This window comes from Ranitomeya imitator, chromosome 6 (assembly GCF_032444005.1).
Source record: "Ranitomeya imitator isolate aRanImi1 chromosome 6, aRanImi1.pri, whole genome shotgun sequence".
NCBI classification, from domain to species: domain Eukaryota; kingdom Metazoa; phylum Chordata; class Amphibia; order Anura; family Dendrobatidae; genus Ranitomeya; species Ranitomeya imitator.
In genome coordinates this window covers 568,168,875-568,240,963 of record NC_091287.1, presented here as the reverse complement: position 1 = coordinate 568,240,963, position 72,089 = coordinate 568,168,875, and the positions used below count along the sequence as shown (strand labels likewise).

The 72,089-nt window shown below is 47.8% G+C and overlaps 1 protein-coding gene across 1 annotated transcript; it reads left to right on the top strand.

The window, feature by feature from the left end:
• Positions 1 to 24,165: 24,165 nt before the first annotated feature.
• Positions 24,166 to 48,540, top strand: LOC138643510 (uncharacterized). Its single transcript, XM_069732409.1, has 5 exons — positions 24,166 to 24,358; positions 28,829 to 28,949; positions 30,110 to 30,183; positions 46,188 to 46,473; positions 48,277 to 48,540. Exons 1-5 carry the CDS (start codon positions 24,166 to 24,168, stop codon positions 48,443 to 48,445), a joined length of 843 nt encoding a protein of 280 aa, XP_069588510.1. The 3' UTR covers positions 48,446 to 48,540.
• Positions 48,541 to 72,089: the final 23,549 nt, after the last annotated feature.

Sequence of the window (72,089 nt, the reverse complement as noted above, 5' to 3'; positions counted from 1 at the left end):
CCTGACAGGGTAGGCAGAGTCCGGCCGGTCTGATGGCAAATCCAGAGTCCGCTTATCCTGGTGGATATCAGTAGCCTTCCCCTTGCACATAGTAACGTAGTAGATCCCTACTTGCATTAGCTCCCATAAGGTCCTCACTGTGGTTATGGTTACTTCTTTCTCTCTGTCCTCCAGATGGATAGGACAAACCCATATGACAGTGGTGGCCTGAGGCTATTTTATGGGGACCCTAGTGACGCCCCTCCTCCGATTGCCACCTTGTCTGCTTCGGTGTTTAGTTCGGACAGCCAACTTGGAATCGACTGCCCTGCCGGTCTCTGAAGTAAAGCATAAAGTCTATTACTCCCTTGGTGTTCCGGCCACCAGATCTGCGCTTCAGATGGAGGCAGCCTGCTTCTAGCTGGTCTCCCACTGATGTTTCACTCCTGTTGCTATGACTTCTGTGCTCACTCACTACGTCACACTTCCTTTCTTGTCCTTTCTTAGGATGCTGCCGCATGGGTTCAGGCGCAGCTCCGTGTCCATCTTCTTACTGAGCCGCTGATGTTCTTCCTTTTTCCTCTGTCTGCCTGACAGGAATTCCCTGGGCTGAGCCCAGTCTGCTTCTCTCCCTCTCCTTCTCCTTCCGACTCCTGACTCACTCTCCCTTCAACTGCCTAACTTCCTAACCAACCCACCAGTTTTACCCTGTGAGGAGTGGCCTAGTAGATAGAACCCTTAGCTCCCCCTGGTGGATGGGCATGTGAAGTGTGTGTGTGCTGTGATACCTGGCAGGGTGAATTTCTTTGGTGCCATCAGATGTAACATCACTCCCCCTGGTGGAAGAATGACACTACTGCAACGACCAGGACTCTGGGGCTCTGCAATTGCACCATGAATTACTAAAGGTAACTGCTCTAGAACATTGAAACTGCCATTGAAAATGGAGGGGGATGTTGTAGCTTATGAAATATTAATCTGCAAAGTTGCTATAAATTAAAGTAAAGTGAAAAAATATTTTTTCATAAGTTCCAGTTAATGCTGATAACTAGGGTTGAGCGAAACGGGTCGTTCATTTTCAAAAGTCGCCGACTTTTGGCAAAGTCGGGTTTCATGAAACCCGATCCGACCCCTGTGCGGGGTCGGCCATGCGGTACGCGACTTTCGCGCCAAAGTCGCGTTTCAATGACGCGAAAAGCGCCATTTCTCAGCCAATGAAGGTAAACGCAGAGTGTGGGCAGCGTGATGACATAGGTCCTGGTCCCCACCATCTTAGAGAAGGGCATTGCAGTGATTGGCTTGCTGTCTGCGGCGTCACAGGGGCTATAAAGGGGAGTTCCCGCCGACCGCCATCTTACTGCTGCCGATCTGAGCTTAGGGAGAGGTTGCTGCCGCTTCGTCAGAAGCAGGGATAGCGTTAGGCAGGGTCCATTAACCACCAAACCGCTTGTGCTGTAGCGATTTCCACTGCCCAACACCACCTTCGGTGTGCAGGGACAGTGGAAGCTACATTTTTTTTTTTTCCTCAGCGCTGTAGCTCATTGGGCTGCCCTAGAAGGCTCCCTGATAGCGGCATTGCTGTGTGTACGCCGCTGTGCAAACCAACTGCTTTTTTCAAAGCACAAATCCTCTTGTTCCTTCCTTTCTGCACAGCTATCTTTTTTGTTTGTCCACACTTTTTATTTAATTTGTGCATCAGTCCACTCCTTATTGCTGCCTGCCATACCTGGCTGAGATTACTGCAGGGAGATGGTAATTGAAGGACACTCCCTGTTTTTTTTTTTTTTTTTTTTTTTGTGGGAGATTAAGATTTACATTTCTGCTAGAGTGCCATCCCTGTGTGTGCCATCTCTCACTCAGTGGGCCATAGAAAGCCTATTTATATTTTTGCTTGATTTGGGTTATAAAATCTACCTGAAAAAATCACTACATCAATCAGTGGGAGAAAAATATTGGCCTCAGGGCTTGTGTGCCACTCCTGACTCCTGTGTGCATCATCGCTCACTCAGTGGGCCATAGAAAGCCTATTTATTTATTTTTTTTTTGGTTTTATAAATTCTCCCTTACAAAAAAAGGGAGATTAATATTGGCCTTTGGGCTTGTGTGCCAGTCCTAAGCGTGCCATCTCTCTCTGTCTCTCAGATAGTGGGCCATAGAAAGCCTATTTATTATTTTTTTTTATTGGGTTTATAAATTTTCCCTGGAACAAAAAAAAAAAAGTGGGAGATAAATATTGGCCTCTGGGCTTGTGTGCCACTCCTGACTCCTGTGTGCGTCATCTCTCACTCAGTGGGCCATAGAAAGCCTTTTTATTCAGTCGCCATGACAGCACAACGAGAGAGGGGATCCGCCCTTCAGGGACAGGAAACCTCAGACATAAAAGGGCGGCACCTCACTCACCCGCCAGTTGGTTTCCTGTCCCTGACAGTGGAACCTCTTCAGACAGGCCCCGAGAAGAGGGTCGAAGAAAGAATTTATCCCACGCCTGACAGACCGATGCAGGTAGCGGGGTCCCCCTACCTCGGCCTGGTCAGGTAGATGGAAGCACCACACGGCAGGGGTACTGTTGGTGTAGGTGTCGGCAGGAGGAAGCGGCCCGAGGCATTAAGGGCCTTGCTTCTACGACAGCTGCTTTTTACCTGGGGGTCTCCAGGGTGCCGCTTCTGCTGGGGCCTCCGGGGTCGGTCCGCCGCTTGCGCCGGGGTCTGCGGTGGCTAGGGAGAGCTGCCGTCCTTGTCCGGCGCGTCCGCTCTCAGCGCCGCAGCGGCGTCCGGAAGAGGCGTGTCCGGATGACGTCGCGAGCGGCGCGGGGCGATGACGCGGCCGCGCATGCGCGGTAGCGACTTCTTCTGGCTAATGGCGACGCCCGGCGTCTGGGGAGGGATTTTCTGGCCACGAGGGGTCCAGCGCTTTAAGCGGACGCCTAGCGGTCACGACCCTACCAGCGCAGTACCGGTCGTCGGCAAGTGATTTCCCTGCTGGCCCCCATCCGGGGGTGGTACCCAGGGGGAGGCATTTAAACGGCGTACTGAAGCCACAGCTTGTTCCTGTCCACCATTTCCAATATGGAGTCTCTGGAAGGAACACCGCAGCTGGGCGGTGAGCAGCAGCAGCAACCTGAACAGCCTTTGAGCAGCTCCCAGCGGCGTTCTAGTGGCAGTAGTCGCGCTGGTAGAGCTAAAGAGGCTCAGAAACCAACTAAGTCCTCAGGCCGTAAGAGATCTCCGGCTAAGAAGGACCCCCCGATCACGGTACCTTTCGCTGCAGGGATGGGTAAGTGAGCTTCGTGAAAGTACGTTTCTGATAGCTGTCCCTCCTTGTATTCCCTCTCTCCTTATTAGGGGAGGAAATCTGTGTCCAAATCCAAACATAGGGAGTGTGCCATCTGTACGGAGCCACTTCCAGATGGACATGAAAAGAAATTGTGTAGCATCTGCATTCAACGGTTAATTGAGGACGAGGCCCCTGACCTTACGTCTACTCTTAGGGATCTGGTTAGACAGGAGGTCAGAGATTCCATGAGGTCTCAGAAGTCAGTTTCAAAAAAGAGGAAGGAGATATTATCCCCAGCCTCAGATGTGGATTCAGACACGGGTGGTGTAAGCTCGGATTCTCATCCGTCATCATCAGAGGACATGGAATCTAGTCGAGCCTGTCTATCACTTGATAGGATTAACCGCTTAGTCAAAGCTGTCAACAACACCATGGGCATTGAGGAGACCCAGGCGGAATGTTCCATTCAGGACATAATGTTTAAAGGCATAGATCGCAAATCCAAAAGAGTATTTCCGGTAGTTGATAAAGTTAAATCACTGATTACGAGAGAATGGAAGAAACCCGAAAGGAAGGGGTCACTCCCACCAGCATTCAAAAGAAGATATCCCTTTGAGGAAGAGGCTTCTTCCTCCTGGGACAAGGTCCCAAAGCTGGATGCGGCGGTGGCCAAAGCTTGTAAAAAAACGTCTCTCCCATTTGAGGATCTGGGAAACCTAAAGGACCCGCTTGATAGGAAAGCTGAGGTATTCCTTAAAGGAGCTTGGGAAACATCAGCAGGTTCCCTGAGACCGGCGATTGCGGCCACCTGCACTGCCCGGTCGTTGATGGTATGGTTGGGTAATCTAGAAGACCAGCTCAAGGATAAGGTTCCTAGGTGCGAGATCCTATCATCTATGTCTATGATTCAGGATGCAGCAGCCTTCCTTTCGGATGCGTCAGCCGATTCCGTTAGGCTAGCTGCAAGGTCATCAGCACTGTCTAATGCGGCCCGTAGAGCTCTTTGGATAAAATGCTGGCCAGGAGACTTACAGGCCAGATCGAAACTATGTGGCATCCCCTGTGAGGGGGTTCATTTGTTTGGCCCAGTCCTGGATGAGCTTCTAGAAAAAGCAGGTGACAATAAAAAGCGATTCCCTCTTCTAACAAGACCCTTCTATAGACGAGACTACAACAGAGGAGGGCTGTATCGCCGAAGATCGGACAGAGATTCAAATAGAGATTCGACCAGATATAACTCTTATAGAAGAAGAGGTAGAGGTTATATGTTTAACTCCTCTAGAGACTCTAAAAAGCCTCAATGACTGGCGGACCAGGTGGGCGGTAGGCTGTTGGCCTTCTACCCAGCCTGGTTGAAAATCACCAATAGTCCATGGATACTCAGTATCATTAAAGAGGGGTTAAAGTTCCAATTCCACCATACCCCCCAGGACAAATTTAAATTTACCCCTATCCGTTCTTCTCCCGCAGAACAATTGGCGTTGGAGTCAGAAGTTCGAGATCTCCAAAGAAAGGGGGTTCTCGTTAAAGTACCTACGAAGGAACAAGGTACGGGGTTTTACTCCCCTTTATTCCTGATAAAGAAGCCAGATGGATCATATCGTACCATCATCAATCTAAAGGGCCTGAATGTATTCCTGCGGGTCCCATCCTTTAAAATGGAATCTGTGAAGTCGGCAATAAAGCTTCTTTTTCACAATTGCTTCATGGTTGTCTTAGATCTGAAAGACGCCTATTACCATGTCCCGATACATGCAACTCATCAGCGCTTTCTCAGGGTGGCGGTTTCTCTTGCCGGCACAGTAGAGCACTTTCAATATCAGGCACTCCCCTTTGGTGTTGCAGTCGCACCTCGGGTTTTCACTAAGATTATGGTAGAGGTTATGGCACACCTTCATGAGCAAAACATACTAATAATTCCCTACCTGGATGATTTATTGATTGTTGGGCGTTCAGAGTCACACTGTAAAGAGCAGTTGGAGAAAGTGATGGCAGCATTACACAACTTAGGATGGATTATCAATCTCAAAAAGTCGCGTCTTCAGCCCTCAACGTCACAGCAGTTTTTGGGTCTTACGGTGGATTCGGGTCAGCAGGAATGTCGCCTGCCAGACTCAAAAGTCGATTCTATTCGTCGGCTGGCCTCCAGAGCAATTAATAATCCCGTAGTCTCCTTAAGAAATGCTATGTCACTCTTAGGTTCACTTACTTCTTGTTTTCCGGCGGTGATGTGGGCACAGTTTCACTCCAGGTCTCTGCAATGGGATGTTCTGCATAATTTTCGGCGGCTGGGCGCTAACCTTGATAAAAAATTTTCCCTATCTGTAGACGCCACGGGTTCCCTAAGTTGGTGGACGCACATCCCTAATCTTCGTAGAGGTGTACCTTGGACAAATCAGATAACACGGGTGATAACAACTGATGCTAGCCCCACGGGGTGGGGAGCACACTGGGAGGGCAATTGCATTCAGGGTCTGTGGTCCCAATCGGAGCGAGACACGTCCTCCAATTTGAAGGAATTGATGGCGGTGGAACGCGCCTTAGATAGGTTCCTTATACCTCTGCAGGGTAGACATGTTAGACTACTCTCTGACAACCAGGTGACCGTTGCTTATGTGAACCACCAAGGAGGTACACGGTCTAGGTCATTAATGAACGTTACAAATCATATTTTTCAGATGGCCGAAAATCACCTGCTCTCCCTTACGGCCCTTCATATAAAGGGAAATCTAAATACCATGGCCGATTACTTAAGCCGCAACGAGCTCAAACAAGGGGACTGGTCTCTAAAACCGGCTGTCTTCAATCAGATCGTACGGTTGTGGGGATGTCCAGAGATAGATCTGTTTGCCAGTCGAGGAAACAAGAAACTCCATCAATTCTGTTCCCTAGACCCAAGGGACAACCCGTACGCAGTCGACGCTCTTCTGATCCCCTGGAATTTCAGTCTCGCCTACGCTTTCCCTCCTCTGAATCTCATTCCTATAGTTCTGAGGAAAATTCGGGAAGACGGAGCCCGAGTGATTTTAATAGCCCCGTTCTGGCCCAGAAGGTCATGGTTCCCATGGTTGAGAAGCATGTCCATTTCCCAGCCATGGATCCTCCCAGAAATACCGGACCTCCTTTCCCAGGGTCCAGTCTTGCATCCACGAGTAACCAACTTGCACCTGACAGCATGGAACTTGAGAGGTCACTTCTGAAAGGAAAGGGATTCTCCCAAAATCTTGTAAATACTCTACTTAAAAGTAGGAAAGCCTCCACGACTAGCATTTATGTTAGGGTATGGAGGAAGTTCCTATCAAGTTCAGGAGCACAAATCAATCAAAAACCTGATATTGCTCAAATCCTAGAATTTTTACAGAAGGGCCTAGAGTTAGGCTTAGCCACCAGCACCCTTAGAGTTCAGGTTTCAGCTCTAGGGGCACTATATAATTCCAACATAGCCAGTAATCACTGGATAACAAGGTTTTTCAAAGCGGTCACCAGATCCAGGCCGGTTGTTAAACAAAAGATAGTGCCATGGGATCTAAATCTTGTGCTCTCGGCTCTAACACAAGCTCCGTTCGAGCCTATTGACTCTGTTCCAATCAAGATCCTGTCGGTCAAAACAGCCCTCTTAGTTGCCCTTACATCGGCAAGAAGGGTTAGTGATCTTCAGGCATTATCCAGGCAACGTCCATATATGCAATTTTTGGAAGATAGAGTGGTGATGAGGCCTGACCCTCTTTATCTTCCAAAGGTTGCCTCAAAATTTCATAGATCCCAGGAGGTGATCCTACCTTCATTTTGTCCTAATCCCTCTAACAATAAGGAGCAGAGATTTCATTGTTTGGACGTACGTAGGTGCCTTCTCAAATACATTTCGGTAACAGACACCTGGAAAAAAGACCACGCTTTATTCTTATCCTACCAGGGGGTTAGGAAGGGACTTAGAGTATCAAAAAATACCCTAGCCAGATGGATTAGGGAGGCGATATCTTTTGCTTATACCGCAGGTGGCGTGGAAATTCCAGAAGGTATAAAGGCACACTCCACTCGTGCGGTAGCCACATCCTGGGCTGAGAGAGCAGAAGTATCGATTGAGGACATCTGAAAGGCGGCCACATGGTCTTCTCCATCCACCTTTCTTAGACACTATAGATTAGATCTAGGTGGCTCCTCCGACCTCACGTTTGGGAGAAGGGTGCTGGAAGCTATTATCCCTCCCTAGTCACTTTTTCACTTCTCTGAAAGTCTCTCGTTGTGCTGTCATGGCGACTGAATAAATACGTACGCTACTCACCTGGTAGCAGTGTTTTTTCAGGAGCCATGACAGCACCCTTATATTCCCTACCCTCTTTGTTTATGGGTTCAACACTTCCTTTAGAAAAATTCCTAAGTTTATTCACTGGGTGAATTGTACCATATATTAATATTGTTTATGTGCTGCTAACCTAGAAGGTCCTTTCATACTCTGTAAACCAACTGGCGGGGGAGTGAGGTGCCGCCCTTTTATGTCTGAGGTTTCTTGTCCCTGAAGGGCGGATCCCCTCTCTCGTTGTGCTGTCATGGCTCCTGAAAAAACACTGCTACCAGGTGAGTAGCGTACGTATTTTTGTTTTCTTTGGTTTCTAAATTCTTCCTGAAAAAATCATTTTATTCTATTATTTTTTTTTTCCTAAAGTCTCCCTGAAAAAAAAAAAAAAAATCAAATCAGTGGGAGATTAATATTTACATTTGTGCTTCAGTGACAGTCCTGCGTGTGTGGCATCTCTCTCATTTGTTGCCACCAACAACAGAGTGTGTAACATTGTGCCTGATTTTCGTTGTGGTCTCACTCACCTGTAAAGGGGTAGCTAAATCATACTGAAGTTATAGCTCACCGTGTAATTTGTGTGACAGCAACAAATACCGTTAGTTTGATTACGTTTTTAAAACAATGAGGAAGTATGGTGGAAGAGGTCGTGGCCGGGGGCGTTCATTGTCAGCTGGTAATGAGGGTAGTGGTAGTGGTGGAGCATCAGCTGGTCGTGGGAAAAAAAATATTGCACCTAAGTCTGGAGCTGTGGAGCCAGGTTCGTCGTCTGGCTACAATAGGCCTCGAACGCTCCCTTTTCTGGGAGTAGGAAAACCGCTTTTAAAGCCGGAGCAGCAAGAGCAAGTTTTGGCTTATCTTGCTGACTCAGCCTCTAGCTCTTTTGCCTCCTCTCGTGAAACTGGTAAATGTCAAAGCAGCGCGTCGTTAGTGGATGTTCACGGTCAGGGACAAGTCGCTTCCTTGTCCTCTTCAGCAAAAACAACAACAGAGAAGAATGCAGCAGGCGACACAACGGGTTACTCCATGGAGCTCTTTACACATACCGTCCCTGGCTTAGAAAGTGAAGCAGTTAACAGTCCATGCCCATTACAAGTTGAATCTGACATGGAGTGCACTGATGCACAGCCACAGCCAGACTACTATGCTGGTCCTTTGACTCAGACCACAACATTGCCCTCGCAGGGTGCTGATCAAGAATCAGACCCTGATGAGACTATGTTGCCCCATCACGAACGCTATACCACCGACCGACACGGTGACACAGACGAAGTTGCACACGAGCTACAAGAAGAGGTAATAGATGACCCAGTTCTTGACCCCGATTGGCAGCCATTGGGGGAACAGGGTGCAGGCGGCAGCAGTTCTGAAGCGGAGGAGGAGGGGCCGCAGCAGGCATCAACATCGCAACAGGTTCCATCTGCCGGGCCCATATCTTGCCCAAAACGCGTGGCAAAGCTAAAACCTGTTGGAGGACAGCGTGGCCATCCGGTTAAAGCTCAGTCTGCAATGCCTGAAAAGGTATCCGATGCTAGAAAGAGTGCAGTCTGGCATTTTTTTAAACAACATCCAATTGATCAGCGCAAAGTCATCTGTCAAAAATGTTCAACTACCTTAAGCAGAGGACAGAATCTGAAAAGTCTCAATACAAGTTGCATGCATAGACATTTAACCACCATGCATTTGCAAGCCTGGACTAACTACCAAACGTCCCTTAAGGTTGTAGCACCCTCGGCCAATGAAGCTAGTCAGCAACGCAACATCCCTTCCGGCAGTGTAGGGCCACCATTTTCCGCACCACCTGCAGTATCTGTGCAGGTTTCTTTGCCAGGCCAAAGCCGTCAGGGAATCACCAGTTTCGTAGTAGGAAACACTGCATCTAGGGCACCGGTGGCAACAATACCATCTCCCACCGTCTCTCAGTCTGCCATGTCCACCGGCACCCCCGCTAGTTCCACGATCTCCAGCTCTCCAGTCCAGCTCACCCTACATGAGACTATGGTTAGAAAAAGGAAGTACTTAGCCTCGCATCCGCGTACACAGGGTTTGAATGCACACATAGCTAGACTAATCTCGTTAGAGATGATGCCCTACCGGTTAGTTGAAAGCGAAGCTTTCAAAGCCCTGATGGACTACGCTGTACCACGCTACGAGCTACCCAGTCGACACTTTTTTTCCAGAAAAGCCATCCCAGCCCTCCACCAGCATGTTAAAGAGCGCATCGTCCATGCACTCAGGCAATCTGTGAGCACAAAGGTGCACCTGACAACAGATGCATGGACCAGTAGGCATGGCCAGGGACGTTACATGTCCATCACGGCACACTGGGTAAATGTGGTGGATGCAGGGTCCACAGGGGACAGCAAGTTTGGGACAGTTCTGCCTAGCCCACGGTCTAGGAAACAATTGGCTGTAGCCGTTCGCACCCCCTCCTCCTCCTCTTCGTCCTCCTGCAGAAGCGAGAGCTCGTCCACAGACCGCAGTCGCACAACCACTCCATCCGCAGCTGCCACTGTTGCACACCAGGTCTCCCATTATGGGGCAGCTACTGGCAAACGTCAGCAGGCTGTATTGGCTATGAAGTGTTTGGGCGACAACAGACACACCGCGGAAGTTCTGTCCGAGTTCTTGCAGAAAGAAACGCAGTCGTGGCTGGGCACTGTAGATCTTGAGGCAGGCAAGGTAGGAGTGATAACGGAAGGAATTTCATGGCTGCCATCTCCCTTTCCCAACTGAAACACATTCCTTGCCTGGCTCACACCTTAAACCTGGTGGTGCAGTGCTTCCTGAAAAGTTATCCGGGGTTATCCGACCTGCTCCTCAAAGTGCGTGGACTTTGCTCACATATCCGCCGTTCGCCCGTACACTCCAGCCGTATGCAGACCTATCAGCGTTCTTTGAACCTTCCCCAGCATCGCCTAATCATAGACGTTGCAACAAGGTGGAACTCAACACTGCACATGCTTCAGAGACTGTGTGAACAGAGGCGGGCTGTCATGTTTTTGTGGGAGGATACACATACACGGGCAGGCAGTAGGATGGCAGACATGGAGTTGTCAGGTGTGCAGTGGTCGAAGATTCAAGACATGTGTCAAGTCCTTCAGTGTTTTGAGGAATGCACACGGCTGGTTAGTGCAGACAACGCCATAATAAGCATGAGCATCCCCCTAATGCGTCTGCAGATGCAAAGTTTGACGCACATAAAGGATCAGGCGTCTGCAGCTGAGGAAGAGGAAAGCCTTGATGACAGTCAGCCATTGTCTGGCCAGGGCAGTGTACAGGACGAGGTAGCGGGCGAAGAGGAGGAGGAGGACGAGGAGGATGATGGGGATGATTATATTTTTAATGAGGAAGCTTTTCCGGGGCCACTGGAAATTGGTGGCGCGGCAAGGCCGGGTTCTGGTTTTTTGAGGGACACAAGTGACGTTGATTTGCCTGAAACTGCCCCTCAACCAAGCACAACCGCAGATTTGAGAACTGGAACTTTGGCCCACATGGCGGATTATGCCTTACGTATCCTCAAAAGGGACACACGCATAACTAAAATGATGAATGATGACGATTACTGGTTGGCCTGCCTCCTTGATCCTCGCTATAAAGGCAAATTGCAAAATATAATGCCACATGAGAACTTGGAACTAATATTAGCAACCAAACAATCAACTCTTGTTGACCGTTTGCTTCTGGCATTCCCTGCACACAGCGCCCGTGATCGTTCTCACACGAGCTGCAGGGGCCAGCAGACCAGAGGAGTTAGAGGGGCAGAAATCAGAAGTGGCGTTGGCCAGAGGGGTTTTCTGACCAGGTTGTGGAGTGATTTTGCTATGACCGCAGACAGGACAGGTACTGCAGCATCAATTCAAAGTGACAGGAGACAACATTTGTCCAGTATGGTTACAAACTATTTTTCATCCCTTATCGATGTTCTCCCTCAACCATCATTCCCATTTGATTACTGGGCATCAAAATTAGACACCTGGCCAGAATTGGCAGAATATGCATTGCAGGAGCTTGCTTGCCCGGCAGCTAGTGTCCTATCAGAAAGAGTATTCAGTGCTGCAGGTTCAATACTAACAGAAAAAAGGACTCGTCTGGCTACCCAAAATGTAGATGATCTAACCTTCATTAAAATGAACCACAACTGGATTTCGAAATCTTTTGCCCCACCTTGCCCGGCTGACACCTAGCTTTCCTATGAAAAGGTCTTGCCTGTGGACTATTCTGAATGCCTTTTCCAATCTCGTAATTTTCTGCACCTGATTGTCCAGCATACGACATGTTTACACCTCACTAAATGGCCAAACTCCCCACACGGGGCCGTGGTATCGACACTTGGCGACAGCACCCGTGAGAGTGCAGTTTGTCTGAAGAGGTGGGTGAGCCCGCTTTTGGTCGACGGCACTGCCACTGGGTCCCTCCTAGTACAATAAAGTGTCTCTGGCGGTGGTGGTGCGCACCCAACGTCAGACACACCGTTGTAATATGAGGGGCCCTGGGCCTGTACCGCCGGCCACAAGACAGTTCCCCCCCCCCCCAGCTCAAACAGTGCTCTACCACTTGCAAAATTATCTCACAGCTCCACCAATGTTTAGTCTATGCGCTGACATCCTTCAATGCCTGCCACTGACAATACCATTGTATTGACATTTTTGTTATGTTAGGCCTTCGATGCCTGTCTGTGGTCACTCCTTCCACTAGGCCTCCACTGACCACACCACTGCTGCCCGTGTACCCCTGGAACCAATTTAAAATTGCCTACAGCCATGTGTTATTATTTTAGGCCTTCGATGCCTGTCTGCGGTCACTCCTTCCACTAGGCCTCCACTGACCACACCACTGCTGCCCGTGTACCCCTGGAACCAATTTAAAATTGCCTACAGCCAGCCCAATTTTTTTATTTTAGGCCTTCGATGCCTGTCTGCGGTCCATTCTTTCAACTACTACTACACTGACCAGGGCACTGCTGCCCGTGTACCCCTGGAACCAATTTAAAATTGCCTACAGCCATGTGTTATTATTTTAGGCCTTCGATGCCTGTCTGTGGTCACTCCTTCCACTAGGCCTCCACTGACCACACCACTGCTGCCCGTGTACCCCTGGAACCAATTTAAAATTGCCTACAGCCATGTGTTATTATTTTAGGCCTTCGATGCCTGTCTGCGGTCACTCCTTCCACTAGGCCTCCACTGACGACACCACTGCTGCCCGTGTACCCCTGGAACCAATTTAAAATTGCCTACAGCCATGTGTTATTATTTTAGGCCTTCGATGCCTGTCTGCGGTCACTCCTTCCACTAGGCCTCCACTGACCACACCACTGCTGCCCGTGTACCCCTGGAACCAATTTAAAATTGCCTACAGCCATGTGTTATTATTTTAGGCCTTCGATGCCTGTCTGCGGTCACTCCTTCCACTAGGCCTCCACTGACCACACCACTTCTGCCCGTGTACCCCTGGAACCAACATCAGAAAATATAAAAATAAGTATTTTGCTTATAAAAAAGAAAATACTGGAGAGATATCAAATGCAGACATTTTAACATTAAAAACAAACACATACAACAAAAATCTGGTACAGTACTAAAAGTGGCCACCAGCTACAATAACTTTCTCCTGCAAGTAGTTAACTGAAAGGTTTTTTCAATTTTAAACACAGATATGGCATCCACCGAGTGTTGTCCTGTCGCGTCTTCTTTATATTATTGCCAAGAAGATGCAAAACAATGAAAATAATAAAATCATTATTTACCAAAAAAATAGAGTAAGTCAAAACCACATTGCAAATAAACATTCATTACAAATAAAGAAGCAGGGCGCGTCCGAGGGTGAGTATATACCTAATAAGAATATAATCACCCTCGGACGCGCCCTGCTTCTTTCCGACAGCCTTCCTTCCTAAGAATCAGCCCTTCCGTGGTGTAGAGAGAGGGTTTGTTACACTCCAAGGTGTTCCCCAGGTTGCCTTTCCTGAGCTTCGATCTTCCGGCTCTCGTTTAGTAGTTGTTGGAAACTACGCTGCATTGGGCCTACAAATTGGGTATGGGGTGTAGAGAGATGGTGTGTTCCACTCCAAGGTGTTTTCCAGGTTGCCTTTCCTGAGCTTCGATCTTCCGGCTTTCGTTTAGTAGTTGTTGGAAACTACACTGCATTAGGCCTACAAATTGGGTATGGGGTGTAGAGATATGGTGTGTTCCACTCCAAGGTGTTCTCCAGGTTGCCTTTCCTGAACTTCTATCTTCAGGCTCTCATTAAATTGTGGTTAAACGGAACAACTGCATTTGGCGTACTAGTTGGTTTGGGGCCTACTATCGGTGTCTGCCACTCCTTGCTGTTCTCCTGGTTTCCTGTCCTGAAATTCCGTTTTCAGGCGCTTGTTAAGTAGTTGTTAATGTTAGACTGCATTTTGCCTACTAGTTGGGTTGGGGCCTACTATCGGTGTCTGCCACTCCTTGCTGTTCTCCTCCACTGAACAAAGCTGTGCCGCCTGTTTACTACGGTTGCCAATTTTGAACTGCATTTCGACTACTTACTGATTTGGGCCTACTCTCTGTGTCAGCCTCTCATTCCAGTTGTCCTCCACTGCAATGCCCCCTGGTTATTCCTGTGTTACCAATTTTGAACTGCATTTAGCCAACTTTATTCTTTGGGCCTATATCTGTGTTTCCTCCTCATCCTGCCCATTGCCCAGCCAGTGATAGATGAGTCTGCTGGTACATTGACCCATAACGCAACATTCCCCGTGCACGCTACACAACAACATTGTGACCCTGCTGAAAGTCAGGTTGCTCTTCCCGCATACCATGCCACCTTACACGGGGACAAAGAGGAAGGTGCAGATGAAAGTGCAGGTTCCTTCATCAGGTGGGGGGGAGGAATACTAGTTGGCGACGTCACTGGCACAGGGCCTCTCATAGTACGCAAAAGTGTTGCTGCCGGTGGGAGGCGCCCCCGCCGTGCAAACACACCGCTGTACTTTGAGGGGCCCTGTGCCAGTGCCAATGCCAACGAGTGGGCCCCCCCTGCTTGCTCAGGATCACAGCACTTGCAAAGTTGAAATACTTACCTCTCCCTGCTCCACTGCCGTGACGTGGTCCAGATTTCCTGGGCCCACTAATTACTTGAACCAGCCCTACCCACCACAACTTTAGCCAAATGACCCCCAATTTCAAATGCCTTCCAATTATTATAAGGTAAATTACGCTTGACAAGCTTCATTAAGAAGAATGGATGGTTTTGACATTAAAATGGGCACTCTAGGTGTTTTCCTGGCCCCCACTCACTGCCGACTATGCTGCCCCATTGACTTGCATTGGGTTTCGTGTTTCGGTCGATCCCGACTTTACGTGATAATCGGCCGATTTCACTCGACCCGACTTTTGAGATAGTCGGGTTTCGCGAAACCCGGCTCGACTCTAAAAAGGTCAAGGTCGCTCAACTCTACTGATAACTCTTTAAAAGGTGCATGTATTTTGGCCAGGGACAGGTGAGGGGTGGTGGTGCAGGGTGAGACTGCATCTGATAAACTGTGATGGCTCAAACTAACTTCCCTCTGCTGCGTGCTCTCTTGGCTTGGATCTCCCGGTTCTTCAGTCGGAACTGGTCCTTTGCAATGGCGGCTATATGACACCACCTGCCTTCTGTCTGTCCTGCTACAGGTCCAGGCATCAATTACTCATCTTGACTTCTCTCCTGGGCCTTTATAGCATTTTTAACTTTGCAACAGCTGCCACCTGACATTGTGTCTCCTCCAATCTCTCCCCCTTAGGAACCACGTATTTCTTTTTTGAAGTTCCTGCTGATACAGCTCTTGCTACTTTCTCTTGTACTTTTTGGTATTTTAAACAGTAGATAGTGGTGCCTGCTTGCAGACATCTTCTTACGAGCCACAATGAGAATCATCTGTCCACCTACTCAAATTTCGCCATTATTTAAACTCTCCATTCCTTGAGTGAGAGTGACCCTTTTCACACCGTAGATGATTTATGGGGTAGCCTCAGTATTGCTAATATCACATAATGTATTGCCAGATGAAATGGTCTTCCACATACCTTGTGGGTGTGATACCAGCCTTGGTATACTCGGTTCTGTGACACCCTCTTAGTTTATGTCTTCTGGAACACTCTTGCCTTCTAGCACTCCTCTTGCTGGTTCAGCCTCTGACCAATTCTCTGGGTCAGCCTGGAGTGGTAGTATTGCTTCCCTTCACACTGCAGGTACTCCTCATCATCAGCAATCCTCCACGATGCAGCACACCTCTGCTCATTTGGGGGTTCACTCACGCTCTCCTTTAAACACACAGGGACAGATTGTTATTGTGTAGGTAGCACCCTTCCTGGTGCTTCATCTTCTCCCTTGGGTTGGACCTCCTTACACCGGATTCTCAGGATGGGGAGTTGCCTTCTATCTGTAATCCAACTTGCCCCCAGGGCGCTTTGGTCTTTGTTATGATAATGTAGCACCTCACTCGTGAAAATAGATAACACACTAAAACGGCAACTGACCCTGCTAGTTCCTGTACAGACTAAAGGTCCTGACCCTCGCAATCCCTAGTTGTTCCTGCAGGAGCTGAGATGGCCCTAACCACAGACTGCAGCGACCCATAGAAACTATTCTCCCACAAAGTGACGCCACACACGGATATTTCGAATATACCTCTTTTATTACTCTTTATAAAATAACTTGCTAATGTCAACTTCAATTTTTTCTCTTCTGGCTTAATAATTAAGGTCACAGCTTAAAACCCGGCAACATTTTGCCAACCAATCGGGTGTAGGGAGATTGACTGCCCTCCGGACTCCCGGCGCAGGTATCATCACCAACCTCATAACCACCCATTCCGCCACGGAGTAGCCCGTGACACGAGCTACGACCCACCCAACGAATGGAGCGCCTGAACTACGCCTTCTCTAAGCCCGTCCAGGAAGATGTCCAAACCCGCGTTAGTGAGATGCACCCCATCTGGCAGGAGAAAACCAGAGTTATCTCCTTCTAATCGGTGGTGTCTCACCACCACACCGTTCTTAAACCTGATGAAGTGAGAAATTCTCTGGTTTAGCGTGCGTCTGGATCTTTCCATGGCGCTCAGTTCCCTGGCGCCTCGCCAGACCAATCTAGGGATCATCTCGGACCACACCAAACGCATCACTGGAAAGAAACCTGGAAGTTTGTCCAAATCGGCTCTCATCAGGGTCAAAAGTTCGGCGAGAGGAAAAGAGGCCAAATCGTTCCCTCCGGCATGGATAACCACCACTGTAGGTGAGGATGCTACTCTTGCGATTCGCACAACTTCCGGCAGGACTTGTGACCATGTTAAACCTCTTGTTCCATGCCAGATGACGTCCATCCCTGTAAAGCCGAGCGAACGACCTCCAGGGCATAACTCCGCACGCCGTGCTGCCCAGTATTTATAAGAATGGCCCACCAGCCATATGCTGGGCCGCATACCATCTGAAACCAGAAACAAACAGTTGTTAAGCTAAATGAAAAACTCAAAACGGAACAGGTGAAAGAGAAAAGAACAAAAGGGGGAGACACATCCGAGAAAGAAAACCACATCATAGCGCATTCTAGCAAAACTTATTGCAGCACTAATTCCGGCCTGATATATCTGGTGAAACAGCGGGATCTCCATCTACTCACCCTCTGGATATCTGATTCAAAAAGACCAGCCCTGGAGGCTTCCGTAGCCGCACCGATCCTAAATGAATGAGTACCAAAATCTGCCGCAGGCAAACCTAGAAACGCCAATGCCTGTCTAAGGATCGCTAGGAATTGGCACGCAAACAAGGGGGAGCCATTCTCATGGATGAATAATTGCGGCCCGTTGCCCCTAATCTGCATGTAACTTTTAATCAACACTAATGGGCAAATCGATCCCTTGATGGCAAAAAGGGGAAACCAGATTCCCCTACCTTCCTGGTCGGTTTTTGATCTGCGCACCCTCACCCTCAGCCCGTCGTCACAGATCACTAAGTCTTCCAACTGCAGGCCGCCTGCCCTGCAGCGGGACGAGGGGAGAATCTCGCTAACCCGCATAGCCCCAAAGAAAGCCAGGCTGAAAGCCGCTGAAATCAACGTAGCCTCGTAATCGGAGTCGCAAATGGAGCCCGAGACCCTAACCAAATTGGACAGGAGAGTGAAAGAAATGGGCCTCCTTTGATCGCTACGCGCGCTGGCCCACCGCCAGCCCTTCAAAACCTGCGCAATCAAAAAATGTTTGGTAGAATCAGACCAACTGCGTAGCTTAAAATGAACGCCACCCCCGAAATGCGGTTGCGAGCCGCTGCTCCCGACACCCCAGAAGCCTGCAGACGCGCTAGAAAAGCCAATGTAACCTGAAGTCTCAGACTATCGGAGCTACCTACCGGTTTTTCGGCTGCCACCATACACCACTCATCCCATGCCTTACCGTATGCTTTCCAGGTGGAAGGAGCGATGGAAGACCTTAACAAAGGAATCAGCTCTCCAGGGCATCCCAGACCGAATGCGGGCATCCCAGGATTTGCTGCTGTACCCACGGCTACTGACCATACCGCATCTGTGAATCAGAACGAAGTTTAACATCTATAAAACAGTCATTTACAACGCTATGGGCGTTCGCCTTTAACCATGTGTTGTTCTCCAAGCATTTTAACACCGTGAACGCGATGACCTTTATGACCGGTAACGGGGAAGATGATAGGAAATTAAGGGCATGTGTAGCCTTGTCCGATTTTAGCTGCAAGCAAACACACTTGTTGCCCAAAAACTGGCCCCAAAGCTCCATGGCAGCCGCCAGGGGAAGCAGCTCCAGTAACACCGAATCCTGAGTCCAGGCTCTGGTTACCCACGATTCAGGCCATGTGTCCGTGCACGTTTGATCCCTAAAACTGACACTGAAATCCACCGCATCCACTGTGTCAAGCCTGAGCCCCAAGCTGTCACTATCACATTCGTCTTCCTGAAAACACGTTTTGCCGTTGTAGGAAAAGAGAAAACGCTGCCATATGATCAGATCGCTGTGCAATTGTGCCGTGATCCTGATCCTGTGGTGAGGTAGTTTCACGCCTTTTGTGGCCAAGATTAACCTGCGAGAGAAGATTCTGCCCATTGGCATAACCTTGCAGGCGAAATTCAGGGATCCAAGGAGGGATTGCATTTGGACTAGCGTCACCTTACCGACCGCTAAACATCCCGCAATTAGCTCTCGCAATTTTGATATCTTGTCTTGGGGCAACCTAAATTCCATGGCAACCGAGTCAATTTCGATTCCTAGGAACGTGATTACGGAGACGGGGCTGATAGTTTTTTCCGGAGACAAAGGAACTCCAAAACAGGACATGACGTCCTTAAATTGGACAAGGGCATGGTAACACACTTCCGAATTAGCCGGGCCCACGAATAAAAAGTCATCAAGGTAGTGCGTAATCGATGGCAAACACGTAACCTTGCGAGCTACCCATTCCAAAAATGTACTAAACATTTCAAAATAATGGCAAGAAATTGAGCATCCCATAGGCAGGCATGTATCGAAGTAATATTTGTCCTCGAACATGGCTCCTAAAAGGTGGTAGCAGTCCGAATGAACCGGGAGCAGCCGGAATGCAGACTCAATATCTGATTTGGCCATGAGGGCGCCTGGTCCTGCTTTTCTGACCATTTCGACAGTTCTGTCGAAAGGTATATACGAAACCGCGGTGTCATCATAGGGGATGCCATCGTTCACCGATCTGCCTTTTGGGTAGGACAGATGGTGGATAAGTCCGCACTTACCCGGCTCTTTCTTAGGGACAATGCCCAAAGGGGAAACCCTTAAGTTAAAAAAGGGAGGGGCATCAAACGGGCCTTGAAAGCGGCCTGCTCGAATCTCTTTATTTAACTTGTCATGTAAAATAGCCGGGAAATCCCTGGCCGATTTTAAATTATTTGACAACTGGGGTTTTTTTTGAAAAAATAAAAGGAATGAAAAAACCGAAAGAAAAACCAAAACTTAGCTGCGCTGCAGCCGGTTTATTGGGGTAACTGGACAACCATGGCTCCATGCTTTCTACGCTCACCGGTGTCAGGTGGCTCACCCCCCGCGGATGACTTGTTGCTGTTCGTTTTTTGAGGGGTTTTTGAGCATTTTGATGCAGAGTGGGGTCCCCCACAAGCGGAGCATTCGTGCTTGTACTTGCACAAAACATAAAATTTGCAGTGGCCCTCGTTGAAAAGCCAACAAGTGCCTGGTCTACGTACGACTGCCGACCCAGCATTGTTGGCCGCGCCGGCAGGCGACCCGGGAAAGGGCTGCAGGGACTTCTGGGCCATCATCAACCACAGCCATGAATCGGTGGCTTTTACCCCCACCCCAAATGTGGATTGACAGCTAGTCTGCGGCGGAAATCCTCGTCGTATTTCCACCAGGCCGAGCCGCCATGGGACTTATATGAACTGTATATGCTGTCCATATAAATGAAAAGCTAGGAACATCGTTCCGGGTGTTTCTCTCCCATCACACATCCTAGAACTGCGAACGCCTGCAGCCAATTGTTGATGGTTTTGGCTACCTTCGGTTTTCTGTTGTAAACTCTCTCACCTACTCGTCTCTCCTTATCCACCGAGTGTTGCTCCGTGGATGCGAGGGACCAAATGTCTATGAACTCGTTAGCCCAAAATTGCTCCTTTACGACAATATCTAAGTGTGACCCCAGGGGTGGGACGCCGCAAAACAGACCATCCTTGTAAATATCAGGGCGGGGGGGAGGTATTGGCTTAGACTGCACGGAGGGTTGCAACAGCCTGGGATTTACGAAAATCCTGCCGCATCCCGCGCTTACAGGGGCCGCACCTGCCACGTTCCCCGTAATCCCCCTATCACCGCCCCAAGCACCAGTAAATGCGTACTCACCGGGTTGTGTATTGGGTTCCAAGCGACTCTGTTCCTGAGGTACTTGGGTGATCGCACCTCGCCGTCCGATCCGTGAAGTGGACCTGTGTTGCGACGCACCATGATGATGAGACCGGCTGGACGAACTACCCGAGGAGGATGGAGAGCACCACCTTGACGCTCTAGACTGCCTGCTGCGATGGCTGGATCGGGACCTGTGGGAGTGTCTCCTGCTACCGTACCGTTCCCTGCGCCTTTTTCGGTGATGGCGGCCATGCCCGGATGACGAAGACGAGGATACGCTGCGCGCGGAGCGGTTACTCACGCTCTGAATGCCAACCAGAGCCGAGGTGCCAGCACCCTGTACAGGGAGTCCCACATCGGTTGCCATCAGCGATATGCCTGCCGAGGCGTTCTGATGTTCCCCCACCCCAGATGCTAAATGCGATTGGACTATTTGACCCCCCGTAGCAAGTTGATGGGGTGTTGAAAAAATTACTGGGAATGAAGGACAAGGGGACTCAATCCTCACCCCTATGTGCCCAACCCCCGGCTGCTGTCCCATTATGGGGGCAGAATGCTCCTGTTGTTGGGCCGTTCTTTCCAACTCTCGCCCCCTCCCAGTATTATTCCCATTACCCCCCAAAGTCTGTAGGGTGGGAGAGAACAATTCCTGGGACTCCCCCCCCATCCCTTCGTTCTCCTGTGATGACGCAGACGCCGCTGAACCCTGAACTCCCCCCATGCTAGTGACCGCTATTGATTCCTGTGCAGCTGGGGTGACTAAATGCTGCAGTTGAGCGCTTCCTCCCCAGGGGATTAGCACGGCCGTAGGAGCGGAGCCAGCTATTCCCTGTGCTCCCCCCTCCTGTATCTGTCCGACCGCCGCCGTCGCGCTGTGCTGCCTGCCAACGTGTGAGGATGCGTGCGCGCTTGAGTGGCGCGCGCTCCTCTTTGAAATTAATGGCGGGCTCAGGCGTGCCGGCGGTCGGGAGGCTCTGCCAGGGAGGGAGCCGCTCCAACTGCTACCCTCCCTGCCAATCTTCTCCCTCACCGCTTCCTGGAGCGGGTCCATGTTACCGGCAGCCCCAAGACAGGTCCGGGTCCAAGTGAGAGGATCCGGAAAGGCAGGGAGAAACGCACCACCTCTTTTTGAATGGGGCCCCGCCCCCACGAGAAAGCCCGGCCCCCAGGAACGCAGCGACGTCACCCCGTGGGAGACCGGGTAAGAGCCATGCCAAGGCCCTGCAGTCAGGGGACAGCGGAAATAACCGCGGTGTCCCACAGACTACACATGGGCACCTCGGACCCATCCTGCCTGAAAGTCCATCGGGCACTTCACATTCCTCCTAAAGAAATGGAGCTGAGTGTAAATTAATCATTCTGGGATCTATATATATATATATATATATATATATATATATATATATATATATATATATATATATATTTTTTTTTTTTTTATTCAGCACACTTTTTCCCATCTGTAGGTAGACAAAACACAATATAAAGTAAAGGATTAAAAGTATGGACTGTTGGAGTATATGCCACCGACACGCTAAAAAGAAACACAAGATAGGTGCAGGGCAAAGAATGTAAGCAGAAAGATACACCATAGCTGGTCTTTCACTAACTGACATACAGCAATATGGTTGAACAACCAAATGAGCCAGTCACCACAGTAACAAAACACCGCCCTGATAGAAAGGAGCCAGATATCATGCTGACAGAAAGAGGCCAGACACCACAGTGACAGAGGAGCCAGACACCACAGTGACAGAAAGGAGCCAGACACTGCTGACAGAAAGGAGCCAGACACCACAGTGACAGAAAGGAGCCAGACACCGTGCTGACAGAAAGGAGCCAGACACCGCACTGACAGAAAGGAGCCAGACACCACAGTGACAGAAAGGAGCCAGACACTGCGCTGACAGAAAGGAGCCAGACACCACAGTGACAGAAAGGAGCCAGACACCACAGTGACAGAAAGGAGCCAGACACCACAGTGACAAAAAGGAGCCAGACACCACAGTGACAGAAAGGAGCCAGACACCACAGTGACAGAAAGGAGCCAGACACCACAGTGACAGAAAGGAGCCAGACACTGCGCTGACAGAAAGGAGCCAGACACCACAATGACAGAAAGGAGCCAGACACCACAGTGACAGAAAGGAGCCAGACACCACAGTGACAGAAAGGAGCCAGACACCACAGTGACAGAAAGGAGCCAGACACCACAGTGACAGAAAGGAGCCAGACACCACAGTGACAGAAAGGAGCCAGACACCGCACTGACAGAAAGGAGCCAGACACCACAGTGACAGAAAGGAGCCAGACACCACAGCGACAGAAAGGAGCCAGACGCCACAGTGACAGAAAGGAGCCAGACACCACAGTGACAGAAAGGAGCCAGACACCGTGCTGACAGAAAGGAGCCAGACACCACAGTGATAGAAAGGAGCCAGACGCCACAGTGACAGAAAGGAGCCAGACACCACAGTGACAGAAAGGAGCCAGACACCACAGTGACAGAAAGGAGCCAGACACCGCAGTGACAGAAAGGAGCCAGACACCGCAGTGACAGAAAGGAGCCAGACACCACAGTGACAGAAAGGAGCCAGACACCACAGTGACAGAAAGGAGCCAGACACCACAGTGACAGAAAGGAGCCAGACACCACAGTGACAGAAAGGAGCCAGACACCACACTGACAGAAAGGAGCCAGACATCACAGTGACAGAAAGGAGCCAGACACCACAGTGATAGAAAGGAGCCAGACACCACAGTGACAGAAAGGAGCCAGACACCACAGTGACAGAAAGGAGCCAGACACCACAGTGACAGAAAGGAGCCAGACACCACAGTGACAGAAAGGAGCCAGACACCACAGTGACAGAAAGGAGCCAGACACCACAGTGACAGAAAGGAGCCAGACACCGCACTGACAGAAAGGAGCCAGACACCACAGTGACAGAAAGGAGCCAGACGCCACAGTGACAGAAAGGAGCCAGACACCACAGTGACAGAAAGGAGCCAGACACCGTGCTGACAGAAAGGAGCCAGACACCACAGTGATAGAAAGGAGCCAGACGCCACAGTGACAGAAAGGAGCCAGACACCACAGTGACAGAAAGGAGCCAGACACCACAGTGACAGAAAGGAGCCAGACATCACAGTGACAGAAAGGAGCCAGACACCACAGTGACAGAAAGGAGCCAGACACCGCAGTGACAGAAAGGAGCCAGACACCACAGTGACAGAAAGGAGCCAGACACCACAGTGACAGAAAGGAGCCAGACACCGTGCTGACAGAAAGGAGCCAGACACCACAGTGACAGATAGGAGCCAGACACCACAGTGACAGAAAGGAGCCAGACACCACAGTGACAGAAAGGAGCCAGACACCACAGTGACAGAAAGGAGCCAGACACCACAGTGACAGAAAGGAGCCAGACACCACAGTGACAGAAAGGAGCCAGACATCACAGTGACAGAAAGGAGCCAGACACTGCACTGACAGAAAGGAGCCAGACACCGCACTGACAGAAAGGAGCCAGACACCACAGTGACAGAAAGGAGCCAGACACCACAGTGACAGATAGGAGCCAGACACCACAGTGACAGAAAGGAGCCAGACACCACAGTGACAGAAAGGAGCCAGACACCACAGTGACAGAAAGGAGCCAGACACCGCACTGACAGAAAGGACACAACCTATACACACAAGGCCTATATCCACAAAAGATCAAAATAAATATGTGGAATAGAAAGGATGGATTCAGTGCCAAATAAGTATGAAACTCATATAGAGAACAAGCACCACCAAGAATCAATAGATAAAAAGATATCAAAGCTTTATTGTAAACAATTACATAAAATACAAGGATGTGACAGAGATAAGCCAATACTGAGTGGGATCACAATAAGCACCAGGCACCAACAGGTGTATAAGAATCAGAGATTAAGTAAATTGCTCAGTAGTTTATTTATACCCAATAGTAGTATTAATATAAGATCTAGAATAGGAAAGTATATACCAGAGCAAGCAAACTCCAAAAGGGCTGTGTACCACATCTAGAGACAATCACACAAAAGATGTCTGGATACGATCATGATAATTACCTGAGAGTGCCTGGAGCCCTGCGATGCCAACCATCCCCAACGCGTGTTTCGGCGCTACAGCCTTCTTCCGGGGGAGTGGCATCCAGAAAAACAAACAGCCTTATAAAGGCCGGGCCAACCAATGATTAATTCCCATTACTTGGGATGCTGCTTAGGAGCGGCGCATGTAGCGCCGGCGTACCTGGAAGTCAGAGTCACCGAGGACGTCACCAGGCAGCCAGTCCGCGTCAGAGGCCACACCCCCGTGTATCACGTGAGCGCAATCTCAGGACACAGGACCAGCCCGAATACACACCGTCAGTGGCGCCGAACATCCAGGAGCCAGCCCACATGTGCGCAAGCAGGTATTATACCCCATTCCAATAGAAGTATACGAACAGCAAAGTAAGGTGAACAACAATCGTTGAAAACATAAGGATATAATAAAATAGTCATAGTGTATAATAATGGTAAGCATTCAGTGCAGCAAGAGAGAATATATCCCGAAAAGGTGCTGCTCATCAAATGAAGAGGAATTGGGATCCATATCAGTTAAAGGGAACCTGTCCCCTGAATTTGGCGGGAGCGGTTTTCGGTCATATGGTCGGAGTTTTTGGGTGTTTGATTCACCCTTTCCTTACTCGCTGGCTGCATGCTGGCCGCAATATTGGATTGACGTTCATTCTCTGTCCTCCGTAGTACACGCCTCCACAAGGCAAGATTTCTTGCAGATTTTCCCCATAAACTTGAATGAAATTAGGAAAATCGGCAGATAAAGGGTAAGTTCACACAGGACTTTTTTGCTGCTTATTTTTGCTGCGTTTTTTATGCTAACTTAGGTGCGTATTTGGTGCGGTTTTTTTTGGTGCGTTTTTTTTTCTCTTTTTCCAGTCTAATGTTCTTGGATTTTCAGCAGCAAAAACGCAGCAAATAATGATACCTGCGTTTTTGCTGTGTTTTTTTCAACACCCATTCAAGTCAATGGGTGAAAAAACACAGCAAAAACGCTGAAAGAAGTGACAAGCTCTATGTCAAAGAAACGCAGCAAAAATACGCAGCAGAAAAGTCCTGTGTGAACTTACCCAAACAGCGCAGGAAATGTGCACAGGGCTGGAGGAGTAAAGCCTGAGACCAGGAGACGTCGAAAACAAGGCGGCTTTATCTACGTGACACATGAAAAAGAGGAAAAAACAGCAACAAAAACACAAAGAAAAATCACAAGAAATGAAATGTAGAAAATCTGCAACATCAATAACTCCCCAGATCCTCGTCGTGTGAACTGAGCCTTAGGCCGGGGTCACACATGCGAGTTTAATGCGAGAAACTTTGGGACTGGAGTGCGTGATTGCATGTATTTCTATGCAGCTGAACGCTCCGGTCCTGAGTGCCGGCGGTGGTGCCGGGTATTGATATTCTCTTATTGAACTCGCAGTTATGACCCCGGTCTTACACGGATTCTCAGAGATAGAGGAGTGCGAGGAGCGCAGAAAGCAGCAGACACGGGCAGCCCCGAGCCGAGCGAGCGGCCATTACTAGTCACCAGCCGCACCGCGCTGACCACCAACGGGGGAGGGGCCGGGACACTGTCAGTCTGTGCGCTCAGGGGGAGGGGCATAGGGAGGAGCTATGAATAGGGGGCGTGGCCAGAGAGTAGAAGCCTATAAATACCCAGCTGTGAGGCTGCTGAGCTGCAGAAGAGAGGTGCTGGCACTGAGCAGGTGTGACGGATATTGGCTTGTACTGGTGAATGGTAAATGTGAGCTACTGTTCCCTGTTATCAGCCAGGCCTGACTGCAGCGCTGTTCTGCACCAGGTGATTGGAGGCTTTGCTCTGTAGCATCCCCTGATTGCAGCACGCCGGCTTCTTCTATTTCTGAGGCTGCGGCTGATAACAGAGAGAATTGTCTCCTGTCCTACAATCTATTCCTGTTATCTGCGGTTACTGAGGGGAGCACAGCGCTGGCAAAAAACTGCACATAAAGGGGAAGGCGACATAAAGGGGAAGGCGACATAAAGGGGAAGGCGACATAAAGGGGAAGGCGACATAAAGGGGAAGGCGACATAAAGGGGAAGGCGACATAAAGGGGAAGGCCGCATAAAGGGGAAGGTCGCATAAAGGGGAAGGTCGCATAAAGGGGAAGGTCGCATAAAGGGGAAGGTCGCATAAAGGGGAAGGTCGCATAAAGGGGAAGGTCGCATAAAGGGGAAGGTCGCATAAAGGGGAAGGTCGCATAAAGGGGAAGGTCGCATAAAGGAGAAGGTCGCATAAAGGGGAAGGTCACACTGGGCGTTTGCTGCTCTTTTTTTTTTCTGCAGGAAAGAAGCTGTGGCAAAGATGCAGGTTTAGGTGTGTGGGGTTTTTGGGGTTAACTTGTCTTTGTCCATGACTCTTCTGCAGGAAAAAAAAGCTGCATATAATGATCCCTGTGGTTTTTTTCAACACTCATTCAAGCCAATGGGTGAAAAATGCTGAAAGTGACATGTGACTGCTCTGTCCATAAAAAGCCGCAACGCACAAACTCCTGATAACAGAAAACATTGTGTGCATGAGATTTCTGAAATCTCACAGGCTTTGCTGGTGCTGGAAAAAGCAGCTGAAAAATCAGCAATAAATGCCCAGTGTGAACTTACCCCAAATCCGTTTTTATTTTGCTTCTTAACCCCTTGGTGACCACTAATGTCTTGCTGACCTCACATCAGACAGGTGTAAACAGAGCAAGGTGGCCGCCGCTCGATCAGCCTTGATTGGTTTAGTGCCAGCCATGGCTTTATAACCCCTTAGGCCTCTTTCACATTTCCTTCGGGCCGACGTACCTACGGACATTGTGAAATATCTGCACGACGTGGACAGCAGGTGCAGTTTTTCGACGCATCCGCTGCCCATTCTGCAGTCTGTAGAGGAGGGGGCGGAGTCTCGGCCGCGCATGTGTGGTCGAAAATGGCGGATGTGTCGCACAAAAAAACATTACATTGAACTTTTTTTTTTTTTTTTTGTGTTGGCGGTCCGCCAAAACACGACGCATTCGTCACACGACGTGTGGCAATCCGTCACTAATACAAGTTTATGGGCAAAAAACGCATCCTGCGAGCACATTTGCAAGATCCGTTTTTGCCCTAAATGACGTATTTGCGGATTGCAATAGACTGAAGTGTGAAAGAGGCCTTGGATGCTGCTGTCAATGGTGACTGCAGCATGTAAATGGTTAACAGTGTGGAGGCTTCTTTAACCCCATCTGCACCCTGAGATCATGACTGTGGTCCTGGTGTTTGCCATAGCAATTCCCAGCGAAATAGCGGCCTGCTCAGAAGTCAGCGACGTTTAGGTGGTAAAAAAATAGTTTTCCTTAACGTCACGTGACTCTGTATTCATTCCCGAAATGCACCTGAAGGGTTAATAAGTCACATGACAGCAGTTTTCAGGGGTGCTGTTTTTTTTTTTTAATGGTCTCATTTCTGAGGATTTTCTGAAATATAGCCCATTTCCCCTCCCCCCCCCCCCCCTTCCAAGTCACTTCATAATGGAATATGTTCCCCCCCCCCCCCCAAAAAAAAAAAAAAAAAAGTTTTGTGTATTTCCTTGAAACCTTCTAGAATCCTAATAATAAAATAATTAAAAATGGTGCTGATGTGAAGCTGAACCTGAGGGAAATGTTTGACCACTTTGTGTGGTACGACTGTCTGGATTAAAGGCATAATCATTCAAAGTTTGAAAACTGATAATATCTAGGATTTTTTTTTTCTTTGTTAAACTTTTTGAGATTTTTATAAAATGCAGAAAATATCAAGATAAAATTACCATAATGTATCATGGAAAAAAAATAAATCTCAATCAGTGAGATCTCATGAAGCTCCAGAGTTATTACCACATAACGACACTGGTCAGATTTGAAAAAAAAAAAGAAAAAAAAATTGGCTGGGTCTCTAAGGGGTTAAAAGTGCACACAATGGGGGAGATTATCAAAACTGGCACCAATCAAAGCTCAGCTTTCATTCCTCACACTGCTCTGGAAAAATGAAAGCTGCGCTCTGGTTGCTGTAGGGCATTAGGACAGTTTTGCTAGTGGACAGTTTTTGATTCTCCCTAATGGGTCGGCAGAAGCGTAAAATGGGAGAGAAATCTGATGCCGCGACTGCTGGAGAAGGGCATTCACTGACGGCTGTAGCTACAGACCTGGGCGTGTCGAGACACTTTATCACCTTGACGTGGTCGGCGCTGTCATTGCCTCCTGGGTCGCTACCGCAGAGGACGTCCGACTCTGGCGCCTAAGACTTCACCAAGGACTGACTGACTTCTGAAGTGTGCAGTGATGTCAAATCCTTCTGCCACTGAACAGTCCCCTACGCTCCTCCAGAACGTCGCAACGAGGACAAGTCGTCACCGCCGGCTGCAGAAGGACCCGGGCCGGCCAAGAAGCCTCCGCTCATGGCAGCCATGGAGGAGAAAGGGCAACTTCTGTAAAATGTCTGGAAAGTGCTGCTCTGTGATGAGCACTTCAGGCCGGTCAGGGGAGGCTCAAAGATTGTACAGCGTCACCCGAAATATAAGGGTACCGTCACACAGTGCAATTTTGATCGCTACGACGGCACGATTCGTGACGTTCGAGCGATATAGTTACGATATCGCAGTGTCTGACACGCTCCTGCGATCAGGGACCCCGCTGAGAATCGTACGTCGTAGCAGATCGTTTGAAACTTTCTTTCGTCGTCTAGTGCCCCGCTGTGGCGGCATGATATGTTACACGATGCGATATCGTATACGATGTGCGCATAGTAACCAACGGCTTCTACATCGCACATACGTCATGAAATTATCGCTCCAGCGTCGTAGATTGCAAAGTGTGACAGCAGTCTACGACGCTGGAGCGATATTGTTACGATGCTGGAGCGTCACGGATCGTAGCGATGAAAATTGCACTGCGTGACGGTACCCTAAGGTTAAACACTGTGAGGTGTGAGGAGGAGTCGGTGGAAGCATGCCACCAAGAATGTGAGCAGGAAAGTAAGCCGTTGGATTAATGTTTTGGTAGAACATTACCTTAATTATTGGGGCTTCATCAGTGTGACTACTTTATACATTGTGGAGCCCCTGACGACAAAGCCAAGGCCGCGACAACAGTTCTCAATGACCTCAACATTTTAGAGTGGCAGGTAATCCACCGACCCTAACCCCACAGAAAATGCCTGGAATGTAAGGAAAAACAAGGTTCAAGAGACAGAAGGCGGCGCGATCGACGCCCTAAAGGAGGCGCTGAGGTGGCACGATCTACGCCCAAAGACACTGGGCAGCCATGGACTCATGTACTTCACCAGCCGTGCTGAATCTGTGCCTAAACTGCAGATGCTGATAAAATGTCAGGATGAAATACTAAATGTAGCTAAGTATTCACAATAAAACACTTGAATGTTAGGATTTGTGGTGTTGAACTTGTCCTGTCCCCCCTCCCCCCACTGTATAATTGCTTCCTCCCTGTTATCAGTTTATTTCAGTCGCCTTCCCCAGTAATGGCTGATAACAGGGAGTAATAGATTAGTCTCCTGTCTGCACAGGATCAGTGAGATGATCTTCTCTTCTGTGGACATTACTGACTCCTCCATGTCTCTGTTCCTTTCCCCAGGATGAATCCTCTGCTGTCGCTGATTCTGCTGGGATCTGTGGTTCTGGCTCTGGGATGCGCTCCTGCACCTGGAGGTGAGATCCTGTGCTCGGGGTGGGTTATAGAGCAGGTGGAGGGGTCAATGTCTGGAGATGCTGTGATGACCTTCCATCTTGGTGCTGTGACCATACAGCCGTACTACCTGCACTGTATCCTGGGCTCCAGTCTGCCATAATGTGCAGGTGACATGAAGGACATTGGTTTTCTGGTGATGGCAAATGGTGGTCAAGTCTTCACTTGCTTAGAGTCTTACATTTGTCAAGTTCTCCAAATGTTTAGTGGCTGAGGTGTCTTGATGCGTAACCATATCCCACATGTTGTGCTGGATGGCGGTCTAGAAACCACCGGAGACGAGACGGAGGTGGACATGACTTGGGGATGGGTGGACCGAGAACTCCTGCAGCTTTTGTTTGTATTGCGGTGTAGATTTTAACCCCTTAACGAATGCCGATGCGCCTTTTAACGGCGGCAGTTAAGGGTACTTAAACCACAGCGCTGTTAGTTAATGGCACTGTGGAAAAAGTGAATAGCGCCCCCCAGACTTGTGGGGGATTTCTACTGTTTAGGTACATCAGGGGCTCAGCAAACGCAACATAACGCCGGCAGACCATTCTATCAAAGTCTGCATACCAAAACTGCGCGCCTTCCCTTACGAGCTCTGCCGTGCGCCCAAACAGTGGTTTACCCCCACATATGGGGTACCAACATACTCAGGACAAATTGGACAGCAACTTTTGCGGTCCAATTTCTCTTGTTACCCTTGTGAAAATAAAAAATTGAGGGCTAAAAAATATTTTGTGGGAAAAAAAATATTGTTTATTTTCAAGACTGCATTATAAACTTCCGTGAAGCACCCGGGGGTTCAATGTGCTCACCACACATCTAGATAAGTTCCTTAAGGGGTCTAGTTTCCAAAATGGGGTCCATTGTGGGGGGTTTCCACTGTTTAGGCACACCAGGGGCTCTGCAAACGCGACATGGTGTCCAATCTCAATTCCTGCCAATTCTACACTGAAAAAGTCAAACGGCACTCCTTCTCTTCCAAGTTCTGCCATGCGCCCAGCTACTGTATGGCTTCCCCTGCACCCCAAAATTTTTAAACTAAAGCACTGGCCCACCCTTGGGCACGAATCTTGTGTAACGAGATCTGTGCACACCTTCTGTATGAATAAATAAATATTTCACTAAACCCAAAATTTGACTTAAAAATCCCACCCATCCCTAAGAGATCCAGTGTGCCTCTGCCAGCACCACCAGGAGATGCAGACTGATCGCAGCGGTCAACACCTGGAGTACTACTGTGATCCCTCTAATCTGGTGGCAGTCATCCATGCACTAATATCATTATTTCTAGAGCACCGTTGATTCTATGGTGGGTTACATACAAATTACAGATATCACTTACAGTAAACTAACAATTACAGACTGGTACACAGGGGCAAGGACCCTGCCCTTGCGGGCTTACATTTTACAGGATGGTGGGGAAGGAGACAATAGGTTGAGGGTTGCAGGAGCTCCAGTGTTGGTGAGGCGGTAGCTCCGGTAGTGGTGAGGAGGCAGTGGGGTCAGTGCAGGCTGTAGGCTTTCCTGAAGAGATGGGTTTTCTCTAGTCACCTTCCACGACGGCATATGGAGGTTGTCTCTTTGCCCTAATGGGGAACAGGAAACACAAGAGAGGTTAAAAGCACCTCCCACTTCCCATTCACCAGTGTCTTTCCTGTTCCCCATGGGACAGGGAGAGGTTCCATATGCTGTAGTGGCCGGTGACTACAGTCATTTTTTCAGGTTTTACCTGTATTTCAGCCGGGCAGCTGGGGTCGCCTTGTGCCTCTCCGTGGGCTGCTCCCGTCGTCCTGCTTGGCAGGTACCTCGGGACCCTTCCCGTCCTTCCTGCGCCCCCACGAGGGTAAAGCAGGCCGGGATCCTCTCCGAAGCTTCCCGGCTTCCTCCCTCCATGCTGCTTGGTCGGCGTTCCGGAAGTGACGTCAGCGGTCGCGCGCGCGTCACTTCCGGTTTTCGTATCACCCTGAAGCCGGCTCTTCCGGGTTTCGCCGGCGGCGGTGTCGGTGCAATGGCGTCCCACACGTGGATCCTGGAGGAGGAGGGGAAATTCTACCGCTGGAGGCAGGTTACATAGTTACATAGTTATTAAGGTTGAAGGAAGACTATATGTCCATCTAGTTCAACCCATAGCCTAACCTAACATGCCCTAACATGTTGATCCAGAGGAAGGCAAAAAAACCCCATGTGCAAAGAGTAAGCTCCACATTGGGGAAAAAAAATTCCTTCCCGACTCCACATACGGCAATCAGACTAGTTCCCTGGATCAACGCCCTATCAAGGAATCTAGTGTATATACCCTGTAACATTATACTTTTCCAGAAAGGTATCCAGTCCCCTCTTAAATTTAAGTAATGAATCACTCATTACAACATCACACGGCAGAGAGTTCCATAGTCTCACTGCTCTTACAGTAAAGAATCCGTGTCTGTTATTATGCTTAAACCTTTTTTCCTCCAACCGCAGAGGATGCCCCCTTGTCCCTGTTTCAGGTCTATGATTAAAAAGATCATCAGAAAGGTCTTTGTACTGTCCCCTCATATATTTATACATTAAAATGAGATCACCCCTTAGTCTTCGTTTTTCCAAACTAAATAGCCCCAAGTGTAATAACCTATCTTGGTATTGCAGACCCCCCAGTCCTCTAATAACCTTGGTCGCTCTTCTCTGCACCCGCTCCAGTTCAGCTATGTCTTTCTTATACACCGGAGACCAGAACTGTGCACAGTATTCTAAGTGTGGTCGAACTAGTGACTTGTATAGAGGTAAAATTATATTCTCCTCATGAGCATCTATGCCTCTTTTAATGCATCCCATTATTTTATTTGCCTTTGTAGCAGCTGCCTGACACTGGCCACTGAATTTAAGTTTGTCATCCACCCATACACCCAGGTCTTTTTCATTGACGGTTTTGCCCAGAGTTTTAGAATTAAGCACATAATTATACATCTTATTACTTCTACCCAAGTGCATGACCTTACATTTATCCCCATTAAAGCTCATTTGCCATTTATCAGCCCAAGCTTCTAGTTTACATAAATCATCCTGTAATATAAAATTGTCCTCCTCTGTATTGATTACCCTGCAGAGTTTAGTGTCATCTGCAAATATTGAAATTCTACTCTGAATGCCCCCTACAAGGTCATTAATAAATATGTTAAAAAGAAGAGGGCCCAATACTGACCCCTGTGGTACCCCACTGCTAACCGCTACCCAGTCCGAGTGTGCTCCATTAATAACCACCCTTTGTTTCCTATCCCTGAGCCAGCTCTCAACCCACTTGCACATATTTTCCCCTATCCCCATTATTCTCATTTTATGTATCAACCTTTTGTGTGGCACCGTATCAAAAGCTTTTGAAAAGTCCATATACACTACATCCACTGGGTTCCCTTGGTCCAATCCGGAACTTACCTCTTCATAGAAACTGATCAAATTAGTCTGACATGAACGGTCCCTAGTAAACCCGTGCTGATACTGGGTCATGAGGTTATTCCTCTTCAGATACTCCAGTATAGCGTCCCTTAGAATGCCCTCCAGGATTTTACCCACAGTAGAGGTTAAGCTTACTGGCCTATAGTTTCCGAGTTCAGTTTTTGTTCCCTTTTTGAATATTGGCACCACATTTGCTATACGCCAGTCCTGTGGCACAGACCCTGTTATTATGGAGTCTTTAAAGATTAAAAATAATGGTCTATCAATGACTGTACTTAATTCCTGCAGTACTCGAGGGTGTATCCCATCCGGGCCCGGAGATTTGTCAATTTTAGTGATTTTTAGACGCCGCCGCACTTCCTGCTGGGTTAAGCAGGTGACATTTAATTGGGAATTTTTATCACTAGACATTTTGTCTGCCATGGGATTTTCTTGTGTAAATACTGATGAAAAAAAGTCATTTAGCATATTGGCTTTTTCCTCATTCTCATCCACCATCTCACCCAGACTATTTTTAAGGGGGCCAACACTATCATTTTTTAGTTTCTTACTATTTATGTAGTTAAAGAATATTTTAGGATTATTTTTACTCTCTCTGGCAATGAGTCTCTCTGTCTCAATCTTTGCTGCCTTGATTTGCTTTTTACAGAATTTATTTAATTTTCTGTATTTATTTAATGCCTCCTCACTACCTACTTCCTTTAATTCTCTAAATGCTTTCTTTTTGTCACTTATTGCGCCCCTTACAGCTCTATTTAGCCATATTGGTTTCCTCCTATTTCTAATATGTTTATTCCCATACGGTATATACTGTGCACAGGTCCTATCCAGGATGCTAATAAACGTATCCCATTTTCTCTGTGTATTTTTGTGTCTCAGGATATCGTCCCAGTTAATTGCACCAAGATCCTCTCTCATCCGTTGGAAATTTGCCCTCCTGAAGTTTAGTGTCCTTGTAACCCCTCTACTACACATCTTTTTAAAGGATACATGAAAACTTATTATTTTGTGATCGCTATTTCCCAAGTAACCCCCAACCCTTATATTTGATATGCGGTCTGGCCTGTTGGTTAATATTAGGTCTAGCAGTGCCCCCCTTCTTGTTGGGTCCTGAACCAGTTGTGAAAGGTAATTGTCTCTCATAATTGTCAAAAACCGATTACCTTTGCTGGAACTGCAGGTTTCTGTTCCCCAATCTATTTCAGGGTAGTTGAAGTCCCCCATAATAATGACTTCTCCTTGAGTTGCAGCTTCATCTATTTGCTTTACGAGGATATTCTCCATGGCTTCCATTATTTTTGGAGATTTATGACAAACCCCTATCAGTAATTTATTATTTTTTCCCCCTCCCCTTATCTCCACCCACAGGGATTCTACATTTTCATTAAATTCACCTATATTATCGCGCAGGATGGGTTTTAAGGATGATTTTACATATAGACACACCCCTCCCCCTCGCTTATCTGTACGGTCATTTCTGAACAGGCTATAGCCCTGCAAGTTAACAGCCCAGTCATGGCTCTCATCCAGCCATGTCTCAGATATCCCCACCATGTCATAATTATGCTCCAACAACATTAGTTCTAATTCGTCCATTTTGTTGGCGAGGCTTCTGGCATTAGTATACATGCACTTTATGTTCCTCTCTGTACTTCTATTTCTTAAATTATTAACTGTTCTGACCCCACCCCCCATGCCACCGCCACCCCCAACTTCCTTATTTGTGCCCAGGACTCTGTCTGCACTATCTTCCCCTCCTATAAAATGAATACCCTCCCCCCCAATTCCTAGTTTAAACACTCCTCCAACCTTCTAGCCATTCTCTCCCCCAGCACAGCTGCACCCTCCCCATTGAGGTGCAGCCCGTCCCTAGCGTAGAGCCTGTAGCCAACTGAGAAGTCGGCCCAGTTCTGCAGGAACCCAAACCCCTCTTTCCTACACCAATTCTTGAGCCACTTATTAACCTCCCTAATCTCCCGTTGCCTCTCTGGCGTGGCACGTGGTACCGGCAGTATTTCGGAAAATACCACGTTGGAGGTCCTTGCTTTCAGCTTGCAGCCTAATTCCCTGAAATCATCTTTAAGGACCTTCCACCTACCTCTAACTTTGTCATTAGTGCCAATGTGCACCATGACCGCTGGGTCCTCACCAGCCCCTCCCAATAATCTGTCCACCCGATCAGCGATGTGTCGGACTCGAGCGCCAGGTAGGCAGCACACCGTTCGACGATCCCTGTCTTTGTGACAGATTGCCCTATCTGTTCCCCTAATAATTGAGTCGCCCACTACCAGCACCTGTCTGGCCTGCCCTGCTCTCCTATTTCCCTCCTTACTGGAGCAGTCACTCCTCCGGCTTTCAGAGGACATGCCTGGCTGCAGCAGTGCTACCCCTGTACTGGCACCCCCCTCATCTGCCAACTTAGCAAACTTATTGGGGTGTTCCAGATCAGGACTAGCCTCCCTGGCACTCTTCCCTCTACCCCGCTTCCTAACTGTCACCCAGCTTGCTACTTCATTGTCCTGCAGCTCCATCCCACCATCCCCCCCCTCATCTGTCCCATTGAGCGTCTGCTCCGTGAGCAGAAGACTCCTCTCCATGTTGTCTATGGATCTCAGTGTTGCCAGCTGCACATTTAGAGTCAGAATCTGGGTTTCCAAATGCACAACGTGCTCACATCTCGCACAGCAGTATGCACCCTCGATCGGCTGCTCAAGGACTGCATACATGTGGCAAGATGTGCACTGGAGGCATTAACAAGAGTGGAGCACATTTCCTAATGGGGATTGCACCAGACAGAACAGTTCAATAAAAAAAAATAATAAATACAAAGTATTAATAAAAATCAGACAGCAATTCAGTAATTCCTCCCCTGAAAACTCCCTGACTCCAAAGTCACTGAATCACAAGTCACACTTACCGCCGTCCACACTTACGCTCTGGTCACACTCAGCTCGCTCACACTCGCTCTGCTGAAGATTTATAGAGATTTTTTTTTTTTTTTTTTCCTAGTTCCCCTCAACAGCAATCAACCTTGCTGTTCAAATGCACTTCCAAAAAGGTGCTAGGAGAGTTACTCCATAAAGCCTGCTGAACCACCACTGAAGGTAAGACTATAATCTCTTCAGTATGGATGGTTCTTCGTGCCCTGCATCTGCAGAGCCCAGCGCTGCCCCTGCTACTGTGAGTATGCAGGGTCTGGATCCGGGAGGTAGTTTTTTCTTAGGGGTAGCTCCTCATTCTTCTCTCCCTCTCTGTTTCAGGGAGAAAAGTCTGCCCCTAGAGCTACTATTAGGAAGAAGTGTCCGGTCTGTTCTGCAAAGCTCCCTCCTACCTGGGATAAAAAACTCTGCCAGCCATGCACTGACAGGATAGTTAAAGCAGAGCAACCATCTCTTCTAGATGAGATACGCTCTCTTGTTAAACAAGAGGTACAATCTTCCTTAGCAGCCTTCACTCCTCCACCCCCACCTCCGCCACCACATTCCCCAGCTAAGAGGAAGATTCAGGTCGTAGAATCTGATTCGGATTCAGACCACTCTTTTTCTTCATCTGCTGGCTGGGAAGATCCAGCATCCCCTAAGGCTGAGGTCAGGAAATACCTCTTCTCCTCGGATTATATTGAGGACCTGGTGTCTGCTGTTCGTAACACCATGGGGCTTGAAGAGGAACCTGTACCACAGTCCATACAGGATCATATGTTTGGTGGGCTCAGATCGGAGAAAAAGGCAGGATTCCCCGTTCATGCAAATGTGCTTAATATGATTGAGCAAGAGTGGGAATTCCCTGAAAAGCGCCTTAGTATGTCTTCCGAGATGAAACATAGATTTCCTCTAGAAGGCGACCTTGTCAAACTTGACATTCCCAAGGTGGATGTGCAGGTGGCCAGAGTCACCAAAAGAACAGCACTCCCCTTTGAGGATGCGTCGCAGTTAAAAGACCCTATGGACAGGAAGATTGAGAGTCTCCTGAAGAAATCCTGGGAGTCTTCTTCTTCTGTTCTCAAGGCTAATATTGCCTCTACCTGTGTAGCGAGGACCCTTTCCTGCTGGCTGGAGAAATTAGAATCGCACATTTCTCAGGGTACCTCCAGAAGTGAGATGTTGGATTCCCTCCCTATCTTACATAAGGCTACTGGGTTTCTGGCGGATGCTTCTCTGGAATCCGTTAGAATTGCTGCCAGATCTTTAGTGCTCTCTAACTCTGCCAGAAGAGCCCTCTGGCTTAAATTATGGAGTGGTGACATCACGTCTAAGGCCAAGTTATGTGCCATCCCCTTTAAGGGAGACTGTGTTTGGTCCAAGCTTTAGACGACATTTTGGATAAAGCGACCGACAAGAAAAAGGCGCTCCCGGAGCAAAAACAACCAAGAAAACGGTTTTTTCGTGCCCCACTGTCTCAGCCCTCTCAGCTGAGGGGTAAAGGCAAGACCGGCAGGTGGAGCCATGCTAAAGGCAGAGGGAAAAATATCTTCGTCCCTCAACAACAGCAGCAGCAGCAACAGTCATTTCAGCAAGATAAACAATGACTCTGACCCGGTGGGGGGAAGACTCTCAAATTATGTGGATCAGTGGGAAAACATCACCAGCTCCCACTGGGTCCTCAATGTTATCAAGGAGGGCCTATTGATCGAGTTAACTTCTCCCCCCCCCTCAGGGTCTAAAGATTACCACCCCCTCAATGAGGGATCACAAACTGCTAACACTGGGTCTCAGACACCTTTTAAGATCAAATGTGATCTCCCCAGTTCCACAATCAGAATGGGGTCAGGGACATTATTCCCGTTTATTCATGGTACCAAAACCATCAGGGGAAGTACGTATCATCATAAATCTAAAAGGTCTGAATCAACATGTAAAATATCGAAGATTCAAGATGGAGTCTGTAAAATCAGCCATTCCTTTAATACATCAGCACGCCTTTATGGCGACAATCGACCTGAAAGATGCGTATTTTCATATCCCTATTCACCCGAGACACACAAAATATCTCAGGTTTGCGATTCAGGGGAATCATCAGGTGGAGCACTATCAGTTTGGAGTCCTTCCCTTCGGCATCTCATCAGCTCCGAGAGTGTTCTCCAAAGTAATGGCGGAAGCCGTGTCATTCATTCGGAGACAAGGGGTTTGTATAGTGCCTTATCTGGACGATCTGCTGATAGTGGCTCCCACCAAAATGACCCTGGTATCTCATGTATCAACCACATTAGAGATATTGAAGTCTCTGAGTTGGATACCATAGTAACATAGTAACATAGTAACATAGTTAGTAAGGCCGAAAAAAGACATTTGTCCATCCAGTTCAGCCTATATTCCATCATAATAAATACCCAGATCTACGTCCTTCTACAGAACCTAATAATTGTATGATACAATATTGTTCTGCTCCAGGAAGACATCCAGGCCTCTCTTGAACCCCTCGACTGAGTTCGCCATCACCACCTCCTCAGGCAAGCAATTCCAGATTCTCACTGCCCTAACAGTAAAGAATCCTCTTCTATGTTGGTGGAAAAACCTTCTCTCCTCCAGACGCAAAGAATGCCCCCTTGTGCCAGTCACCTTCCTTGGTATAAACAGATCCTCAGCGAGATATTTGTATTGTCCCCTTATATACTTATACATGGTTATTAGATCGCCCCTCAGTCGTCTTTTTTCTAGACTAAATAATCCTAATTTTGCTAATCTATCTGGGTATTGTAGTTCTCCCATCCCCTTTATTAATTTTGTTGCCCTCCTTTGTACTCTCTCTAGTTCCATTATATCCTTCCTGAGCACCGGTGCCCAAAACTGGACACAGTACTCCATGTGCGGTCTAACTAGGGATTTGTACAGAGGCAGTATAATGCTCTCATCATGTGTATCCAGACCTCTTTTAATGCACCCCATGATCCTGTTTGCCTTGGCAGCTGCTGCCTGGCACTGGCTGCTCCAGGTAAGTTTATCATTAACTAGGATCCCCAAGTCCTTCTCCCTGTCAGATTTACCCAGTGGTTTCCCGTTCAGTGTGTAATGGTGATATTGATTCCCTCTTCCCATGTGTATAACCTTACATTTATCATTGTTAAACCTCATCTGCCACCTTTCAGCCCAAGTTTCCAACTTATCCAGATCCATCTGTAGCAGAATACTATCTTCTCTTGTATTAACTGCTTTACATAGTTTTGTATCATCTGCAAATATCGATATTTTACTGTGTAAACCTTCTACCAGATCATTAATGAATATGTTGAAGAGAACAGGTCCCAATACTGACCCCTGCGGTACCCCACTGGTCACAGCGACCCAGTTAGAGACTATACCATTTATAACCACCCTCTGCTTTCTATCACTAAGCCAGTTACTAACCCATTTACACACATTTTCCCCCAGACCAAGCATTCTCATTTTGTGTACCAACCTCTTGTGCGGCACGGTATCAAATGCTTTGGAAAAATCGAGATATACCACGTCCAATGACTCACCGTGGTCCAGTCTATAGCTTACCTCTTCATAAAAACTGATTAGATTGGTTTGACAGGAGCGATTTCTCATAAACCCATGCTGATATGGAGTTAAACAGTTATTCTCATTGAGATAATCCAGAATAACATCCCTCAGAAACCCTTCAAATATTTTACCAACAATAGAGGTTAGACTTACTGGCCTATAATTTCCAGGTTCACTTTTAGAGCCCTTTTTGAATATTGGCACCACATTTGCTATGCGCCAGTCCTGCGGAACAGACCCTGTCGCTATAGTCACTAAAAATAAAAAATAATGGTTTATCTATTACATTACTTAGTTCTCTTAGTACTCGTGGGTGTATGCCATCCGGACCCGGAGATTTATCTATTTTAATCTTATTTAGCCGGTTTCGCACCTCTTCTTGGGTTAGATTGGTGACCCTTAATATAGGGTTTTCATTGTTTCTTGGGATTTCACCTAGCATTTCATTTTCCACCGTGAATACCGTGGAGAAGAAGGTGTTTAATATGTTAGCTTTTTCCTCGTCATCTACAACCATTCTTTCCTCACTATTTTTTAAGGGGCCTACATTTTCAGTTTTTATTCTTTTACTATTGATATAGTTGAAGAACAGTTTGGGATTAGTTTTACTCTCCTTAGCAATGTGCTTCTCTGTTTCCTTTTTGGCAGCTTTAATTAGTTTTTTAGATAAAGTATTTTTCTCCCTATAGTTTTTTAGAGCTTCAATGGTGCCATCCTGCTTTAGTAGTGCAAATGCTTTCTTTTTACTGTTAATTGCCTGTCTTACTTCTTTGTTTAGCCACATTGGGTTTTTCCTATTTCTAGTCCTTTTATTCCCACAAGGTATAAACCGCTTACACTGCCTATTTAGGATGTTCTTAAACATTTCCCATTTATTATCTGTATTCTCATTTCTGAGGATATTGTCCCAGTCTACCAGATTAAGGGCATCTCTAAGCTGGTCAAACTTTGCCTTCCTAAAGTTCAGTGTTTTTGTGACTCCCTGACAAGTCCCCCTAGTGAAAGACAGGTGAAACTGCACAATATTGTGGTCGCTATTTCCTAGATGCCCGACCACCTGCAGATTTGTTATTCTGTCAGGTCTATTAGATAGTATTAGGTCTAAAAGTGCTGCTCCTCTGGTTGGATTCTGCACCAATTGTGAAAGATAATTTTTCTTGGTTATTAGCAGAAACCTGTTGCCTTTATGGGTTTCACAGGTTTCTGTTTCCCAGTTAATATCCGGGTAGTTAAAGTCCCCCATAACCAGGACCTCATTATGGGTTGCAGCTTCATCTATCTGCTTTAGAAGTAGACTTTCCATGCTTTCTGTTATATTTGGGGGTTTGTAACAGACCCCAATGATAATTTTGTTACCATTTTTCCCTCCATGAATTTCAACCCATATGGACTCGACATCCTCATTCCCTTCGCTAATATCCTCCCTTAAAGTGGACTTTAGACAAGACTTTACATAGAGACAAACCCCTCCTCCTCTCCGATTTTTACGATCCTTTCTAAACAGACTGTAACCCTGTAAGTTAACTGCCCAGTCATAGCTTTCATCTAACCATGTCTCGGTTATTCCCACTATGTCAAAGTTACCTGTAGATATTTCTGCTTCTAGTTCTTCCATCTTGTTTGTCAGGCTTCTGGCGTTTGCGAGCATGCAGTTTAGAGGATTTTGTTTTGTTCCAATCTCCTCACTGTGGATTCTTTTAGAAATGTTCTTACCTCCCTTCTGAGTATGTTTTCCTGGGTCGTCTAAAGAAATCCCAGCTTCAACCCTCAAAAACCAGAAAGTTTTTGGGAGTAATTCTGGACTCGGAAAAACAGATGTCCTTCATTCCAGAAGATCAGACTACCATTAGTAGTAAAGGTCAAGAAATACAAGGAGATGAGATCTCCCACACTCCGGGAAGGAATGTCATTATTAGGCTCCATGACAGCCTGCATTCAGTCGGTGGCTTGGGCTCAAGCCCACTCAAGAATTCTCCAGACCCATTTGCTAGACAATTGGGATGGTCGTCCTGGCTCTTTAAACAAGAGCATTCACACTCCAGATCGAGTGAAAGCATCCTTAACGTGGTGGATGAAGTCAAAAAACCTTCGCAGGGGTGTGAGTTGGATTCAATTCCCGTTAACCACGATCAAATCAGATGCCAGCAAGAGAGGCTGGGGAGCCATGATAAATCATGTTCCTTATCAGGGTCTTTGGGACCCGTCAGAGAGAGATCGTCAAACTTCCGAGAACTCAAGGCTGTGGAAGAAGCTCTCCTTGCAACAAATCATCAACTCTCTGGACAACATGTCCAGATATACTCGGCCAACATGACCACGGTGGCTCACATCAGGCATCAGGGCAGTACAAGATTCACCAGTCTAAAAAATATCTCTGCCCGAATCTTTGCCTGGGCCGAGAAACACCTACTGTCCCTGACGGCAACTCACCTAAAAGGTACTGCCAATTTTCAGGCAGATTATTTGAGCTGACAGGATATTCACCCAGGCGAATGGAGTCTGGATCAGCAAACTTTCAACTTACTGGTAAACAGATGGGGTCTCCCGGAAGTCGACCTCTTTGCTTCTCACCAGAACGCGAAAGTAGAAATATTTTTTTCCCTGGATCCAAGAGGAAATCCCAGAGCAATAGATGCCTTGGTTCAAGATTGGCAATTTCATCTGGCGTACGCTTTTCCGCCCATTCCGATTCTTGCAAAAGTGCTACGGAAGATTCGGATAGAAAAGACTCCAACTATTTTGGTTGCTCCATTTTGGCCCAAGAGAAGCTGGTTCAACCTGATTATTCAACTTCAGGTGGACGGACCGATAATGTTACCGATGAAGGCCAATCTCCTTTCCCAGGGCCCAGTTCTTCACTCGGATCCTCAGAGGTGGAATTTAGCGGCGTGGTTTCTGAAGCCAATGTGCTGAGAGCGAAAGGGTTATCAAACCCTGTTATAGCTACTCTACAAAAATCCAGAAAACCTGTAACAAATGCTATTTATAATAAAATCTGGAAAAAAATTTCATCTTTTTGTCTGCCTAACCTTCCAGACCCTCTCAGGCCAGAGATACCTAAGATATTGGACTTTTTACAAAGAGGCCTAGAAATTGGTCTGAAACCCAGTACTCTGAAGGTCCAGGTCTCTGCGCTCAGTTCCATCTTTGATCAAGATCTAGCAGGACATCGCTGGATTAAAAGGTTCATGACCTCAGCAAACAGAATGAACCCTAGAAAGCAAGTTATAGTTCCTCCATGGGATCTCAATATTGTGCTTCAAGGCCTTACAGGTCCACCGTTCGAACCTTTGTCTACCTGTTCCCCACAAAATCTCGCCTACAAGACTGTTTTCTTGGTAGCTATAACTTCAGCTAGAAGAGTGGGTGAATTACAGGCCTTATCAATAAGAGAACCTTATCTACTGGTTAGAGAGGACGCAATAGTACTCCGTCTTGATCCTTCTTTACTCCCAAAAGTGGTCTCTGAATTTCATCGTTCTCAAGATAGTGTTACCAACTTTTTGCAATAATCCTGCAAACTCCGAGGAAAGAAAATTTAATACTCTCGATGTTAGACGTATCCTGCTACATTATTTGGATCAAACCAGTGCTCTTAGAGTTGATCACAACCTTTTTGTCCATTCTTCAGGACAAAATAAGGGGAAGAAGGTAGCCAAGAGTACCATCGCTACATGGATTAAAAAAGCCATAACAGAAGCTTACCTTGCTCAAAATAAACTACCTCCAGTAGGAATCAAGGCCCATTCAACTAGATCTACGTCGGTCTCCTGGGCAGAGAGAGCAGGCGCATCTCCAGAGCAGATCTGCAGGGCAGCTACGTGGTCGTCACTCCATACCTTCTCCAAACATTATAGGTTGGATGTATTATCCAACAGAGATTTAGTCTTCGGCCGCAAGGTTCTTCAGGCCGTTGTCCCTCCCTAGTGCCAATTAGTTGTTATTCCTCCATATGCTGTCGTGGAAGGTGACTAGAGAAAATACAATTATTCTTACCGTTAATTCGGTTTCTAGGAACCTTCCATGACGGCACTAATTTCCCACCCTCTATATTTCCTGGATTAATTCTGGGACTCAGAAGGTAAACCGGTGCTATGGTTTCAGTTGTAAGTCACTGGTGAATGGGAGGTGCCTTTTAACCTCTCGTGTTTCCTGTTCCCCATTAGGGCAAAGAGACAACCTCCATATGCCGTCGTGGAAGGTTCCTAGAAACCGAATTAACGGTTAGAATAATTCTATTTTCAGGTTCCTTCTGAAGGATCCAAATGTGGTTGATAGTTGGATGTGTTGGGGCAAAGAACTCCAGAGGATGGGGGATATTCTGGAGAAGTATTGGAGGCATTTAGGTGAGGAGCAAAGAAGTGTAGAGGAGAGGAGGTCTTGGGAGGACCGGAGATCACGTGAGGGAAGATATCGGGAGACTAGTTCAGAGATATATGGAGTAGACAGATTATCAATGGCCTTGTAGGTCAGTGTTAGTAATTTGAACTGGATACGCTGAGGGAATGAGAGCCAGTGAAGAGATTTGCAGAGGGGAGTAGCGAGGAGAGAGATGAATTAGTCGAGCAGCAGAGTTAGGCTAGGTTCACACTAGCGTTGCGCCGCCCTGCGTCGGCGACGCGACGCACATAAAAACGCGCGCAAACGCGCGCAAAAACGCGCGCATTTTGCGACGCGTGCGTCGTTTTTGACGAAAATCGGACGCACAGAAAATGCTACAATGTAGCGTTTTCTTGCGTCCGACACTAGCGTCGGAAACGACGCACGTGGCGAAAAACGCCACCAAAACAACGCACGCGTCCCCTATGTTAAACATAGGGGCGCGTCGCCGGCGCAACAGCGACGCACATTGGCGGAACGCCAATGTGAACGTAGCCTTAAGGATGCACTGGAGAGGTGCAAGGGTGTTAACAGGGAGGCCACAGAAAAAGATGTTGTGGAAGATGAGGTTATGCACAAGCATTTTAGTAGATTGACGGTTGAGGAAAGGATGGATTCTGGAGATATTTTTGAGGTGGAAAGAGCTTGGATGTGTGGTTTGAAGGGCAGAGTCAAGGGGTACACTGAGGCAGCGGACATCCGGTACAGGGGAAAGTGTGATGTCACTAATTGTGATGGATTGATCAGGTAAGGAAGATCTATGAGACTGAGGAAAGATTGATTTCAGACTTGTCCACACTGAGTTTAAGGAAGCAAGAGGAGGAGGACATGGCTGATAGACACTCTGGGATTCTGGAGAGCAGAGAGGTGACATCTGTGCCGAGAGGTAGATCCGAGTGTCATCTGCATGAAGGTGGTACTGGAATCCATGGGACTTTGAGTTACCTCAGGCCAAGTGTATAGATTGAAAAGAATAGGGGTCCTAGAACAGAGCCATGGGGGACTCCAACAGAGAGCGGGTGGGATGAGGAGGTAGTGTGGGAGACGCTGAATGTGCGGTTGGAAAGGTATGCGGAGGATCCAGGATAGGGTGAGGTCTTTGATGCCGAAGGAGGAGAGGATCTGTAGTAGGAGGCAGTGGTCAACTGTGTCAAAAGCAGAGGACAGGTCTAGAAGGAGCATAAAATATTGTCCGTTAGCTTTGGCTATAAGTAGGTCGTTGGTAATTTTGGTCAGGGCAGTCTCAGTGGAATGATGGGAGCGGAATCCAGATTGTAGTTTGTCAAAGAGCAAGTTACATGAGAGGTGAGAGGAAAGTTCAGCGTGAACGTGCTACTCCAGGAGTCTGGGAGCAGCGATATGGGGCTATAGCTGGACATAATCACCTTAGTTATAGCAATGATGTCTCCTGACCCACAAACTCTTCCCTCTTTCTGGACCCCTGCATGTACCATGAAGTGTGCTCTGCATGTGAGTGTCTTACAGATGGTGATATGGCCGCAGATTTACTCCTTTCAGTGCCTCTTTACAATTCTGTTCATCTCTCCTCTCAGCCCTCTATATATACAGCCCCATGCTCCAGTACATCTCTTCTCTCAGCCTCTCGGTATGTGGTACCAGCCTGCACTAAGTTGCTCTTTATTTCCACATCTCCATATAAGTGACTTCTGTTCTCTCCTCAGCCACGAATCTAGCACGGACCGGTGTGGCCTCCCAGGTGTCGGACTATCCATACTCCACCTGGAGTGGATTGGCCAAGAACGCCATCGATGGGAACAAAGACACCGACTTCAATAGTGATTCCTGCACTCACACCAACCTGGAGAAGGATCCCTGGTGGAAGCTAGACCTGAAGCAGAGCTACAAGATCTCCATCGTTATCCTGACAAACAGGATGGACTGTTGTCCGGAGCGACTGATGGGGGCTGAAGTCCGAATCGGAAACTCCCCCGACAACAACAACCCGGTGTAAGTTCATAGAAGCTAAATATTTGTTTTCTAGGAGACCAAACAAAAGTTCAGTGCGGTTCGCACAAGTTGCTGATCATCTGAACAAGCAAATCGTTATTTTGTAAGGTGACAGTCTTTATTCTTGGCAGCATATCGTCCCGTGTAACCACTACATGCTGTTTGAGAACAATGGCAGCCTATGTGCACTTTACGATATTTCAGATGGTGATCGAAATGATACTCAAAGCGTTCATTACTACCCAAATATCCCTTAAATGCCCCCTGATGACTTATTGGTGACCCTGGCTGATGGGTGGAGCTATCAGACAGTGTGGATTGGTGTCATGTCCCCCCCCCCCCCCAGAGCCATATTTGTGGCCTGAAATGATGGCTGCTGGAGCGCACCCTGGCCACCAGACTAATGCATGCACTATCCAATCTGCAGTGTAACTTCTGGACCGCTGTGGGTTCACTCCTGCTGGTTCCACCGTCCAGTTTTAACTTATAACAGACAACTTTACTTGAATTCTTTCACATTATGTCCAGTTCAGGTACAGTAACTTCACAGGGAACATCACATCCTTGTCTATTCCTGTGCTTTTCCCTAATTCTAGAATTTCCCAGGTCGTTCCATTCCATCTGGTACCGCAGCACATCTTGGTGCTGCCTAGCATTCCACTGTTGCGGTTTTTCTTCAGTACCCAAGCCCTTGACGTGTGGGCTCCCAGCTTTAAACGTTACGGGGCCCACTGTGTTGCCCAAGCTCTAAGGCCCTACTGGACTGTCTGGGCTCCCTGGCTCCACTGACAAAAAATATAAAGCTTTCTGTTTTTTTTTATCACAGTAGGACCCTCCTGAATTTAATTAGTTCCTATAACTGTCTTATCCTGTGTTATTCTAATATGCCCCCCTCTATGGGCTATCCTGCATACCACACATTCCCTACACAATAACATATGTTCATTGTCGTTACACAGCATAGTTGTATGCATATTGCACAACAATACACAAAAATAACATTAATTGTGAAAGAGGGGTGAGGTACAAGTCAGTCCTGGTACATCCCTTACATGATCACCTGTGACAACATAGCAGGGCTTAAGATGGCAACTAAGATTGTGGTGGGAAACAGCATGTGGTGGTCTCTGAGACGACAGGTAGAGACTGCAGCTAAATCAGGGCTGAGGAAAGTGAGGGGGCTTCCCCACAGCCAGACGTTCCCTGCAGGACCATGAAGTGGCCAGGAATCTGCGTAGATGGACTATTGGCTGTAAGAATGAGAAATGTTCCTGTTAGTTTGGAGCTACTGAGCTTATTGCCTCCTGGTAGTAACACAGCAAAGTCTGTGCCTCTTACTATTGAACGGGAAAAGTCTCTACCAAATATTGAAGTGTAACTGCAAATCGCCAAGCTTGATGTCTCCTGGTACTATAACCATTGAGCTCTGTGCCTCTTGTAGTGTAACCTCCAAGCTTGATGCCTCCTGGTATTGTAGCCATTGAGCTCTGTACCTCTTGTAGTGTAACCACCAAGCTTGATGCCTCCTGGTACTGTAACCATTGAGCTCTGTGCCTCTTGTAGTGTAACCTCCAAGCTTGATGCCTCCTGGTACTGTAACCATTGAGCTCTGTGCCTCTTGTAGTGTAACCTCCAAGCTTGATGCCTCCTGGTACTGTAACCATTGAGCTCTGTGCCTCTTGTTCTGTAACCTCCAAGCTTGGGGCCTCTTTCGTAGTGTATGCACTGTGCCCAGTGTCTTCTGATCTGTATGTGATAATGAAGGATCCACTGATGGTCACATTTGCTGGTTTTCTCCTCCAGGTGCGGCACAGTCACCAGTGTTACTACTTCCACCTTGACCTTCTGCTGTCCTGGGATGGAGGGTCGGTACATCAGCGTGGTGATCCCCGGACGCTCTGAGTACCTGTCCATGTGCGAGGTCGAGGCTTATTCAGACTCTGTGACAAACCAGGATAAAGTCTGCTCATAGCTCCTGTAATATCAGGTTTTGTCTCCTTTTCCAGATCTGTATTTCATAGGAAGTTTCCATCTTGCAACCTGTGGATTTGCTGTAATGTCTGAATAAACCTCACTGTAATAATAACCCTGTCTTTATTATTGGCACTTTTTTTTTTTCTTAAAGTGAAATGCAGCTGGGCACCAGCAGAAAAGTGATGTGTGGTCAATGTGCGCTGCGTCATCTAGTGACTCACTGCACACCTATGGGGAAAAAACTATATAATGTATATATGAAATATGTATCTGCGAAGTTGCTGCAAAAATAGAAGGTGCTTGGAGCATAGATTAGTCAAACTACCAAAGTCAAGGCATCTTTCAAAGTTGTGTCCCTGTCCTGATGGCCCATCTCCTGGACAGAAAAGCCTACAATTTATGGGGCAGGAATGGACCAGCTAACTACAAGGAAAAGACAAAGACAGTCACTATAAGGTATGCACACCACCCAAGATCATATAATATAAAACAGGAAACTTTATTGGTAACAAAATAAAAAACCTGCAAATCATATGGAAAAACACCCTTGTCTAACTTTTACAAGTTTATTTTAAAACTGCTAAATAAAATGATTAGTAAACAAAATTTTAATTTAGTCTAGAAAAAAGACGACTGAGGGGCGATCTAATAACCATGTATAAGTATATAAGGGGACAATACAAATATCTCGCTGAGGATCTGTTTATACCAAGGAAGGTGACGGGCACAAGGGGGCATTCTTTGCGTCTGGAGGAGAGAAGGTTTTTCCACCAACATAGAAGAGGATTCTTTACTGTTAGGGCAGTGAGAATCTGGAATTGCTTGCCTGAGGAGGTGGTGATGGCGAACTCAGTCGAGGGGTTCAAGAGAGGCCTGGATGTCTTCCTGGAGCAGAACAATATTGTATCATACAATTATTAGGTTCTGTAGAAGGACGTAGATCTGGGGATTTATTATGATGGAATATAGGCTGAACTGGATGGACAAATGTCTTTTTTCGGCCTCACTAACGATGTTACTATGTTAGAAGAATGTTCTTTACAGACATTTTCCTTACAAATTGAAATAAATCTGTTTTCCTTTCTATGTTTCTTGGACACTTGAAAAAGCGCTTTCTTTTTCTTTCTCCTGGCCCTGGAATCATCTGAAAGTGTACACCAGACTGTTTCATTGCTTCTTTAGTTTGCTTTAGCAAGCCTTTCACGTCTCTTCGCTGTATCATGTGAGGCAATACAAGTTCATGACAAAGGTCCTTCAGAAATGGGCGTATTGCGACGGCAGAGGAAAGACGGAAATGTGAAAGTAGCCTAAGACAACACCTACCTTCTGTCTGTCCTGCTAGAGGTCCAGGCATCGATTACTCCCCTTGAGTTCTCTCCTGGGCCTTATAACATTTAACTATGCCTCAGCTGTCACCTGACCTTGTGTCTCCTCCAATCTCTCCCCCTCAGGAATCATGTATTTCTTTTTTGAAGTTCCTGCTGATGCAGCTCTGGCTACTTTCTCTTGTCCTTTTGGTATTTAAACAGTAGATGGCAGTACCTGCTTGCAGACACCCTGTTTACAAATGAGCGGTGTTTGAGTCCAACTGTTCGCCAATTTCAAATTCGAGCTGTTTTGGGCGGTGTTCGAGTCGTTCGTCGAACAATTTGCTTAAAATTTGTCTGTTCGATAACCGTTCGTTCACCAAAAGCGTAACTTGATTTGCACATTAAAACTGTTTATCATTGTTAATAGACTGTTTCAGTGTATAGTGGGCAGAGGATAGATCTTTGCTGAAATAACGCCGATCTCCATTTTTTTTTTTTTCCTTCCTGCATTTACAGTGGGGTGGTGCAGTCTCTCAGCCTATCAGCAGTGCACACACACAGCAATGTGCATGTGATGCACACATGCAAGGGCATGTGTCATTGGCTGTGTATGTCACATGTCCTTGCCCTATAAGAACCAGCCATTTTCCCCATCGCCACCATTTCCTCACTGCTGCAGCTTAGTGTTAGACAGCACCGCTGCTGCTGTGGGCGCTATTCAGTCAGTCTCTTTTTGCGAGCGAATTTTCTGAGAGAAGGGTTTAGGGAGTCGGGACTAGTTGTAATATCAGCCCTTTTCAGGGTAGGTTACAGCAGTTCATAGCACTGTTTGCCAGGCAGGTCTGTGCCAGTGCTGTGCAAGTGTTTGTCACAGCATTTGGCTGAGCTAGATTACACCAATCTTTTTGGGCTCAGTAGCATTGTCTGGTAGTCATCTGAGTAGACCGCCTGTGAAGCTACACCGCCTGTTTATCTCAATTTTCACTGCATCTAATCCAGTTAATAGTTTAGGGCCTAGGAGCAGTGTCTGCACGTCAGCGGAGTAGCCCGCCAGTGAAACTAACTACACCGCCTGTGTATCTAAATTTTGACTTCATCTAACCCAGTAAATCCTTTTGGGCCTAGTACCACAGTTTGGCCACTCAGTTCTGCTCGGTTTTCATCCATCGTTTTTTGTGCCAACAACTTCAGATACAGAGTTGCCAATTAGTTAAGCACCAAAATGAGTGGCAAAAGGCCTGCCGCTGGTGGAAAGGGAAAAAAAGGTTGTGTCCGTGGGGTAGGTGGTAAAGCAATAGTAACATCTGCAGAAGAAAGACCATCTTCCAGCCAAAGTAAGATGTCTACTTCTTTTCGTGGACAATCTGATATGATCCCTTTCTTACGACCATCGCTACAAATTCCAGATGAGGCACAAAAACAGCAAGTGTTTGAACGGATATCAAGTGCTTGTTTAACGAAGTTGTCCACTACTATAACTTTTTTTTGTTTTTTTTTCATAAATCTTGCTATTATGTGCCACTGAAAACATCTACTGTGTTTATTTTAGCAATATTAGCTGTTATCATGCTGTAGCAGCACCTCTTCAGTGCTGGATTCAGCTCTCATGGGGTTAATCGACAACTTCCTTATTGTGACCTAATACTACAAGTTCCATGATGCTTTGCACTGCCACTAAGCCCGAATCTAGCACCCCCCCTCCAAAAACACCCAAACCCCTCCCTCCCTCCTCTCCCTCCAAAAAGATTTGTGGTGTCATTTCTGTGCAACTCCTCTTTTACATTTGTCCAACCCACACTCCATTACACACAGAGATAGATATTAGATAGATAGATAAAAGATAGATAGATAGATAGATAGATAGATAGATAGATAGATAGATATTAGATAGATAGATAGATATTAGATAGATAGATAGATATTAGATAGATAGATAGATATTAGATAGATAGATAGATATTAGATAGATAGATATTAGATAGATAGATATTAGATAGATAGAATTAGATAGATATGGGATAGATAGATACAGATATATCTATTTCCATAGATCTGTCCATATCCATGTTTCTAAACCCCTTCACCCCTGGAGCTTTTTTCGTTTATCGCTCCCCTTCTTTCCAGAGCCATAATGTTTCCGTCAATATGACCATGTGGGGGATTATCTTTTGCGGGACAAGTTCTACTTTTGAACGACACCATTGGTTTTACCATATCGTGTAGTAGAAAATGTGAAAAAAATTCAAAGTATGATGAAATTGCAAAAAAAAGTGCAATCCCACACTTGTTTTTTGCTTGCCTTTTTGCTAGGTTCACTAAATGCTAAGGCTGTGTGCACACGTTGCGTATTTGATTGCAGATCCGCATGCGTTTTTTGCCGTACGGAATTGCATCAAATCCGCAGTGTACTGCACAACCAATGTAAGTCTATGGGAGCCGCAGACTTGTTTTGTGCACATGCTGCGGAAAAGACCGCACCGAAACGCAGCTTTTTTTTTTTTTTTTCTCCGCAGCATGTCCCTTTTGTGCCGAACTGCAGCGTTTCTGCACCCTTAAGACGGGATCACACTACAGTGAGATACGGCCGAGTCTCGCAGGTTAAATACAAGCTCTGGCACCGGCACTCTGGAGCGGAGCGTGCGGCCGCATAGCAATACATAGAGCCGCACGCTCCGCTCCGGAGTGCCGGTGCCAGAACTTGTATTTAACCTGCGAGACTCGGCCGTATCTCGCTGTAGTGTCACACCGGCCTTACACTTTCATTGTAACAAATATCTGCAGTTTTGCTGTGGATGAGGGTCCGAGAAACGCTGCAGTTCAGGAGGAGGGAAGTGTGTGGGCGGTGACCAGGGCCGGACTGGCCATCGGGCACTTCTGGCAAATGCCGCTGCACTCTTTCCCCCCTACTCCCGCCAGTGCCGCCGCCGCATTCAACTATGACGCCGGTATAGTTCAATGCAATGATGGAGGAGAGAGCATCCGCTGACGCTCCCTCTCCCATCATTCCCCGCTCTGCCTCTGACACTGCGGGTGCGCGATGACTTCATATCATCGCACACCTGCTGTGTCCCGGGCAGACTGCAGCCGCCGAGACAGGAGCAGCGCAGGCAAGAGGAAAGGTGAGGAGAGTGTGGAGCCATTATCGGGGGGATGAGATGTGGGTTGTGCTGTATATACCACTGTGTGGGCTGTGCTGTGTATATACCACTGTGTGGGCTGTGTATATACCACTGTGTGGGCTGTGCTGTGTATATACCACTGTGTGGGCTGTGCTGTGTATATACCACTGTGTGGGCTGTGTATATACCACTGTATGGGCTGTGCTGTGTATACTACTCCGCGGGCTGTGCTGTATATACTACTACGCGTGTTGTGCTGTATATACTACGACCCGGGCTGTGCTGTATACTACTACGCGGGCTGTGCTATATACTATGCAAGTTGTGCTATATTATATGCGGGCTTTGATATATACTATGGGAGGTATATTATATTCTATGGGGGAGGCCGTGTTATATACTATGTGGCTGTGTTATATACTATTGCGGGGGTATATTGTATTCTATGGGGGAGGCTGTCTTATATACTATGGGGGGTATATTATATTCTATGGGGAAGGCTGTCTGATATACTATGGGGGGCTGCATTATATTCTATGGGGGCTACATTATACTCTGGGGTGGCTGCATTATACTCAGCAAATTCAGATGTAAGGCTACTTTCACACTTGCGTCGGTACGGGGCCGTCGCAAACCTTCGGCCAGATGTACTGACGGACGTTATGCTAACTTTAGCACAACGTGGGCAGCGGATGCAGTTTTACAACGCATCCGCTGCCCATTGTGATGAGCGTGGAGGAGGGGGTGGAGTTCCAGCCACGCATGCGCGGTCGGAAATGGCAGACACAACGCACAAAAAAAGTTACATTGAACTTTTTTTTGTGCGTTGTGTCCACCAAAACACGACGGATATGTTGCTAATACAAGTCTATAGGTACAAAACGCATCCTGCGAGCACATTTGCAGGATCCGTTTTTTTTTCGCCAGATCTTTTTTTTTTTCCCCGCCGTATCTGTTTTTTACCACCTGATCGTTTTTTTTCCGCCAGATCCGTTTTTTTCTCAGAGTTGTATTAGCGCCAGAGTGCGTCTGATGGCCACACATTTCATCCGTTTTTTGCTAGATCAGTCGCTGTGCATTTTTTTTCAACGTACCGAAAAACCGTTCCTCTGTGTGTGTTTTCCGTCCGGTGGAAACAGCTTTTTTGACGGATCCTGCAAAAACGGATTAAACGTGTGTGGCCACCAGGCGCAATCCGGCGCTAATACAACTCTGAGAAAAAAACAGATCTGGCGGAAAAAAAAACATCCGGTGGAATAAAATGGATCCGGTGGAAAAAACCGGATCTGGCGGAAAAAACGATCCGGTGCAAATAAACGGATCCTGCAAATGTGCTCGCAGGATGCGTTTTACCCATAGACGGATCGTGACGGATGGCCAGACATCGCCTCCGTCGTGCTACGGATCCGTCGTGTTTTGGAATACCGTCGGCACAAAAAAAGTTCAATTGAAAATTTTTTTTTTTGGCCAGCTCGCCCGCCATTTTCTATCGCGCATTTGCGGCAGAAACTCCGCCCCCTCCTCCCCGCACTTCAGAATGGGCAGCGGATGCGTTGAAAAACTGCATCCGCTGCCCACGTCGTGGAGAAATTTCACAACGTGCGTCGGTACGTCGGCCCGACGCATAGCGATGGACCTGTACTGACACAAGAGTGAAAGAGGCCTTAATGAGCGATGAATTTAAAAAGAAAAAAAAAAAAGCGGAAAAAAACGGCGTGGGCTCCCACGCAATTTTCTGCGCCAGAGGGGAAAAGCCGACGGCCGGGGCCAATATCTGTAGCCTGCTATGAATATCAGCCTGCAGCTGTCTGCGTAGCCTTTACTGGCTATTAAAAAAGGGGGACCCCCCCCCCAAAAAAAAAAAATGACGTGGGGTCCCCCTATATTTTATAGCCAGAAAGGCTACGCAGACAGCTGCAGGCTGATATTCATAGCCTAGAGAGGGGCCATGGATATTGCCCCCCCCCCCCCGGCTACAAATACCAGTCCGCAGCCGCCCCAGAAATGGTGCATCTGTAAGATGCGCCAATTCCGGCACTTAGCCCCTCTCTTCCCACTCCCGAGTAGCGGTGGGATATGGGGTAATAAGGGGTTAATGTCACCTTGCTATTGTAAGGTGACATTAAGCCGGGTTAATAACGGAGAGGCGTCAATAAGACGCCTATCCATTACTAATCCAATAGTAAGAAAGGGTTAATAAAACACACACATTTGGAAAACAGTATTTTAATATTCTTCATTTAACCATACTTACCATACTTCAGCGCCTGCAAAAAAAAGTAAAATAATAAACCGTATACTACCTGTCCGCCGTAGTCCAATTAATAACGAGTGTCCCACGACGATCTCCCCTATAGAACAGTGACATCGGGTGATGTCACTGCTCTATAGCAGAGGTCCCCAACCTTTTTTGCACCAGGGACCGGCTTTAAGCAAGACAAGTTTTCCATGGCCCGGTGGGGTGGGGGTGGGGCAGGGGCGGGGCTCTGGTCATATGGGGGTGGAGTTAAGGAGGGGTGGAGCTTAGTGCATACTTATCATATAATTATGACATTTATAATGAGAATGTGATTCTCACACACACACATTCTCACACACACAATCACACACACACATTCACACACCCCTCTCACCTCTCCTCGCACTCTCCCACAGCATCTCATTGCCTTCCTCTGACACAGCCGGCCGCTGAATGATGACGTCATCCAGCGGCGCGTCTGTGTGAGAGGAAGCAGGAAGACAGATCGCTGGGCAGTGGAGCTGCAGGGATTTCTCCCTGCCCGTCACAGCCACCCTGCAGGGGCTCCCCTTCACCTCTGCACTTGTTGGGAGCCGGCGCTCTGCAGCTTCTCTGTGCCGGCTGTCAGCTTGACAGTCGGCACAGAGAACAGCTGACTCCCTGACCGGGGGCGGCAGAATGCAGCCGCCGGGGGAGACACTGCGGACCGCCGAATGAGGCGGCCCGACTGCGCCCCCCTGCCGGCTGCGCCCCGGCTGCGCCCCCCTAGATACGCCACTGGGCGTGTCAGTGAGGAGAGCCTGCCGCCCCACCCCGTCAGGAACACACCATGCTGCGCAGGAGGGCTGTGTCACTAAGACCCGCCTGACGCCCCGCCCCGTCCTGCATAATGTTCTCTGCCGGGAGCTGCGAGCTGTCACAGAGCGTGCTCTGACCAGGCGCAGGGCCACGAAGCTAGCTGTCAGCGGCGCCGCGGACCGGCTGAAAAACCCCAACGGCCCGGTCCTGGTCCGCGGACCGGCGGTTGGGGACCTCTGCTCTATAGGACTCTCAGTGACACACTGACTGGAGACAATGGCTCCTGCAGTGCATCACTGAGAGGTTACCTGAGGACGAAGTCTCACTTTATGGCAATTGCTGCGTGGGAAAATGTCTCACCCAGCAATGCCAATAGTGAGACTAGGGACTATTTTCTCACAGGGGCGTAGGAATACCTTGTGAGGAATACATGATGGAAGGATACCTTCCATCATTGTGTTCCTGGAGCCCCTGGAGAGTGGTCGTGTAAGAGGGTGAACTGTAGTCCCACTGAGAGGGCACTAGGACCCTGTGGTTTTTGCCTGTTGCAGCAGAGGACAGACCTCCCAGAGACAATGTGTGCTGCGGGGTGGGGTCTAGTGTCTGGAGTGTGAAGTGAAAGTAGGAAGTGAGAGCTGAGAGAGAAAAGGCGGGAAGAAAAGGAGAAGCTGCTGTGAGATCTTAAAAAGAGACTGTGTGGATTTACTGCAAGTGTTTTTGGAGGAAAAGAAGCTTTTGAGAGACTTTTTGTTGCTAACGTTTCCTGGAGAAGAGCTAACCCTTTATCTAAGAAAAGACGGAGACTTTGCTAAGAACCCAGTACGAATTTGGAAGTCTGTGGATTCCCTGTGCATTGAGTGGAGGAACAAGTCTGGACAGACTGCTGATACAGAGACGGACGGATTGTCGTGGAAGCATTCCTAGGAGCTACAGAAGCAGAGACTACATCGTGAGACCACTAACTAAGTCCCCGGCGTTTGGGCTCGGCATCGGCCGACAAGACAAGAGGAGCTTGCTGTAACTTATTGGCGCTGAAGATATGAACTGGCTACAGCCTGTGCGGATTCCTGCCTGAGAGGAAATCCATCTCAGGATACGGTACCATAGTTATAGATACCCGGGTATCTCTGCTCAGAGTGTTAAGTTGTTACTTTAGAGGTGTATCTTATATTAGAGTTGTGTAAGTTATACTCAATGTGCCATTCCAGGGGCTCCCTTAATAACACTACATTCAATTTACACTTGTTCCTGTTTTTAGTTGCCTGTTAGGTAAATTTCTTACTAGTCTGTTGTAGTACACAGTTCTCAGGAGACCTTGGAGTGGCACAGTGATTTCAGCTGCTGCTGAGCTAGTGTATCTTTGGGGTGCATCTGCCTTAATATTCTCCATATTACCTTGATTAATTTGCCTTTGAGTAAATACCGTTGGAGATTTCTGCCTTGGTCTTGGTTTGTGACTCACTGGATCTTATTCGGACCTCTGGTCATTACAGTCGCATCAACTGATGCTCCTGCTCTCCACGGGAGATCGTCTTGGGACACTCGTTTTAATTGGATTTCTGCGGACAGGGAGTATATTGTTTGTTATTTTCATATCTTTTACAGATGACACTGGCTTCGGGGAACAAAGTGACAAGTGATGGTGAGTATGTAATCTATGTTATATGTACTGCATGTCTGTAGTATTTATGTATGTACTGCATGTCGTTGCATGGTGCATGTCGTCGCATGGTGCATGTAGCATGGTGCATGTCACATGGTGCATGTCGTCGCATGGTGTATGTCACATGGTGCATGCAGCATGTCGCCGCGTGGTGCATGTCGCCGCGTGGTGCATGTCGGTGCATGTCGCCGCATGGTGCGTGCATGTCGCCGCATGGTGCGTGCATGTCGCCGCATGGTGCGTGCATGTCGCCGCATGGTGCATGCATGTCGCCGCATGGTGCATGCATGTCGCCGCATGGTGCATGTCGTCGCATGGTGCATGTTGTATGTACTGTGTATGTTTTTTTTCTTACATTCAACACATTAGCCGGATAATGGGACTACTACTGTCCCATCATTGGCTAATTTTGTCACTTACTGTCAGTGTAGCAGGCAGAGCCCGATGGGACTTGTAGTCCCATCGGATGATGCCTGCACACACACACACACAGCGCCGGCACGCACACACAATCGCCGGCACACACGGAGACCCCCGCAAACGCCGGCGGGCAGGCACCCGCACATGCCGGCGGGCAGAGCCCCGCACACGCTCGCGGGCAGGCACCCGCGCAAGCCGGCGGGCAGAGCCCCGCGCACGCCGGCGGGCAGATCCCCGGCGACCGCAGCACAGCCCCGCCCGCACAACATCATGATCCCAGCACGCAGAGCAGTGAGCACACAGAGCCCCGCCCCCAGCACAGCCCTGCAGGCAGCCCCCAGCACCGCCCACAGTCCAGTCACTCTTGCTGAGTGACTGCTGACTGTGGGGGCTGGGTCACGCCTGCTGCTGACGTCATGTCAATTTCTAGAGTCTGGAAATTGACGTGACGTCGGCGGAAATGAGTGGCGGCTGAAGTGGGGGGTCACGTGACCCGGACTCAGCAGGCAGAATAGCGCCGCTCACAGGCGAAAACGGCAACGCAAGGTAACTGCACAATTCATTAGGGGCCCCGGGGGGATACATTGGGGGGTTAATTGAAAGTAGTGGACAACCCCTTTTAAGTGGGCTCTCCTCCATGTCACCTTCAACATCACAACTACTCCAGTCCTCAGAGTTGTCACCCCAATCGCACTTGCTTCCTCACAGCTCCCAAGTCTCCAGCCGCCCGTCTGAGCATGGGGTAACACACATGGTTGAGTCTGTAGAGTTGTTTACGCATACTATAGCCTGGGAATCAGATGTCTGCTCCAGAGCTTCTGTGAATCCAGACGAGGAAATGATCTGCACTGATGCCCAGAATCTTTGTGAGTCAGATCCAGGCCCAGATGAAGAAGATTCTGAGCATAATGTAGACCCTTGCTCCCAAACTGTAACTCCTGTTGGTGGAGACAATGAGGAAGATGATGATGAGACTGAGATACCTGATTGGAACGAAAACTTGACTTTTCGGTCAGGGCAGGAAGAGGTTGGCTCTGAGGACGACGGGTGTGAGAACACACAGGGTGATGACGAGGTTGGAGACCCCACTTACTGTCAACCGCCAGTCCATGAGGTCAGCAGAGGAGGTGGAGGAGGATGCTATTGACGAGTCTGATGACGAGATTAGGTTGCGCCTTCCTGGACAGAGACGGAGTACTGGAAGCACATCAACAACTGCATCCTCAACCCCAACTGTGCCTCAGACCAGAAGTCATGGTGGCTCTTCAGGTCACACGGGCTCTAAGCCTTGCATAGCCTGGGCATTTTTTGAGATTGCAAAGGATGACCCAACTCATGTTGCCTGTAAGGTTTGTCACCAAAATCACAGTAGAGGCCAAAAAAATGACTAGTTTGAGTACTTCATGCATGAACCGTCACATGGATATGAGGCATAAGTTGCAGTGGGAAGCTCACTGTGCTACAATGCGGCCTAGTGGGCCGGGCCAACCACCGTCTGCCCCATCAAGTACATCCGCAGCCTGTTCATCCTCTGTGACTGTGGGGACAGCAGTCGCACATGGTTTTGGACGCAGACCTTCCACCTCTTTACCCGCGACAGCCAGTGTGATTGGCAGGTCGTCAGGACATTTGCAAGTGGAAACACCTGCTGGTGTTGAGCGTTCTCTGAGATCGAGACCACATTTTGATCAAGGCAACATAACATCTCCAGGAAAGGAAATGTTCCAGCTCCATAAAATGTCAATGCTTTATTTTTCCATTAAAATCTTAGTACAAAATATCCTTGCATAAATGTGAATGCTGAAGTGTCACAATGAGAGCGACGCGTTTCGATCTTGTCTGATCTTAATCCATGCTTAGTTTAGTGTGAATTCTGACATTTACTATATAGTAATCCTGGACCAATCAAATTGCCGCTTTTTTTTTTTTTTTCTGATTACTTCTGCAGGTCCTGGACATAATTATGTCAATACAATTTAAATGAACTTATCTAAATAATAAAACAAACCAAACTACCAAATTAAATATAAGCACAATAAGAGCTAAGAAAAAAACCCAATAAACAATAAATAAGTTTTAAGCATAGTGATACATGATTTTGTGTTTTCTGTTGAGGCCAGAAGGGTATCTCGTTTGTAGATTATAAATCCAGAAAGCTTCTCTAGTGAGACGCTGTCTGTTTATATCTCCTCCCCTTTGGGAAGGTTTTATCCGTTCAATACCCTGTACTGTCATCATAGAATAATCACCTGAATGACAAGTAACAAAATGCTTGGCAACAGCTGAAACATTACGGCTAGTTGTGTTATTACTGGTTAGGTCCCTGAGATGTTCCGATATTCTAATTTTAAGTTTCCTCGTTGTGCATCCTATATAAGAGATTTTACAAGAAATGCAGTCTATTTTATAAACAACATTATTTGTGTGACAGTTTATAAATTCCTTTATTTGATATGTTTCCGTTCCCTCTGTGTTTTGGAAAGTATTAGTTTTCGCATTGCGGCATGTGCATAACATCTCCGCCTTCACCTTCCTCACAGACCAGCAGTTTGCCGGGGACACCCTACTCAACCCCGTCTAAGCACGGCAGCCAGCCCTCAGTCCCTCAGATGTGGACAAGTAAAAGATCATTTCCTCCTAGCCATGACAAAGCTAAGAGGTTGAATTTCCCCATCTGCAAGCTGTTGGCTACAGAAATGCTGCCTTTCCGCCTGGTGGACACGGAGGATTTTCGAGACCTTATGTCTGTCGCAGTGCCCCAGTACCAGATGCCCAGTCGCCACTACTTCTCAAAGATAGCTGTGCCTGCGCTACACCAGCATGTCGCACACAACATCACCGCGTCCTTGAGAAACTCTGTGTGACAGGGTGCATTTCACCATAGACACTTGGACGAGTAGACATGGAAAGGGGCGTTACATGTCGGTGACTGGGCACTGGGTAACTACGGCGACATCAGGAGAAGGGGCTGCTGTCCGAGTCTTGCCGTCCCCACGAGTTGCTCGTCGATCCTCTGTATCTCTAAGTTCCTCCACTGCTTCTGCCTCCTCAACCTCCTCTCGGTCCTCCACCTGCACCCAAAGCCTGTCTGGTAATGCCACCCGCGTTGTAACTGCGCAGAAGAAATCCTGCACACCTCCTTACTATGCTGTCACTAGGGCTCAACGGCATCAGGCAGTGTTTACATTGAAATGTCTGGGAAATGTGAGTCTCATAGCTGAGGAGTTGTGGTCAGCTCTGGAGACCAAGTTCCATCAATGGTTGTCTCCACTGAACCTGCAGCCAGGGAAGGCCGTGTGCGACAATGCTGCAAACCTGGGTGCGGCCCTTCGCTGGGGCAATGTCACACACTTGCCTTGTATGGCTCACGTTTTGAACCTGGTTGTCCAGCAAATTTTTATCCCACTATCTCGGACTAGATGGGCTTCTGCAGAGGGCACGGTCGCTGTGTGCTCACTTCCGCCGTTCGCATCCCTCAGCTCAACGACTTGCATCTCTACAGAAGTCGTTGGGCCTGCCAGTTCACCGGCTGAAATGCGATGTGCCCACACAGTGGAATTCAACTCTGCACATGTTGCAGCGACTGTGGCAGCACCGACGAGTCCTGGTGCAATACGTTATGACGTATAGCCTGGGCCAACGAGATCCAGAGGTGGGGCAAGTCACGCTGCAGGAGTGGTCTCAGATCAGGGACCTATGCACCCTTCTGCACAGTTTTGAAATAGCGACGAAGATGTTTAGTGCTAACGAAGCCATTATCAGCATGACCATTCCGGTGATTTACATGCTGGAGCACACCTTACACTGTGTTCGGAGTCAGGTGGTGGAACAAGAGGAGGAGGAACAGGAGGAGTCGTATGCGGAAGGGATAATATCTCCAAGGTCCAGATGGTCGGCAGCACCGAGGCGGCTGGCATTGGAAGTGGGGGAGAGGGATTACCGATGGCGCATGATAGCAGCCAAACTGAGGAGGTGAGGAAGAAGTGGAGGACTAACTGGCACTGGGCATGGAAGACTCATTAGATAAGGGAGACCTTAATTAAATTTCTGTTGTGCGAGGTTGGGGGCACCTCGCAACCACCAAGACAACAAGGACTTGCTCCTCCTGGATGCGCAAGACACATAAGTGCCTTCTTGCTGCACTACCTGCAACATGACCCTCAGATTGTCAGAATCCGAAGTAATACACTACTGGGTTGCCACACTCTTAGATCCCCTGTACAAAAGTAAATTTGCCGAAATAATTCCTGCCATAGAAAGGGATTCACGCATGCAGGAGTATCAGAAGAGACTGTTACAGAATCTTACATCTGCTTTTCCACAAAACACCAGTGGTGCACGTAGTGAATTTCTGAGTTCTAACATGCCAACCGTGGGACTATCGAGTCATCACTCAAACCGTAACAGTAACATCGTATCTGGTGGTAACAGCAATTTTTTCCAATCGTTTCAAGATTTTTTTAGACCATCCTTTGCAAGGCCACAGGAGACAAAAAGTCTGACGCATAGCCAATGCCTAAAGAGGATGGTACAAGAGTATCTCCAAGATAACATCGATGCCATGACTGTTGAACTGGACCCTTGCTCATTTTTGGCTTCCAATCTTGAAAAATGGCCTGAGCTCGCCACTCACACCTTGGAGATCTTGTTGTGCTCCGCAGCCAGTGTTCTCTCTGAACGTGTGTTCAGCGCTGCTGGTGGTGTGCTGACAGATAAGCGCATGCGGCTGTCCAGTGAGAATATAGACAAACTAACGTTCATCAAGATGAACAAATCCTGGATCCGCAAGGACTTTTCTACCCATGTGTCATCTTGGGGAGACTAAAAGCTTGATGATTTTTGAAAATCACCTCACCAACCGTTTCAAAAAACTCTGGCGAAATTGATGCCACTTAAGTGATGTCTGTGGCCGAATTTTTGGAAAAAATGGAGACTCTTTTTGGAGTCCCCTTGCTGTGTTTTACATGATGTTGCCATCGTCAATTCCAGGTGGGTGGGGTGGTCTGCAGAGTTGTTTACTCATACTATGGCCTGGGATTCAGAGGTCTGCTCCAAAGCAAGCTACACCGCCTGTTTATCTAAGTACTACTTTTTAACTGCATCTAGCCCAGGAAATCCTTTTGTAGACCAGCAGTTAGCGGTTTGTGTATGGAGCACTAGCAGCAGTCCCAGGCGGGGGGAGGTAGACACCCGGGCTCCGCAGCACTCGGACAATGTGACGATCCGGCGGCTAAGGAATGAGGTGGCCAAAGCGATGTGGGATGGCTGGGACAATGCCCCGACTCGTGTCCAAAATGTATTTTGTAAGTATTGCAATGCAGTGTGATGCAGCAGAGGCCGTGTTCCTAGTGGTTCTGGAGCAAGGATCCGAAAATATAAATACCCCTGCATTCTGGCATTTTTGAGACCGGTCCTTGCCCAGAGAACGTAAGTATTTTTTCGGTGTATTAGGTTGTGTTGTATTGCCATAATCTGTATGTTTCTATTCCACAGGAGTTGGTGTTTTGTAAATGTTTGGCATTCATTTTTCTTTTCTTTTTTCACAGCACATGGAGTAGCACTCTTGACCCTGGTTCTGGAGCGGTCCTTCATCATACAGCCACGGACCCATCCCAGCCATCCAGCAGCGCAGCAGCAAGTCAGCCTGCAACACAGACTGGAGACCAGGAAACTGGTCCATCAGGTGTTCCCCTTTCCCAGTCCTCTGCCTTTTTTTGGGGGGGCTCTTCCCGGCAGCGTCAGAGGGCCTTGGACAGGTCACTCATGCATGAGTTTTTGCACTGAGCTCGGTTTTTCACGATGGATTCAAGGCGATGGGTGACCGCCTGGATACTGCCATTAGCCAGGTTCTGCCCATCTTAATGTGCAGAAAGTTAATTATCATGTTATTCAAGTTGTGGCCACTGGAGGTCATCAGTTGCCTACTTTTCATGTTCTTTACCAACCTTTCCCTCCTAAGAGCAATGTCTTATGGGTTAGTTCCGCCCACATTCTTCTTGTGAAGACAAGCTTCAGTAGCCATTTTTCCTCAGATCTGAACAAAGGCACACGTGCTCCTGTCTCGCTTACTTCCTTACCCCTGTCCTAACGGATCTCGGTACATTTATAAAGGTTTAATGCATCTTATGTTTTGTGTTAAGTATTTAAGCCTTATGCAGCTCCTATAGTCAGATATAGTTAGGCAGATTGTGCTTTGCAGCTTGCAGTTAGGTTCAGGTGTACTCTGCATGTAGATAGATGCATTCTTGTATAGAATAGGGCAGTGCTGTTAGAATTACTGTGTAATGCACTCTGTATAATTCTTGCTGTAATGTCCCAGTTATTTATGTGATTGCACCCTGTATGTGCATATACTGAAATGCTGTTATTCTTTACAGTTTTTCACCAGTCATCCACTATGATCAGTCATCCACTATGATTATTCACTGAACATCCACCTTGTACATCAACATGTTACTATCAATTATTAGGTTCTGTAGAAGGACGTAGATCTGGGTATTTATTATGATGGAATATAGGCTGAACTGGATGGACAAATGTCTTTTTTCGGCCTTACTAACTATGTTACTATCAACATCATTCACTATTCGATCATCTACTATGAATACTGTCCACCATTGTTGTTCAACGTTATAGTTTTGGTTATCATCACCCTAATACATAAGACTTAAGCATCAACACAGTCTGTTTACTGGGATGTGGATGAAGGTTTAGCCGTATGTTGGAATCCACACAGCATCCTACGTGGAGGAAGGCAGAACAAGCCATATGAATACATGTATCCAGGAGGTCACCAAAAGCCTTGACCAAGTAAAAGCCGACCTCCAGAGGCCAGCACATCATTTTTTAATAAAATTGAACAGGGCATGTCGGAACACCTTACTCCTGATCTCCAGCTTAGTGTCATGCAGGCCTGCAATGCTGCTTACGTGTATGTCGGTAGTCGGTATTTTCAGCAGACAGTGACGGCATATCCAACTGTGCCTACAATGTCACGCTTGACCTCAATGCCGACCTCTTCTGCATACCACTGCATGGCCATCTCCATTTCAAGCACTGCCGGACACTACTACAGCGCCACCACCATGCCGAGTGCTGTTGGACAGCCCACCGCCAAAACCATGACAACTGCTGCTCCTGCTTGGACCTCCTCCACTGCCACCACCATGCAACAGCAGCAGCCAGACCCTGGCATGGCCTTCCCCACCACCACAACCATGCAGCAGCGGCACATGGACACTGGTATGGCCTTCCCCACCACCACAACCATGCAGCGTCACACTTACCCTGACAGATCGCCCACCATGGCCAGGCCGCTAGAAATGAGCCCAACGAGGCTCCCCGTACCGCGGTGCCGATCCCAAAAAAGGAAAGGCAAAAAGACACAGAAGACTATTGTTATCCCTCCCCCCTCACCTCCCAATGTGTCTGTAATGTCTGGTTTGTCTTACCCTTCCAGTGTGTCTCTGCCCTCTCATTCGTCGTTACCCATCCCCGAACTGCCAGACCCCAGTAATTTAATTGCCCCTTCTCCTGCCACCCCTGCGTCGTCCACAGTGAGTCAAGCTTCACAGCTACATACCCCACATTTCCGGCACTCATCCCCGAGCAGGCGCAGTTAATTTTTTTTTGGGTGTAAAAATAAATAATGTTTTTTGCCCCCAAAAATGTTTGGTTAATTGTGTATTTCGCCACCGGCAACACACACCGTGCGCCAAATAAAACACTGCGCCGCACACTTTATTTTTTTGCCACCTCATAGCTCCAGTAGTCAGCAAGTACAACACTTCAGCTTTGTGTGTGTTTAGTATAGAGATATGAGGTGGCCAAAAAAATTTATACTTGTATTTTCTCCATAATCTCTTCCTTCTGCTTACTCTGTGACTTTGTGTTGACTTTGTGTTGCAGACTGAAGAGAAAATGGTGGCAATACAAAGCAGAACTATACTCAACAGGTCATGTGTCCAAAAACTCATTAGTTATGACACCTGACCTGGTGAGTAGAGAACTGCCTTGTATAACCTCCATTTTCTCTTCTGTGTACGTAATCTATTTCACACAAAGTGAAGGGACGATGGCGGCAGGGCCGGCGTCAGCACCCAGCATCCCGGGCAAATGCCGGGGCCCTGGGGAGAGAGGGGGACCCACTGTCATAGATACAGCTGGGAGAGCAGAGCAGAGCAGGAAATAACATGCTCTCTCCCCCCACAAAGTCACTGCTGGCTGCGTTCTCTTAACCCCTATGTGCCAGCTCTGACACAAGCATCTTCTCACTCAGTCAGTGCAGCCAGGCAGGCACACATAGGGGTTAACAGAAGGCAGCCAGTGTGACATTGTGGGCGGAGAGAGCACGTTCTCTGCTCTCCCCCCTGGGTGGCTGCAGACAGTGCTGAAGTTTATCAGGCAGATTCCGGAGGAGCTCCGTCCTACCAGTGCCTGAGTGCAAAGGCATCCAGCAGTGGTTGCAGTTGTGGCTCAGTCTGCTGTCTGTCTCCGCTGCCTAAAAATGTGGGTGATGTCTGGAGGAGCAGCTGGTGGGGTGCAGCCTGCAACCTGCAGCCACCCAGCTCTCCCAGAATACACGCATGCTGCACCAAACCTGCACCAGTGGGGTAGGAAGAAGCTTAACCCCTTCCCATCTGTATGAAGGTTATTGCTGAACCTTAAAGATAACAATTCGACCCGCATAAATGGGGTTAACCAGATGCCAGGAGGAAGGGGAGCTGCTGCCATGGATAAAACTGAGCTGTGGGCTGTAGGTTGGGGCCCCGTGGCCCCAGGCTGGTGACTGGAGGGACTCTGCCCAGTGCTGGCATGTGGGTGATTTCTGCTCCGGAGTCTCAGCTTCTCTCCTCCAGGTCACACTGTGCAGTCACAGCAACATTGGTTGTGTCTGTCCAGGTCCCAGCAGCTGCCACTGCTCCCACCACGGACATGGCATCACTTAACCCTTCCCCTGCAGCCACCGGCAACAAATCCACATTATTCCTTGATTAAATCAGGTTCCAACCCAATAGAGGAGCAGATATTTCCTGCTGCCATTAGGGTCCGGGAGGGGGTGACATTGGCTGCCGTGCTACTCTGTAGTGGGGGGTGACAAGTGTAACATGGGGTAATGATGACGGAGAAATGCACAGGATAATAGTGAGAGCGACAGAGGGCAGTGCATGGTATGGAGCAGTCAGGGGGTGGGCTGCAGGATCCCCCCATACTGTACATGACTGCTCGGGACAGGGAGGCATTTAATGAGCTTCTAATGACAGGGCACTAATTGGGTCATTAGGGTTTGTGGAAAGGATTCAGCATCAGGTCCCTCATTAATGCCCGAGCTGCCTGTTACTTTGTAGCACAGATCTGTTGGGGCCGCAAAACCAAACAACGTTGTTTATGTAGAAAAGTCTTTGTTTCATAGAAAAACTCAAAACAGAAAAGCACCTCTCCTGTATATATACACTGCACAGCACCTTTCCTCCTGCATATATACACTGCACAGCACCTTTCCTCCTGTATATATACACTGAACAGTACCACTCCTCCTGTCCTGTATATATACACTGCAGAATCTACAATAGCTGTCACTCATGTAAGAAGCGAAATCTGGCATTGTACTATACATTTCTCTGCCGTATCTGTGCATCATAAATCGGGGTATGTGTTAAAGGGGGGGGGCCCACTGAGACTCTTTCGCCCGGGGCCCTCGAAAACCTGGAGCCGGCCCTGGATGGCGGTCATACAAGGCATATCTATACTCACCTGGACATGAGTCAGAAATAGTGAATTCATGAGGCTGTTATATGTGCAGCATGAATTCATTATTTCTGACACCTGACTTGATGAGTATAGATCTGTTTTGTATTAAGCAGCAATTGTCTCTTTAGTCTGCGTCCAATAGATACTGCAGAACAGAATCAGGACGCAATGACGTCAACAATCTTACCACTAAAAACCTAAGTGGTTTGTAGAGGAAATACATAGACACGGTCAAGATAACAAAACACGTAGTTTATTAACAACAAATATTAGTAACATTTAAAACATAACTGGTACAGACCCAAACCTAACAGGACATTTTACACAATATTGTCCTGCCATGCCACACGTCCAATATCAGAATCAAAAAAGGCAGCAAATTGGTCGCGCATGTGGCCAACTTCAGCTGTTGACCGCAATCCCAGACAGGGGTGGAATCCTGTCAGAGGCCTAGCACGAGACAGAAAGACACGGAGCTGCGCCTGCATTCCATGCGGCAGCATCCTAAGAAAGGACAAGAAAGGAATTGTATTGTAGAAAGTGAGACACGAAGTCATAGCACAAGGAGAAAACCAGAAGGAGTTCTGCCCTGAGAGAGGCTGCCTCCTTCTGAGGCGCGTAGCCGGTGGCTGGAACACCGAGGGAGTAATAAACTCTACGCTTTACTTCAGAGACCGGCAGGACAGTCAATTCCAAGTTGGCTGCCCGACCTAAATACCTAGGAAGACACTGTGGCAAATTGTGGGGGTCGGGGCATCTCTAGGGTCCCTATAAACAAGCCTCAGGCCATCAGTCATACGGCTTTGTCCTATCCATATCATCTGGGGGACAGAGAGGAAGAAATAACATCTGGAACATCTACATCAGTTGTGAGGACCTTACCGAGAAGCTCAGCAGGGAGGTACGACAACACCTAGGTGCTAGTAGGAAGGTTACTGAATTCCACCTGGATAAGGGGACTCTGGACTTGCCTTCAGACCGGCCGGACTCTGCCTACCCTGTGGTCTGGTGCCCTGGACTGTGGATGTTGAAGCCTTCAGTAAAGTTAAAGAGACTGCAACCTTGTGTCCTCGTTATTCACTGTGCCTCACATCATCCACCATCTACACTCTGGGAAGCCCTGGGGACACACTTCACCTGTGGGAAAGTATACCATCTAGCTGCCATAACAGCACCCCGGCGGACCCCTAAGCAGCGTCGGTCACCCTGACCGAATACCACAGGTGGCATCACGAACCTTATTCTATAAACTGTTGTCCTTTTATTGGACGCCCCGCAAAGGGCCACGGATCAGGTCTAGCCACCGTGACATCCCCGCTGAGAACCGAAGGGCCTGGATCCGAATACCGCATTGCCCTGACGTGGAGGCGATCCACTTCTCCTTTCCTCAGATGCTCACTAACATTTTAAACCCTTCAGGTTATCTTCCTTTCCTGGAGCTGCAGCTCACATGTGGCTGCACGGCCCCACTCTCTACTCTGTCTTCACTCCTCCACTGTCTCTGAACAACTGAACTGACTCCTCCACCAGACCAGAATACTTAATGCTGGGGAAGCTCCCCTGAATCATGGTTCAGAGCTCCCCGTTCTGGCCTGGATTCAGAATGTGTTGTATGTATGTGCTTACCTGGTAAAGGGAATCCTCCTTGCCTCCAAGCATGACATCACCCTCCCCGAATGGAAGGCAACATCACTGTAACAACCGGTTACCTGGGGTGTTACACTCATCTCTCTGAAGTCTTAATTGCTCTATATCTCCTCCTTGAATGGTGGGGCCGCATCTCTGCTCAGTGTATTGCTTAAAATATATTATTCCCTTTTTCTCCCTCCTGAGACCAGGACTTGAACTCATGTCCATTTTCAGCGCTGGCCCTGAGCCACAACCCATAGTATTAAACAGAGAATTTTGATATGTATTGCAGGCTATGAACCCAGAAGCATATTATACACGTCCATAGAGATACATCATATGAAACAATTTATCTCCATGTTCCCTGTATACCGAGATAAAGAAAAACTCAGATTTTTTTGTTTCTTTATAAAAAGTACAAATAATAAAAAGCAATTCCAAAAAGAGTATAGTTTTCTTTATTTGCAGTTCTCCCCAGGATATGAACCCACAATCTCCCAACATCACAGGCAGGAGCTAAAACCACTCAGCCACAAGTTCTAGTGATGTAATGGGGGGAATTTTGTGTTCTTCATCTGTATTGCAGGCTCTGACCCCACACACATAGGTTGTATCAATGGCATATATTGGTGCTATATGGTTTATTATTATTATACACAGCAGTGGATTCTATGTGCTTGTATTCTAGAATAAGGAGTAACTTTATAGGATGAAAAAAAAATCTAAGAAAATAATGAAAAACTATGGATACCAAAAAACAAACATCACAAGTCAGCATATAACAAAGACATATTTGGTGTCTCCTTAATCATAACGACCTGCACATCACAGCAATCAGAAAATGTTGAGACTCAATTTTTTTTCTTTATTAAACCTTTTAAAGAAGTAATAAAACTAATGCTGAGGCCGTGTTCACACGTTGCGTAAATGCTGCGTTCTTTCTGCAGTATCTGCACTAGATGACGCAGTCGTAATCTTCTCTGATCATTGCATGTTTGCTGCGATTCTGTTATATCTTTTCCGTATTTGATGTGATTTTGGGGATAGAGATGAAGCAGAGTTTAACACTTTTTGAAAGTACAGAAAAACATTGATTCTGCCCTTCAAAATGCAGTGTTTTTTTTTTTGTTTTTTTTTCAGAAGGGGCCTATATAGAAAAAAAAAAATGCATCAAAACTGTAGAGTTCAGCAGCGTCTTCAGACCACAGAGACCGGAGATTTCATGGAATCACCTCCACTTTGCTTTGAAATGTAGACCTCGTTCACATGTAGCTTTTTTCTGCTCTTTTTTTTTGCACAGAAATTCTGCTGTTTAACTATCCAAACAATGTGGATGTGATTTCATGAGAACGGCGCCCCCTGTGATCTAAAGACGCGGCTGAACTGCAGTTTTGGTGCTATTTCCCCCCCTCTCTCTTGTCTTCTATGTGGAGCCTGAAAAACGCAGATAAAAACCTGCAGATACTTTATTAAGAGCAGAATTAAAGCTTTTCTGTCCTGTAAAAAAAAAAAAAAAAACACCTAAATAACGCGGCTTCATATCTGCAGCAAAAACGCATCAAATAAGGGGGAGAAGATTGTTGCTGTGTAGTTTGGTGCGGATCCTGTAGAAAATAAAAGACCCGGTATTTCTGCAGCGTGTGAACACGGCCTTACAGACACCAGATGTCGTAGAGTGACGCTACATCAAGATGAGAGTTCTGGCGGCTCCGACTGAATGAAGGAGCAAAAAATAATCCCCAGGACCCAGCTAGAGACGAGACAGACGCACAGATGACATCGCTCCGGCCCTGGACCCCAGGAAGTTAGTGATTCACAGCCTCCTGTCCAGCCGCCAGGTACGACTGCTGGACCAGAAACCCCAGAATTATCCTCTCATCTCTTGTCCCAACTGTCCCGGATACAGCGCACAGTCCCGGATTTGGGTCTACGACCTGCAGTCTCGAGTATCTGCTGGATTACGGTGTGGACAAAATTTGTCACAGCCAAACCTGAACTAAACGAATGGCAAATTTGGGCAGATCCAGGACACCCGGCTGAACCACACTGACCATTAATGGTGGACCCTCACACTGGCCACAATTCTGCTGCTGAGCACACTGGACCCGATTCTGTAGGATTGCCTTCAGCCATAATGAGAGTGATTAGGATTTGCTGAATTCATTAATAAACGCACGCCCGTTAATTTCTCCTTGGTGACCTGAACCTCAACATGGACTGGAGCAACGTCTCTGGGGAATTATAACCCCAGTATTCATAGATGTGATGGTGTTCCCAGGTTCCAACTCCTCTGCATCCATTTTGGATCCAAGTGTTAGTGACGTTCTCATGCATGTCTGGGCTCATGATCATACATCCGGCGGTCCCGCTCCTGCACTCTACGGTGATATTCTAAGACATCAGGAGCAGCCGCCTGTCCCCATAGAGAAGGCAGAGGCGGTTTGTTACCATCGGTGCCTTCTGCATTGCTGCCATGTACAGTCAGTGCTGACAGTTTCCCCCTCCATATACTGCAGTCGTCCCCCACTATACAGTGGTCGTAGGAGAGCTGATGGGTCACCGGAGACAGACTGCCCTGGACACTGCATGTCCCTCCTCACTGGCTCCACCATCACCTCCAAGTAAAGGAAACTTGGTCATGTAACGGCTGTTACTAGTAAAAACAAGAAATGAAGCCCCTGCGTCATGTAAAAAGCAGAAATTACCTAAATATC

Bases quoted from the DNA above. Each gene is read 5' to 3' on its own strand.
- LOC138643510 (XM_069732409.1), top strand. From the start codon at position 24,166: ATGGATTCAGTGCCAAATAAGTATGAAACTCATATAGAGAACAAGCAC. The intron at 24,359-28,828 runs GTAAATTGCTCA...GCCACTGAACAG, and splicing joins GTATAAGAATCAGAGATTAA to TCCCCTACGCTCCTCCAGAA. The intron at 30,184-46,187 runs GTGAGATCCTGT...TTCTCTCCTCAG, and splicing joins ATGCGCTCCTGCACCTGGAG to CCACGAATCTAGCACGGACC.